Source organism: Acanthochromis polyacanthus, chromosome 9 (genome assembly GCF_021347895.1).
Source record: "Acanthochromis polyacanthus isolate Apoly-LR-REF ecotype Palm Island chromosome 9, KAUST_Apoly_ChrSc, whole genome shotgun sequence".
Lineage (NCBI taxonomy): Eukaryota > Metazoa > Chordata > Actinopteri > Pomacentridae > Acanthochromis > Acanthochromis polyacanthus.
The window spans coordinates 31,680,597-31,752,685 of NC_067121.1; the positions used below are offsets into that span (position 1 = coordinate 31,680,597).

Genomic DNA, 72,089 nt, shown 5'->3' on the forward strand with positions numbered 1-72,089 from the left:
AGATGAAAAGGTGCCATTAATTAAATCTGATATTAGCTATTGTGTTTTCCCGTTTCCACTCCTTTAAGAGGGGCTGACGCACAGATCTGATGCTGGTGAATCATCAGGATCTTTATTTAAAGTCACTCCGAGCAGCACACTGTCACTGCTGCTACCATATAATACATCTGTGATAAATATGTACACACACAAACATACACAGTCAAATGTGGGTCATCGTTTAGGTTATGTAGAAAAAAATAGTCTGTGTTTTTTTTTTTTATTTCCAGCGTACATTGGCTCTGGGCCGCTCTCCAGGAGAAGAACAGTGTGTGAACTCAGTCACCCCGGCTCTTCACTGTATCTTCCTCTCCTGGTGATTTTTGCTGCTGTAGCTGTGCCAGTCGATGTTGGCTGAGCAGTCGGTTTTATACGTTAGTCTCCAGCCCGTTCATGTCAATGGAACAGTGGTCCTTGTCCCTGTGCTCTCTCTTGGGATGAGAAGAGTGAGCGTGCTTCTTCTTCTCGATTGGTCGAATGCCCTCCTCGAGCTGGATCAGGCGGGCCACATCCGGGGAGATGTGGTCCTGTTTGCTGCCCGGTGGAGGCGGCTGGTAGCAGCCGTTCTTCTGGTTCTGGTAGGTCATCATCTGCTGGATGCTTATCATGGGTTTAGTTTCACATATCAGAGGTACCTAAAGACACAAGAATGAAGAAGAAGAGTTCCTCAGAGTGCACTAGAGCCAGAAACATGTACTATGTACAAAAAGCTAACACCTACGGTTAAATTAGGACACATGCTGCTTTTGTGATAAAGCTAGAGGTCCTACATTGTGCCCTTTCCCACAAGCTCCCAGAATGTGTCTTTCAAAGATGGTTTGTTCCATTATGACCATATAACTCCTGTTTTATATCTGTATCTGTGGTCTATGGCCACTTCAGGAAGAAGACTCTCTCTGAGTCTGATTGACAAAACAAGGAAAACTGCTGACTGCACAGCACCCGATCGATGAGATGAGTGTGTGAGACCAGGACTTTCTCTCTCGGTGATCATTTGACTTGGAAATATTGAGTTCACAGCACAGCCATTGTTTTTAACTCCCATGTAGTGAGTTTATCGGTGCTGGGCAGCAATTTGCAATTGACACTCCAGTGACTGCTGGTTTAATAGGCTCATTATTTCATACTTATTCAATTGTCTGACAACAGAAAAGAAAAAAATGTGTAAATGTAAAATAGCTATATTTTACATTTACACATTGGGCTGTACATAAAAATACAATCTATGTGAGCACAGAGAGCAGGAGAGAAGCAAACTGATGTAAACATTGACTGAAGTGAAGAACAACACGTGACATGAAAACACAGTAAGACTCTTAAGATCTCTTCCATCTCTGAATGTCCCTCAGCTTTGCACTTTCTACAGAGCTCTGATCTGTGGCCATACGATCCAAGCTAATGCTAACATTAGCCACACAATGAGCTAACGCTAAGGATTTTCCTGTTGTTGTGGGGACACTGCCGTCAAGAATGAAAGTTGTCGGCTGGATCTTCAGTTCCACAGATGCTGGAAGTGCCTGAAAACTCTTGCAGCCAACAACACATCTCTTGAAAGTAAATAAATCTGTGAGGCAGATGTTTCTTATAAGCAGGCTTGAGGAATGGCAGAAGTAAATGCAACGGCTTTTAGTTTACACCTCAAAGTGTATAACAACTACAAAAGAGACACAAAAGAAGAATTTTCACCACATGGGACATTTAACATAGCACAGGAATACTACTCAGAACCGGGCAGGGGGCATTTGCCAATGAGGTGAGAAGTACAACTTAATAAGTAGACCCATGTTGAGTACATGTGGCGGCTGCAGGGTGCCCAACACCAAGACTGTGCCGCTTTGTGTGACTCTCCCCATGCGGCAGAGACTGTTTTATAGGGGTTTTAAATGATTGACTGTATTGTTGTATTGTTTAGGTAGTGCTGCAAGCACCCTGAAGCACTGTATTCTGTAATCACAGATATAAAGGGTCAGACACTACTTTTACTGTGGATAGAAAAGCTGAAAAAGGATGGATGGCCGTTAGCTGGTGCAGAATTACATAATTTAGTAATTTAGTGTTGCAAGTTATCAATGTTTGGCATTTCAGTCTTTATTTATCTGACATTTTCCACAGTTTATCCTGTGTCTTAGTATTTCTAGTGTTGCAGATGGTGGTGGCCTCAACTCTGAGTATGCAACTTTGCTCACTTTTGAAGGTGATATGTTTTGAGATTTTTTGAGTGTGTTGTTTTGTTTGAAGGAGAGTTGGCTCGAGTCAGATTTCTCAAAGGTTAGCCTACTTCCATAGCTCCTTCAGTGAATGGTTGGCCTCATGACTGATGTACAGCTGCCTTCTCTTACTTTCTTCACCTTTTCAGACTTTTAGAAAATACTTCACCAAATAACCAGTTATAGCAAGTAAATTACACTGACTGCTGTGGCCTCGAGTCACATATTTTACAACTATACACAGAGTGCAAAAAGGCAGCTGTGACACTGAGAAAAGTGAAGAAACAACACCATACAAACCAAATGGTTGGCTCGTGATTTACACGTTTTAGAGACTCCACCAGATAAAATGTTAATTTATTTTAAATGAGTCCTTCCTAGATTTGTTTCCATTAAACCCATCCACACATCTTATGAAGGAAAATTGTGTTATTCACACATTTACTCTGTCAGGTTTTCCACTGGTTATAATTCGAAAAAGGGATTTCACTTGGCTCTCTTTCTATCCTTGTTTTTTTTCCTGCTGTATGAAGCTGACAATTTATAGGCTTTATTAATTGGAAAAGGTTGTCAAATTCCACCTCAACCATCACTTTGCTGGGTGACATTAGGAAGTGGCGACAGGTAGCAAAAGGGAATCAATACTCTAAGACAAGTCAACAGAAGATGCAAACGATTAAGCAATGGCTCAACCAATAGTTTCTAGCAAAGAAAGGTAAATCCACCCTTCACCAATCACATTTTCCTGTTATCTAGGAATAATATGGAGCGCTATCAGGCTTCTATGTAACTTTCTGCTCCTTGTTTTGGTGCTCAGTATCAGGAAGGTTTTACGCCTCCACCCCAGTTGGTGAAACAGTAAACATGAGTTTTATCTTGTTTTTGTGTTGAAATGCTACAATCTTTTTATCCATTTTGAATTCCCTTTAGGAAGCTTTTTTTTAGTTCTTGCTAATTGCTACATTCATACAAATCTCATGTCTGTGCATTACGAAGCAACAGCCAAGATTAATTTAGCCGATATTGACATAAAGACTATAAGCGGGTGGTAACAGCTAACCCACTTTATTGACTGTGGAGTGACAAGTCACCAAAATAGCTGTTTCTATCTGCTTCCACCGTTTCCACTAAGGTAAAGTAAGGTAACTGACAGCTCCATGTTTAAGGTATCAACATAAGAATAGCTTCAGTTTTCTCATCCAACACACAAGAAAGTAAGGTAACATATTTTTCTAAATGTCAAACTATTCCTTTGAATCTCCTACGCAGCTTAATGAGTTGAACTTCAGTGTGCAAAGCGACATTTTATTCTCTTCAATTCGCCTTTCAGATTACGATAAATGTTGCTACACTTAGGCACCATCAGAGTCCATCGATTTGGCTTTGAACGCTCTCACCTGCTCTCCCTCTTTGACAAAATCTTTTCTGCAGATATGAGCCATGATGCCTGTAGCCAGAGCGTCACCCATCACATTCACCATGGTCCTGAATCGATCCCTGGATGAAGAAGTCAAAAGTCACCCACAGTGTTGATGAAGCTTGAGGGAAAAACTGCTCATAATCACTGCATATTATCTGAAACGGAACTGAAGGCCATTTGGCTTGCTGAGATTTATATAATAGGCATCAATAGTACATCGAGTGGGGCACAAATATTCACATATATGTTGGTGATTGTATCTCCACTTAAGCTCCAGGTAAGGAGCTTTAGATAAGACTTATTGGATGTCAGCTAAATGCCGTAGCATTTCCTGAAATGGGGACTCTGATTGCATTCAGCGTTTCTAAAGGGAAAGGTGAACCTTTACTCACAAAGCCCAATCAACGGCGATGATGAGGGTGATGTCATCAGTGGGCAAACCCACAGAGGTCAACACGATCACCATGGTAACAAGGCCGGCCTGAGGGATTCCAGCTGCTCCGATGCTGGCGGCCGTGGCAGTGATGCTGAGAGAACAGGCAGTGGAGGGAGCAGTTATTTTCACAGGATGTACGGGAAATTGTCCTCAGCAAAGCCTCAGTGTGTGATCGTTCTGAGCTAAAAAAGTGCAGCAGTATTAGTGAGAAGTGGAACAGCAGGAGTAAAGTGGATGCAGGGATGCTGGTGGGAAACGACAAGGACAATTCTGAAGTACTCATCATTCATTTGAATAGTGCTGTTTTGTGGTCCTTTAGACTTTATTGCATGTCAGAGGACAAAATAGCACGATTCACTCAACATTTATTTGGCAGCTACAGTTTGCAGATAATCAGCTTTCATCGGGGCCAAGAACGAGCTACCTAGTATATTTTTGACTATGTTTAGTTTAAAATCGACATATTTGTGTTGGAATGCATGACGAGGAGTGTCACAATGCAATGTAAAGATTGGAGGAAAAACTGGATGAATCAATAATATGGATTTCTGTATTCACGTTATGATAGCGGAAATGAAATGAAATGTATGTTTTTTCGTACATATTTTATATAATGTGAAAAATATTACCTTTTTTATTTTTATTTTTAACTTGCACTGTTTCTCTTAAGATTGCGCTTCATGTCATTGTCCAGACTGCAACAACAATAATGATACTGAATTGAATTCATGAAAAAGTGACCAGTGTGAAGCTGACATATTCAGATGCAGCCAAATTATTAGGAGCACAAAGGGATTAGCTCCCATGTGACGTTCAGTGCTTTTGCTTGTAACACGGTATATTTTAATTGTAGTGCTATGAAACCTAATTAAATATAAAATCTGAATTCAAGATTCAGTGGGAATGACCGAGGCGATTTTCTTCTCTGACATGTTGGATCTTTGAGAACAAGCTGACAGGGCCGGTGAGGTTGGGGCTGAGGTTGGGTTAGCATGCAGATGGAGCAGCTTCATGGTCAGCGGCCAAACGGCACGGGAACAGGGCGCAGAGAGGGAAAAATTATTATAATTCTGGCGTGACAAGGGAGATAAGTAATACAGGTCATATGGGTTTTACCGCCAAGGGATTATGAGGGAATGTGCACAGACTGCAGCCATGAGGAGAGGTCTGCTCTTAATGTTATTACAGTGGGACATCAAATCAGAGAAGTGACAGGACTTTCTCCTGGACCTGTGAGGAAGGGGGGTGGCTTGTTTACCTGGAGCTGAAAATGATAGAGCTGTGGTGTGGCTGGATGTGGGCTGTTGATGTTTTCGTCTGTTTGTCTGTCTGTCTGTCTGTCTGTCTGTCTTTCCCCAGGGCTTCCAGACTGATTTAGCAGAAATCAGATCAGACTAAGAAGCTCATATGAGGCGTAATCTGTGTGACATTTACATATATGTGTATCTAGTAAATCCCATAATATTTGTTATTAATTCAGAATTAAACTAAATGTGTGACGTTAGATTAATTCACATGTTGCTCTCAAAACACCACAAGTATGCCTCTTGGACCGTTTTTTTTTACCCAGATGGAATTTGCATGCGCTGTCACACTTTCGGGTGTTTTTCCTCATTTGCAGTAATTGTTGAGATAAATATCTCTCCACAGAGATGTTGAGGGGACTCATTTTTAAACAAAACAGTTCATGGGGAAGTATGCATCTTCAATTTCTTGAAATGTGTTAGATAAGAATATTGTTGTTGGAGCCATCAGCCAGTTTGGTTTGCAGAAAAAGCAGAAGCAAACTAAGTGGTTCTGAAATAGCTCCATTATTTCCCATAAAACCAACAACAAATGTCTACTTCAGACAGGGTAAGGGTCGTTGTTTTTCCTGCTCCCAGTCTTTATGTTAATCTGAGCAAATCGATGCCAAGCTCCAGAGTTAATTCACAGAATGCCAATGCTAGCACTCCCAAGAAAGTAAATTATAGTCTCATTTGTTAGAAACTTCCCTTATATATTCCTTAAATAAATCTGTATAAACAGCAAAATGTTTGCAGGAAACAGCCTGGGATATAAAGCTTTGTAATATGGCATTTCACTTTGGTTTTTATAGGGATTAACAAAAAAGCAAATAAAGTATAATGGATGGATTTTGTTACTTTTGGGTAGACAAAGTTTCAATCATCAAACTCACAGCAAGAAATCAAAACAAAAAATCAATTTGTAAAAAACTGAACTAATCTTTTAAACTGATTAACTCTGACAACGGTATAATTAGATATTTATCCCAGCAGTTACTACAAATGAGGTGTTCTTTTAGCAAGAAACTGTTTTCAAACTTTTGCTTTCAATGTATTCCAGCAATTTAGGAGTGTATTTCCATTTTTCCAAATTTAGTGAAAAAAATGCTAAAAATCTTAGATGCAGTGGAGTTATTATGGTCTTTACTGTCAAATAAAGGAAAATGCCTGTGTCTTTTAAACTCTACTCCCAAGCTGAAGGCCTTAGAAAACTTCTCCATATCTACACCAGACATTTTCAACTGTTTTCACAGGTGAAAACATGAAAGTTTAAAAAAAAAAAATAGTTCTAACAGTTTGCTCTTCTCACTCATATTTGATCAAGGAGTTATGAACGTTCCATCTAACCGTGCTAATTATCCTTCTCTCCTTACCCTCCCTCTCCTCCTGACATTTATTTTACTTCATGAAATAGTCCATTGAAAGTCATCTTTCTGAACACGCTCTTTACCTTATGGTGATGATCTGCCCAAAGTCGAGTTCGTAATTATTCACTTGGGCGATGAAGATGGCTGCCACCGCCTCGTAGAGTGCTGTGCCATCCATGTTGATGGTGGCGCCGACCGGCAGCACGAAGCGGATGATGCGTCTGTCAATGTGGTTGTTCTCAAGGAGGCACTTAAAGGTGATAGGCAGAGTGGCAGAGCTGCAGCAGGAAAAGAAAAAAAGAAACTGGTCACGAACCGTCTGAGAAAAGCAGTGCAACACCATGAAACACCTTCTAAAGGAAATGCAGATGTGTAAATTATAGATGTTTTCATTCAAACAACAAAGATACAATTCAAAATGTGTTTTTTAATTATTCATAGTATCAATTTTGTCCCTGGAGAGATGGTAAGAGATAGAAAACCTATGCTAGTAGGGGTTGTATATGTGTGTGTTTAACATTCATTTTCACAGTTTTCCTATTAAGCTAGCAGTAGTCACATACAATAAACAGTATTATATTTACAAGAACCTGCAGTGCAGGTACAGAATAAATCCTTGAAATGTTCACAATCAGCAGCAGAGCATCTGAAGGGAATCAAGATGATGACTAACATGCTGATTGTAAATTATGAATTCCAGGTTGCAGCATTGTTGGACAAGGCCATTCTATACGCAGCCATATCCTAAAAGATGGCCTTAAAGTTGAGGTTAGGGTCACAAACAGCCATTTAATTCAAGGTAACTTCCAAGATTCTCTCCATTTACACTCTAAAAGCAAAGAATGCACATTGGCTCCGACCTTGGAACACTCTTAGTTGCTTTGTGTGTTCGGACCATAAATTGAAATGATTGTTGTTATATTTATGCAGTTTTTTTGATCTGAAATGCATAAAGGAAAACAGTCAGTGCATTTATACAAAGTCAAATTTTTACCTGGAGGAGGTGGCCAAGGAGATCAGCAGGGCCTGCAGAATGCCTCTGATGTAAACTATAGGGCTCTTCTTCGTTATGAAGAAGTACATAGCAGGGAGGATGAACAGGCCATGCAGGACCAAACCCATTACCACAGTGATGGCGTAAAAGCCCAGCTTCTTTCCCATGGCTGAAGGATCGTCCATTTCTAAGATCTTTCCGGCAACCAGGAACACAATACCGAAGGGGAAATACCTGCAAGTGACAGAAGGATAATGGTAGAACAGATGTTCAGGGTATGATTGCCAAAAGTTGTTCCCAGAATAATAATTTTCTTGATGCCGTCAAACATAACGGCACTTTGAACATTGCGTGCAAAAATCAACATGCTTTAAAGCAAAGGATGCAATGATAGTCTTAACATATACCTACAATGTGCACCATTTTAGTGTAGTACTGTAGCATGCTAGCATTTCCCAAGTATCACCAGAATACAGCTGAGGCGGATATGAATAATATGAGATTTATGTGTTTTTGGCCATAAAATCTAAGTACTGGTTGTTTTGTGTGACGTGATGCTGAGGGAAAAGTGATAAACTCCCTAAAGTGATTAGGATTTATCCTCAGGAGGGCATGATTGTGTCCACACAATTCCATAGCAACTCATCCTAGAGGAATTTGTCTAATTTGTTATTTATTACTATTATCATTTATTGAATATCACTTTATTTTGGTGCACGTTACTTCCAACCTACCACACTTACCAAATGACAATGGCAACAATCTTCAGAACTGCCTCATTCAAACTCTGGCAGAAGTTGACCAAAGCACTGCCATTGGGTCCCATTCTTCCCAGCATTATTCCTGGATTGAAGACAAAAGACAGCAATTATGCCGCATGCATAAATGGATAATCATTGTAACTATCTGCTGTGCACCTGCAATAATGTTTTTAGTCGTGTTAACTGGTGAGAGTGAGATAATTTCTGTGTTGTTGATAATTTCTTCCTCGTGGGAGCACAGATCATTTGAAGCAAAGTTATGCAAAAAAAAAAAAAATGGATGTAGCAGTTCTGCAATTATGCCATTCATGTGTGTGCATTCCTCTGTGGTGGGGCCAAAACACTCACCCATAGTTGCAGAGAAAATAACAATCCCCAGCACGTTCATGCCTTCACTGGTGCCGGGCGATGTTTTCATGATGACGTCAGGAGGCGGCGTGAGATCCAGGGAGAAGTTCTGGACATCGGTGCCGTTGTCGTCCTGAATGCCGTAGATGTAGACCCTGCGCGTGGTGGTCTCATCCAGGAGCTGAGCCACCGTTGGTTTGGGGATGAGTTCTGCTACTCTTTGGGTTCGATACTTGAAACCGAAACAAAGCACAGGCCCTAATATCAGCAGAGTAGACGAGGTACCAACAGAAACATGATGCTGACATGTGTGTGGTAATATCAATGAGTTCAGCTGTTTTATAACTTCTATTTCTACACTATTTTCCCATGTAGATGAATGCCAGCAACTCATGGATAATAAGGGGCAAAAATTACTTATATGCTCACGTGTCATTTTAATGTTAATCTAAAGGAAGAATCTCATGCTAAAAGCAGGCGTGAACTAACCGTGACGTCACCCGTTGGTTTCAACGCCGAGAAAATGAAGCCCGGATTTTACTACTTCCTGGTCGCCGTTTTGGATTTTTTGGAGCCAGTGACGTAAAAAGCGTCATCAAACAGGCTGGACCGGAGAGCAACTAGGGGCAGGATTGGCTGAGGACTCTCTTATCCCGCCCACATTTTACCGCAGAGGCTTCTGTTGCTGTCTATCAAGTATAGCCACGCCCCCTGGCTCCACCAACTTTAACGATTTATTTAAAATTCAGTATTGATTTATTTTGAGATCGGCCACCTGATCTCTCATTTTGACCATGAAAACTAACAGGAAAAAATCCTGAGCTGTAGAACATCAGTCTATCAAATTTTATTTTTTCCGGTGATGAATTGGGGTCTATGGAGCAAAAGCTTTTTGGAGCCAACCCTAGCGGACGGCGTGATATTGCAAGTTTTTGACACTTCCGGGTGGGCTTCAATTTTGGAGCCAGATGCTACGTCCACTTTATATACAGTCTATGGCTAAAAGAGAAGGAAGAAAAAGGCCAATTCACACTTTCCACAGCAGGTGTCCACAAGGCTACACGTGATTTTCAGCATTCGTGTGCTTTAACCTCAATTCCAAAACACAGTAACACTATTTCCCACATAAAACTTTTTATTGTGTCAGTATTTTCACTCACCTGTTGAAATGTCGCTTGAACCAAGTTGGCTGGAAACATGTTGCTGGAGAAGAGAATTTAGGAAATTCATTAATGTCTTTCAATGAATGACAAAAGTGACCATATAATGTAAATGTTAAGATAATCCAGCGTAAAACTAATCTATAAAACCTTATGCTCATTTGAAATCTTAGGAACACAAATAAGAGGAGGACTGATATGCAATAGTATGTTTACTTGTCTCTTAGTTTCTAATTCAAGCTACATGATGTGTGCAGTGGATTCATGGCCACGTAGCGCCCTGCAAGACAGTGAATTAGCATCTTGTCCTTTGCAGGATCCATATCTCTTCTATCTGTGAAAATAAAATCCGTTCCAAGGTTTTCATTCTCTTCGTGTTCATCTCTCCCCTGCTGTTGACAATAATTCCATTTGTACATACTCTCTTGATCCTCATTAGTGCTCCTTTGGGAAATATCCTGTCCCAAGTAGTTTGTTTTGTTAGTTATATATTTTTCTGCTCCCTCACAATCTGCACTCAAAGCTGCTGTAATACACTTTAATAACCCTTATATAAAGCCGACTCATGTCTCAGCTGAGCGGCAGCCTGTTGGGTGCTCTGCCCGATCATCTTAGAATAGTCGGGTGTTCAGCAGTTCAAGAGCAATGAAGAATGTAATCTAAAGCTGCAGGAGCAGGTTGAATAGGCAAAACAAGGGCAGTGAGTGGAAAAGTGGGTATGATGTGCATCTGGAATTAAAAACAGAGGCTCAGCAACCCTCAGAGATGCAGATGATTCAAAAGGTTGTTCACTCAAAGGATGCAGGATAGAATAATATATGTTGAGGAGCTATTATGAACCTTCAGTTGGCTTATTTACATTACATAAACACCCCTGCTTCTCTGTGTGGAGTTTGTCTGTTTTCCACAAGCCCAGTCACATGCATGTTTGGCGTGAATATGAGCTTTGGTCTGTCTTTCCTTTTCATATCAGGTCTGTAATAGAGACAGCAGTGCAGAGTGAAGCTCAAACTCACCCAGCATCACCTGCTCCAGCACACTATTCTTAATGGATGAATATAAGGTTGGATGAGCGCAGACATACACTGCAATCACTGTAATTTAACTGTCACAGCTCAATGATTTTCAGGCGTGCTTTAGCTCTGATTAAATGACACCTTTGGATGAAGAACTGGGGTTATACAGAATGTGACTGAAGTGACACTTGGCAGCATTACGAAACACCACAAATGCACATTGATGATGCTAGAATGTTCCAGTAAAGCGGGCTTTAGAAAAAATAAAGTAATGATGGATGATGATGGAGTACCTAAAAACATTCTCCACTCTTTTATTTATTTTCAACGTTGAATCGTTGTCACTGTAATTTGCCTTTTTCTTTTTACAAGAATTTATGAAAAAAAAAGACTCTTTCATGTCAAAGTGAAAACAGATCAGAGAAAATAGTGTCAATTAATGTAAAAATATGATATATCAAATAAATGATTGCGATAGTATTCACCCTTTTCAAATCAGTATTAGAAGATGCACCTTTGGGCGCAATGACTACGCAAGACAGGAATGACTATGGGGGTCTGGCTCATTCTCCGGACTCCTTTGTATCTTCTGCCTCATCCTGAGTATCAGAGGTCCACAGTGTCAAGTTGTCTCTCAATAGCTGCATGATTAGTGTACACTCTTTGTACGATTCTTCACTCAGCGCGTCAAGGTCTGCAATGGCATCATCAAAAGCTGCTTTGGCCAGTTGGCAGGCTCGGTCAGGTGCGATCTCATAGTAAAACACCGAGAAATTGAGAGCAAGACCAAGACGGATTGGGTGTTACAGCCTTAAGCCCCCTTAAGTGGGGTGAATATTTTTATAGGCACTATATTTTAATCAAACTTGGGTAAATTATTTAAACTGTATTAAGTTTCTGCTTTTTAACTGTGACCACATACAATATTAAAGCGTCATAATGTGTTTTTCCCAGTCTCATGCTTAGTGGCCTGCTCATCAAGTCCCACTTAAACTTTAGCATCAGTCAAAGTTTTACCATTAATTTAGACTGATGGCCAACCAGGGCCACTCCCTGATAGATTCTTAGATTAGGGAGGAAATCTTTGAGGTCTTACTATATTCATGCAGTTATTTTTTTTTTATACTCCACATAACGTATTCATATAAAGACATGGTACACAATTAAACTCCACATGAAACAATGCAGGGGCATACTGATGTAAGTCAATGTGTTGCCTGAGTGCACACTGGGAATCTTCACTGAATGCCTCCCTGCTGTTAGTTTTTTTATAGCCAGACCCTCATATCTCCATAGTGCTGTCATTGCACTGCACAATGATTTTACTGTACCAAATTATCTTTTTGCTATAAGCCAAAAAATGCCTTTTTTTTGTATTTCCTTAAACCAAGGATGTCCCTGCAGAATAGTTTTGGGGGGAACTGTTTGGGTAGAATATTTGTACACTGGGAGGTGAGCACTGTCATTAAAACGACTAATTAATTTACCGAAGCAGATAAATTTACCCTCCTATTGTTCTCATTTACGGGCACCAAAATATATTGTTTCCTTGTCTGAACAAAAATCCAAAAATTCTGCAAAAAAAATCCCCCAAATTCCTGAAAAATTTGCAAAACCTTCAGGAAGAAAATTCCAATAATTCCTTAAAAGTTTAATTTTAAAAAGCCCCCCAATTTGGCAAGAACATTCTTGTCAATATTTTTTAAAAATGAGTAAAAATCTTCCCAAAAAATCCTAGAAACATCTAAATTGGTTCCATATATATCAGTCAAACTTCTAATATTTTCTTTAAGAAAGTTCACAAAAAAATCAAACAAAATTTTTTGGGGAATATTCTTAAGAAACATTTTCAACATTTTTTTTCCACCAAAAAAATGATCAAGGATTTCCCAAAAATGTTGAAAATGTGGACATCAGAAGTTTCACTGTGGAAATATATACATATATTTTTCACATTTTCAAACTTTAAAATGGGTCAATTTTGACCTGCAGGACGACACGAGGGTTAAGGGGGACTGTGAAAAGCTTGGAAGGGGAGGAGGAAGTGCAGCAGTCGTTGCATGCTCTCTACATCTGATCAGCTGAGTCAAACTGCTAATCTGCAGCAGCTCATACAACCTATAATTTAGCTTGAGTGGTTTTCGCCGTTGGAGTCATGAAACATCCGTGAATTTAGAGCTTTGTTGTATTTTCATTAGAATAATTGAGTCCAAATTGATTTGGCAATATGAAGCATCTTTGGTTTGCTCTGCTTCCCTCCACAGCCTGCAGGTACATGATGAAGCATTCTTTCTGCTGAGAGTTTTTGTCAATCAGAAAAGTCAACATTGCATTAGCACTGCTTGTAAATCCCACAGCAACACACAACAGCTCGGATCGCAATCAGATCTCAAACACATTTCCTATGCAGAGAGATTAAAGCCATATTGTATTGTACAGCCTGTGCATTTAACAGAGAGACATTTAAAGGCATATGGTGAAGATATCCAGGGAGTATATATAGTGACTCAGTGGACTGTAGTGACTATTCTGCACGGATTTCACAACTTAGCCTTTCAGCAGAATATCCCATGTCTAAGACAACGCAAAGCAGGCTAATGAAGCACTCTGACAGCAGGGCTCCTAATAAATACAAGTATGTACATATTCATACATGTATAATAGTGTACTCATTATACATACTTATCACACAAACACACATGGCTGCAGACTGTCGGGCCCATTTGTGAGTGCACTGATATAGTATGCCTGCATGATAGACGAAGGCTGTAAAGAAGCTTTGCGAGATAAATCCAAAGCACAGCTGTGCTCTGTAAAACACACACACACACACACACACACACACACACACACACACACACACACACACACACACACACACACACACACACACACACACACACACACACACAACTGAGCTTCACCACTGCACATGATCAGTGCGTAGTTGGATTTCACGGGCTTGACCAGTTTATTATTCCTTTTTCTTTTTCTTTTTTTTTACATTCAGATTGAAATTGAATCATCCCAGTAGATTTGTATCATAAAAACGATACCAAAATCAACAGAGGCTGAAAACATACCTAACTTTTGAACAAATAATATTTTTCAAATTAAAACATGAATAATTAGTATTTTTTCTCCAATGTTCTGTACAGTTAGTTCTATACATTCGGACAGACAGCAGTTATACAACTCATCCACTTGTTGATTTCAGGGTCAGACTTCATTCTAGACCTTCACATGGGAATTTGCATTTAAATAACTCTGATTCTGGTGATGGTCTGAACACCTCCTCAGCTCTGTTTTGCAGGTTGTTGACTTTATTTCACTCACTAGCAGACATGAGTCACCGTCATGGTTCTTACCGCAGGCTGTCCCAGGCTGACCTCTAACCCTCAAACCCCCATCTCTCAGCAGCGCTAATTAGCTTAGCACAATAACCCATTGGCACATGAGGCTTCAGGCTTTACACCATGACCTCGAGCATTTCTGCTTCAGACTTCGTGAGCACGCAGGGCAAGTCTGCTTTCATTAGCGCTGTTTTCTTTATTTGTCATCTCATTTGCAAATCCACAAAATCCAAAACAAGCACAGGAGTGACCTTTAAATTAGATTTCTTCTCAATTAAAATAACATTCAAATGGATTTTGCTTTTTTCTACATTGTGTTTTTCATAAAACGATTTCATGTGACTTTGCTAATGTGGGGTTTTACATCAAATTCCCGAACAAATTCTTTACTTTAACGACGTCTACAGCTGTAATTAGATTAAGCTGAAGATTAATTTTGCAAATAAATAGGTTTTTTTTTTTTAAAAGTCACAAATAACTGCTTTTTCAGTAGCTGAATAAATGCCTTCCTGCTTCCTGTCTTAATAACTATCTAATAACTCCTCAGGTTTATCTGGTATTCTTTATGAGGAGCCCATTCAGCACAACATTGAGGTGTTTTTGTACATCTCTAACATATATGAGTTAAAATGTATTTTACTGTCAGATGCAAAAGAATGGAGGCATCATATACAGTAAAAACATGGTTCCAAAACTATGCTTTTGTTCACATTGTACTACCCTGAGCCTATTTATTTACTGTCAAGCCCGAAATGATTCATACCTCTAACAAATTTTGACTTAAAGTTACTTTTTTCAACCAACAAGTGTGTTGTTTTTTTTGACTGGAAATGGCACAGGTGTTTCCCAAAAGTTAATAAGATGATGCACAAGAGGCATCATTGTGGAAAAAAATATTTCTGAGCTTCTATTTACATTTAAACGTAACTTTAAGTTAAAATTTACTAGGGGTATGAATAACTTCGGGCTTGACTTTATGTATTTACAGCATCCATACATGTGCACTTTGTCTATCTAAAAATGCACCATGAATTTAATAACATTATGTTATAATATTTAGGCTGTTTCAAATGGGGAATTTCAGTGTTTTTTTTCTTCATTGCAATTGATGTCATGCCCATGGCTGCATCTTTGTGTGCACCTCTCATTAAACCATCTCTCTCTTTTAGCAAAATGATGCAGTTTCATCTGAGAGAACTAGCACTGTAACACACTACAGCCTCTTACCGAATGAGATCCAACAGAGCATCAGCAGAGCTGGTCATCGGCTTCTTGCTGTCCTCAGAGTCCTCCTTCTGAGCAGCTCCACCCGGGTGGATGATGTACACCATGACGATGCCCACTACCACGGCAACAAAGGTGGTCCAGAGGTAGTAGGAAATGGTCATGATGCCCAAGCGGCTGGAACACTTGGCGTCCAGCGCTGCCAGACCCGACATCAAACTGAAGTACAGAGGACCAGTGGAGTGGCAGAGACAGAAACAACAGGGAGAGAAGAGACAGACAGAGGATATGATTAGAAACTGAGAGGGAGTTTCAGAAACTGATGCTTGGAGAACTGCTTTTGTTGAAGGATGAGAAAGAATTTTGTCTTTCTTCAGTCTGCAGACACAGACTGAAGAAAGACAGCAATGCTTAGTGACATGCTGTGTTAGCTAGTGTTATAAAGAAGTGTCACTATATTACACTACTGAGCTGCCTTTTAAAGTTACTTAAGTATAATTCTGAACCACAAAATGAGATGCTCCTTCACACATTTCTGAAAAACTAGTTTCCAAATATAAGAAAATGTCAGTTTTCATCGTCACGGCTGTGTAACGAGGAACATAAACCCGTGAGATTCAACAGGCTCCAGCTACAACAACTGATTATTTTGCAACACATTAGAAGGAACCCTCTGGCAGGTTGAAGTATAATATTCACCCTAATAGCATACTTTATGTGCACGCACTAGAAGGCCTTTCATCAGACCTTCAGCTGAGTGTCTGACTGTACAACAATGAGATGACTGTTCAAGTTAACTCAAACCCTACTTCAAAGCAGAGAAGCTTTCTGTAAGCTGCTGCCACTGCAGCATTAAAGAAAGCCATCTGTGACACTAGGAACATGGCTTACATGACTGAGAGAAGAAACTGATTGAAAAGATTTCCTTGATCTATCTGTATTTCAGCATTTGTATCTCTGACATTTCTTTTATTTCTCTCCAAGCTAAATAAATTGCCAGTCTGTCCTTCAGGAGCCTTGCACGCCTCTCTTTGCTCAGAAATCCTGAGGGGGGAAGATAAACAACTGAAGTTACATTCTAAACAGATGACAGCAATTTGCATTTAAATAGGCAGCTTTGAATAGTGTTTCTGCTCAGACATTCACTTTCACTGTACTGACATGTTGACATTTGCGAGTTTTTTTTTTTTTCAGAAAAGGAATATAACATCCAGTCTTTCATCCCTGATGGCTTCTCAGTATGTATAGAAAAATGGAAAATGTGTGAGCACCTGTCATTAGTTAGAGGTGTGGGAAGAAGCAGAGAGTGGTGCCAGAGAAAGTGGAGAGAGAGAGCAGGATGAAGAAATTTGGAGCTGCAGAGATTTCATTCATTCATTCATTCATTCATTCATTCATTCATTCATTCATTCATTCATTCATTCATTCATTCATTCATTCATTCATTCATTTTCTATGCACTGCTTTTGCCTGTAGTGGCAGGTTATACCCTGGACAGGTTGCCAGTCCAGCACAGGGCCTGACAAGATTTCCTCTCTGTCCTAAGTAGAACCTAGTTTGACTTGGAAAGTGTTTGGATGGAAGTGGAGAGTCTGTCTGGTGCAATCACTGTCTGTACGGAGACTCATACTGCTTTTGCTCCTTTTGTTGTCGCTGAAATGTGTAACAGCGATGCTAAGAAAGGAACTGTTTAAGCCCATCTCCTGTGAGCTTCAACAGCCGCCTCTAAGTGTTTAGTCTGCTACAAAACTGCTTGCACTGGGCTGCAAAATAGTGTCTCAGGAGCATGTTAAGTTGTGTGTTAGTGGCTGTGTTGACTCATCAGAAAGTGTTTGATTTTCAAACTGTTTGAATTCAACTATGGTACTGGTCTATTCAGCCTGTAAACACTTCAGGACTTCATTGTAAAAAGTTTGAATTCGGCTGCGGGTACTTTTTTCTCCGCACTGCAGCCAGGTCATCACTTCACAGCCACAAAAGTGCTGTTGTACAAGAAATAACCCCACATTTTGTTTGTAATGGATTTTGGATCACAACGTGACTCTAGTGGCAATGTACAAGGATGTATACAGGTAAATTAAGGGCACAGACCTGGCTACCCGTATGGAACTGGTGCAATCACAATTAAATGAGCTTGAGGTAATTGTTCAGCTAGTATCCAACATGTAAACTGACCCGCCTCAACATATAGGTGAAGTAAATTACATGAATCATCTAATTACAATGCAGTGTTATGCTGGAAAATACTGGGTTCTGGTGTTACATGGATGTGGGTTTGGCATATGCCACCCATTGCTGCAGACTAGGTACAGCCTCTAATGGCAACCACACTTCCTTATGACAGCAGCCTCCCCTAACAGGACAAAGCACCACTCCTAAAACTGCTCAGGAGCAGCTTGAGAAATCCGACAAAGAACCCAAGGTGTTCAATCCAAAATAGTCAGATCCCAATCCGAGCGAGCATCCATAAGATGGAGGATGAAACAAACCAGAGCCACAGAGATCTCACCCTGCAAACTACATGAGTAGTAGTGACGTCAGTGAACAAAGAAGATAATGTTATCATGTCCCCAAATGTAGCGGTTTCACATCAAGCACCGCTAAAGCAGGAACTTCACCAGATATGTAAAATCACAAATTCAGACTCGATACCAACAACTATGTAGGTGATAAAATAGAAACGTGTTCAGTGTAACCTGCCCAGTAACAGCAGGAGTTTGACAACAGTCACATTTTTGTATGAGAATTTCTGTACTTTTTATCAGACGGAGAACCTCACCAAAAGCCTGCGAACTGTGTGTTTGACTTTCTCTCTCTTGCTGCAAGATAATAAATGACTCAAAGACAGATTCAGTCTGATTGAAACTTTTAGCTTTGTTTTTTCTTTTGCATTATCAATTAGCAGGTAGCAATTGGTACTTGCATCTTAAATGAAGTCTGCTTTTATAGTCTGGCTCAAGTAGTGAAGTATTTTAGCAATTAGCATAGTTAACATTAGCATGTTGCACGAGCAAGTTTGGTGAGCTAGCTTGTATAGTTTCTGTGTCAGTGGAAAGTTTGCTTTGGACTTTGTGGTGGTCTTGCAGCTAGCGTTAGCATTTAGAGTTAGCACTAGCAGGTTTGGAGAGTCTAAATGTGTAGTTTCTTTGTCACTTTTTAGCAGTTGGCACTAGGTATTCAGCATCTTGTACTACCTAACTGGTAGCATCAGCACTGGTCACTACCTGGAGCATCTCCTAAACGGGCCTGGGTCAGTTGAACGTGGCAGTGCAGTTTGGCTTGGGTAGCAGCAGTGTGAACTGGTACTAAGGCGGGTGATCTGGGATGCCAGAGTTCACTGCCTACCCTCCTGGAGGCATTGTGGGACTAAATAGGCGAAACACAGGTTGAATGGAGGTTTCCACCTGATGACCCTCAGAGATGTTAGGAACCACTGCTCACTGGTGTGTATAGTGATGGCTCAGGGATCCTTGGTCCTTCATTGAGTGTGCATCCTTTTTGTTTGGAGCACAAAGTGTCTTGTGTTTAAAATAACTTTTGTTTCTCACCTCAAGCCTTATTGAACAGAAAACCCCAAGTGTATTGAACCAAGTAATGAGAAAAAGAACACACCTCAGTCTCATTTTGAAGAACTGCTTATCATTTTGCAAAATATGCACTTTCTTCCAATTTTATGTGTGTAATATGAAGCTAGGTGGTCAATGCCTCCCACCCATTCAACACTAATACAGCACCTAGTCCCTCAGAAAACCACAGGTAACTTTTGCACTAAAGCTTTTGTGTGGATTAAACCAAGTGAGCTTTAGATGTTCCAATAGGTGGATATTGTTCCCTTTGGATAAAACCATAGCAACTGTTTTTCCCATTCTTTGAGCCTTTGATATTTAGTGCACATCCTTGTAAATGGTCTTGACCTCCTCACTGCTGATGAGAAAGAAAATAAGCATAGTGTAATCCCCAAATGTGGAGCTTTTCCTTTAAGTGCAACAAAGCTGCGAGCTCTGAATGCGTCACCATTTATCCTGGCTGCAGTTAAGTTGAAAGTTTTTTATTATTATTTATTTTTGAGCAGTCTAGCCTTTTATAGTCATCAAATTAGATATTCAGCCCAGCAAAATATTCAGCCACATATTACATACCATATTACTTCTCACATTCCTGCACCATAAGGTAAAGCTCAATGCTTCTAAGTCACTGCTGCAGGAATGCTGAGTGCCTTCACATGGCACTTTGCATGTGATATACATGCATGTTGGCTAGTACATGAAATTATTTGAACTTTTCTCAAAACAAGACATTCAACAACTCTAAGCAGAGCTACGACCACATCTGCATTTCTTATTTTACTACCAGATCTCTATACATTTCTAGCTGTCCTTCATTTTTGACCCGTTTGATTGTAAATTGAGTGCAAGTACCAGTAAATCGCTGCCTATATATGACCTTAGATTGAATGTACAGTGCTAATATGCACAAATGAGACATTATGGAGCCAGTTAATATGTGAGTAAGCGTGCTTCATTATCCAGCAGTCATCATGATGTGAATATGCAGCAGCAAATGTACTGACATGCAAGATCTAATTACTCCACCCACTGTGCTGTAAATGTCTATTAAACTGAAAAGCTTTTTAAATTATTACCAAAGGTGATGTACCTTCGTCTGTTTCTCGGTTGCGCGAACTATGTGTCATGATGTGGCTGGAATTCACAATCACAGAGTGATGCACAGTTTGTGTGAATAATCCCTGCAGCCTCTGATATATCGGACAACAAATGCAACTACAGCAGTGATAACTAAGGGGCTTGCCCTGAGCTGCTCAGGGATTAGATGACCTCCAGCAGGAAAATCAAAATGTCATAAGTAGGATGTCAAACTGAGGTGAAATGGTAACACATCAAAACATTAATCCTGGAGGGAGTGGCAGACAACAGAACTGGACTGTGCCGCATTGTAGGTTTGAGATACTGTTGATAATGATGGGATTTTTTTCCCCTACAGCATCTGTGTGGGAAACCAGAAAGTGCAGTCAGGAGATCAGAAAGAGAGAGAGAGAAAAAATTAAATGTTGGATTTTGCTGGAAACTGCTTACAAGTCCCTTCTAATCTTGTCTTGTGATGCAGCTCTGAAACTTTCAAATATAATGATGAAAAGATAAGAAATTAAGAAGATGAACAGTTTTCCTTCTTTCAGTTCATTCACAACACGTTTTCTTTCATGTCAAGTAAAAAAAAATCAAATCAGTTGTTGATTCAATGCAGTTTGGGATTTCTATGTGCTCTCTTATGTTCTCTGTTGCTTTATTCACATACACGTATTCATTTCATCAGCTGTAAATAAAAACTATGGACATGAAGCCATGTCTGTATCATCACAGGTTGTTTGTCCAGTAAAATAGAGATGATGAAAAGCTAAAATTGATATGGTTTAGATAATTGCATGTCTCCTGTGAACCCCTGGTGGGGAAAGTTGTGGTATATTCTGTACTGTACACTGTGTGTAGGTGGAACTAGCAGCACGAGGCTGTAACCTGGAATGCACAGAAGATTTATGTACTATACTCGAGCTAAATTGCTTCCACAGAAACAAGAAGACTAAAATTATATATCTGCGCTTCTTCTTTTTAGAGGCAATGAATTTCTTATGAACTCAGAGGGGAGAAACATTCAGAGAACACCAGTTGTCTATTTGGACTTTTGATACTGGACACATGTATTTGCTCTGAAATGTCCCTCCTCCTCTCTGACGTCTGAGTCAAGGTGGGATTACAGGGTGTCGCCTGCCATGTGCATAGCCGCCGCGATCGTGATGTTTTGAACACATGTACAGCAGATCTGCGGCAAGATTTTTGGACCATATGGTGGCTTACAGGCCTTCCTGCTCCACCTTTGCTGAGCAAGAGCATTACAGTAATCCCACATCCAGATGAAAGAGAGGAGGCCAAGGCTCCTTGTGAAAAGTGTTGTCCATGGCTTGTACTGACACAGTGGCCTTTGTTCCATTTCAGCAGCTCAAATCATTACAGACCACATCTTTGTTCTAGTTTAGAGCTGTTTCACTATTTGGTGTTTGCTGAGCAAGGGCATATCCAGTCCATGACTTAAAACAACATTGGGACCCTGAACCAGCTCACTGAATACTCATGTAGGAAAAGACTATGGTTGGGGTTTTGGGAAATCAGCTGCACGTCAGTTTGTGTCAATAATCAGATTCATCCACACAGGCTCTCATCATCTGCAGTCAAGTCACACTTGTTCGCTGACACCTGACGTGACCTTGTTAATAGTCAATACATGTCAAAACAGCTGCTGCTGCTGCTTGATGAAAAATATGGAACTGGAAATGCATAAATGAGTGCGAACGGGAGGCTACACTGCTGTGTTTATCTGTCTTTCTGTATGCAAGATTAAAGAAATGGATTTTCTATAAACCTCTTGTTCTAACTCTGCTGCCTGACCTGCTGAGCAAACTATGCAGCGTGTAGTTGAGGTTTAAGCTGTAGGTTTAGTTTTTTCTGCTGATCAGGACAAATGTCTGGTCACAAGAAAAAGTGGCGTGGTAAAATGAATGCCAACACCTTTGTGAAACATTGGGGCTTTTGTGAGGTCGACTGGTTGGACTAATTGGTATGCAAGCTAATTTCTATCATGCTGACCTGTGAGTTTGGCACTAGTCAGTGACAACATCTCTCTTTACAGAGTGGTCTAACGGCCTCCTCTGTGTTTTATCTCATTTGCTACCACAGCTCAGTCACTAGAAGACAGGAAGTTCACATAGTTTATCTAAATTTGTATTTGTACCACTGAGTCCAACTGTCTCCAAAGAGCTGCTCTTTTGTGAATCAGTCAATACTCCTGTGAGGGTCAGGACCTCTGCGGCACACCAGATGGAGTTGGAGAAAACGATTCCGGCCAGAGAATCTGGAAATTAATCCCTCTGAGGCTGAATCAAGAGGAGCTTCTCTGCACTTATGTTTGTGGTCGATTTAGTGTCAGGACCAGCATGTAGTGACCAGGCTGTAGTTTCCACAAGTTCCTTTCAGGTGGTGGATTTGATAACAGCAAGGGGTGGTGGAGAAGGGCTAAAGGAGATGTTTCAAATGAGTTCTTAGATGTCCTCGATGTCCTCAGGTTCTGAGTTAACTGCCAGTAAAGCTGCTACTGCTCTGATGGGGGAATCACTTGTCCTGTTTGCAAGTGCCTTAAATCCACCAGGGATAGACTTTGCATGATGTCACCCAGATGTCCGCATCCTCACAGCTATTGAGCACAGACTGTAAATAAAGATGGGCAAGTCTGAAGCTTAGTGTGGTGACTCTGGCTGTTTCCATTTTGGCAGTGCTTAACTCTTGATTATTTAGAAAGTAAGCAGAGATGGAGCTGAGCTGAGCCTTGAACTATCCTATGATGGCATCCACCTGTCACTCAAAGCAGCACAGCCCTTAATTATGCAAAAGTTTTAGGTTGAACGCAATGGAATCAGGTGAGTTATATAAAAATCCAGCCCCTATACATCTGTCATGGACAGGAAAATTTGCTTAAGATACTAAAATGTTTTTTTGTTTTGTTTTGTTTTTGTTTTTGTTTTTGTTTTTGTTTTTTTTGTTTTTGTTTTTTTTGGGGGGGGTGTTTGTACCAGGTTATATAAAAGTTATTTCTGTCATAAATTTTGACCTTTTACCATTGGCGTCTATGGGGACTGACTCGCTTCAGGGGCCAGCCTCATGCGGTCATTCAAGGAAGTTCAGTTTTCAGCCCCAGAGGTTGCCAGGTGCTAAACATTTGTGAGGTTTTGGATGTCAGCGATACAGATGCCTATCAAAATCTCATAATAACAGGCTTCAGATCTGATCCAATGTAGAACAAAATTGAGCTGTGGCCCACTCTGCATCACTGGCACTCAGCTTGAGGTGACTGCTGGTGCTACACGGCAAGCATGAAAGCCAAAGATGGTGGACATCTACAGCCCATTTATAGCAAACAGATCCAGGACTTGCTCAGATTCACACATGTCGGCATGGAGCTTCTGTGCAGCTCAGGTGAAGCATGTGTGGGAGCTCTTGTTCCCAGGCGATCCATCTGTCTGCCAGACTTTGCAGTTGGATGGGATCATCCCAGCCTCTACCCTCCTTCCACAAGTCCTGGATAAGCATGTTGCCTCTCAGAGTGAGTGGTACAGTGAAGCCCAGGGGAGCATATTGGCAGGCTAATGCAGCAGACTGGGAAGGGAAGTAGGTCTACACCTCAGGGAGTCACAGCAGTGAGCAAAGATGTTTTTGTAACAACTCCAGCACAGGATGATGAATAAAACCAAAATGTACAACAAAACTAATAAGCCACATGCTTCCTCTGTTCGAATTCACTTTTCTTTAATCTCTCACAGCTGCCTAGACAACCTGATGTCGGTTAATTGGGCAAATTTGCAGGTCAAAGTTCATATCACTCTTGTAATCAGATTCTATTACTGCAACCTCCATCTTAATGAAATGAATTAGCTGTGAAACAGTGTTAAAAAACTGTCATTAATTCATAGCAGAAGACGGGACCCACTTCATCAACAAGATGTCCTGGCAAAGGAGAGATAGACGAGTTGGAGACGCTATCAGTTGTTGCACATACGGCTCTCTTTGAAGACGATTTTACTTTTTGTTTTTAGCTCTTCAGTGTTGTATACTCTCTGATGAGCATCACAGTTTTTGAATCTGGTCTGTCTGCCACTCAACTGACTTGACATTGTAATTGAGTAGTGCTGTAGAGGAAGAGCTGAATGAAACATCTGAGAGTAATTTGAAATGATCTCCCTTGTGGTGTCAGAAAACCAGCGAAACAAAGCAACACATATATCAAACTGAAGAGATGTGCACTTGCGCACGCCTTATTTTCCACAGCCTGACAACTAATCATCACAATGTGACTCATGACCCACGGAGTCACTCAGAAATGCAGGAAAACGCACTCCATCCACTTAGATAGCACACTGTGTTTGGCAAATTGCCGTAGCTCATTATACCTCTATTGTTCAAATATTTTTCTAGTCAGGGAAATATCCACAGGAGATTTCTGTGCAACTGACCACCATGATCCTGTTTGAGCACTGAACACAGTCTGTAGTAAGAACAATCTCACTGTGAAGAGCAAATACACTAAAACACATCCTTAAAAGCATACTAATCTGAAATGACATATATAAAATCACATATAAATCACAACACTGTGAGCCATTTAACATAAACATGATGCACAAATATATTTATGTATATATTTTTTAAGAGTGTGAAAGCTGACCAAAGCCACTGAGAAGCACTACCATGGCAACCAAATTACCATACGAGCGCCATCATTTTCTGCAAAGAATACACCCACGGTAGGTCCACGCGCAGGCAAATACGATTTCTAGTGATTCATATTTCAAATCACGTAAACAATTTGTGAGACACTTCCCCTCACATTCCTCTGTTTCGCAGCATCCATCTGCCATGCCAATTATTTCTCCTTCACAGTGTGGATGTGCTATTGTCTTTGTGTGAATGCTGCATTTTATTAAGACCACTCTTCACCTTTGACGCTCAGATCTCAGCCAAAGCATTGCTTAACAAAAGCTTTCGACGCCTTAAAGTAGAAACTCTAAGTAGAAACCAGAAAAAAAACAAATGAACATCTCTTTTTTGTCAGTATTTGTATCTATTAAAACATTATTTTAAATTTGCTGCAATCCCTCCCTAAAAAAAAATTCAGAAACATGAGACATAAGGAGGTGGTAAGCGTAGTGGCCATTGATTCTGCATGACGCGTTTATGGGATAATCTGGTTTCCGCTTTGGCTGGTGCGCAGATGGCGCTGGGAGAGGGAAAAATGGGGACAGACAGGCTATAGGGCCAGGGAGGATATTCACCCCCTGGATAAGCTCTACTGTACCATGCACCAAGTCAGCCAGCCGGTCCCAGCCTCGCTGCTGCCGTCAGTGGACACAGCAGAAGAGACGGAAAAGTGGGATTGTGTTTGCATCTGTGGCTGGATTGGCGTGTATGCTGACAGAGGGCTGGGGGAGAAATTTTGCAAACCACCTCCAAGTTGGGGGGCAGCGGGTGCACAATGATCAGTCGAAGCACAACAACTGTGAATCAACAAGCCATACCTTCCTCTTTCATTATCCGTTATTGCCTAAATCAAGTCTCAAGCAGGAACCAGGAGAACTCAGAATGCTTTAGACTCAACAGGAGCTCCAGCAGCCTGATCTCATGCTCAGAGTGTTGAATATTTGCCCTGATTGCTTTTACATTGCCGTGTTGCTGCAGTGGTGTGTGGAACTTGACTTGGTTTGGCCTCCTGCCTGCAGGCACTGTTTCAGATTAGTTGTAGTTAACGTCTCTCGTGCTCACGTGCCTCACGTTTGGCAGAGAGCCTGCGCTCAAGTGAGCTCCTGCTCTGAATCTGCAAAAACTGGGGTCATGGATTGAGGCCGCGTGCACACAGTGCACCCCACGCTGCCCTTTGCCTTGTGCTTCAACAACACAGAAAGAGATAGAAGGAGAAAGCTACACGAGACAAGTGTATAAACAGTGGCAGATAGAGATGAAGACAGAGAGGGAGACAGACAGAGAGAGGGAGGATTAACTTCTCATCCAGTCTTTGCTGTTGCATAGATTGTAAGTAGCTTATTGCACAAAGCACCCTGCATGTAACCGGTGCGTTTGCATAATTTGTTTTGGGAGTTTTTTGTGTGTGAGGGACATCACTGACCTCATGCAGGCAACTAAGAGCTTTGTGCCTAAAATAATCAAACTGGAGAATCCGGCGGGCTGTGCTCTGCTAAGAATGCATCTGAAGCTACAAAAGGACAACAGCTTTACTTCATATAAACATTACTCTTTAATCCTTGATGTAAAAAAAAAAGGTAACTGAGGGCAGTAAAAATCTCATCTAGGTTGGAGATGCAACCATGCTGATTGATGATCCACATCAATCAGCATGCAGCCAGACTACCGAGTCCTGGAGGTTCTGCATGAAAAACTAATGAAACTGCATCGAAAAAACATAAAGGTAAATCTGAGATGGCATTATGGGATATTTACATTAAAAATAAAGCATGATCAGATATTTGTATGCTATTAATGATTGAGGACAGTGAGTGCATTTGTTTTGTGAATTTTCCAAGGACTGTTTTGTCCGCTTCTATTTGGTAAAAGTACTTTCATTTCCGCTTATTTGAGGCTAAAAAGTTTTGTGTTTACCTCTGCCTTTCATTAAATTAATCCATTAATTCCCTGCACTGCAGGGCAAATGCTTTGTCACATTTAATTAGAATTATTCAAATTTATTTTTATTTGTACCTTCTTTTGTATTTCACTCCTTTGATATTGCATTAGTCTTTTTCAGACTGCCTCATTTTCATTTTATTTGCTCGTACAGCTTATTCTCCTTTGTCTAATACTTTCAGTTGTTGATTCAGATTGCTTTTGAAGCCTACTTTGTGCTCAAACGTTTCTCCTCGTGAGTAAACATATGCACGTGTAATAAAGTATAGTGTTTTTTAGCACACTTTGAACGACAAAGTGTGTCTAAACCTTTGACTAATAGACTATATTTCAGCTAAAAAGGTGGTAATTTACTGAGGATATAACTATATAACTATTTCTAGAGTAAAAGACTCTGAGGTGATACATAAAGCACTTTGCAGGTTTGAAATAATGTAGCAGACACAATGATAGGTTGTATTTTCCATCTCTATTTCTGGAAATTTCTTATTGTAGATCACAGCTTTTCTCTCTGAATTTGTCAGTCTGATATAATCCCAGTGTTCTCAGCAGAACATATAAATTCCTCCCAGGCTGAGCACATTTTTATATTTCATCTGTTCAGAAGAAGAGGTGAGACATGAGAGGTCAGCAGCCCTGAGATGATACATTTTTAAACCGCTGCCCAAGGCAAAGCACTCTGCAGCATATGAGAGCAAAAGTCACTTTTTTTCTTTCTTTTTTTTGTTGTTTTTACATATATGGAGGTAGAAAGAGATGACAGCAGCAACAATGAGGCTTGTGTGGGGGCTTCATGTATGTCTGATTTGCATGAAAGTATAGTTTTGTCTTTACTGCATCTTATTTAAGCTCGTTGTTACTTTCCCCCCCCACACACATTTAAGCCCTCAGAATCAACAGCCACACAAACAATAAAGCAACTCTTCCACCCAGTGATCCAAACATGGCATCAGTGTTGCTCTGCTGTTGTTCAATGTGTTGCTCTTACCTGGATACGACGAGGGGCAAAATCAACATTTTCAGCATCCTCATTAGCAGCTCTCCAGGAAACTGGAAGTACTTCACCTCCTGCAAACGGCAGAGAAAGCATCGTTTTTTCACTTCAGGAATTGTGTCAACATGAGTAGACAAACTGCAAATACTCTAAAAAATAACGCAGACCTTGAGATGTCTCGGCTTTCTTTGGCAACTTTAAGAAATCTGTAATAGATTACTGTAAAAACAGGGCAAAATTCTAACTGCAGCTTTCTGATTTCTCAAAAATGGTTAAAAAAATAGGAAATCTAATGCACTGTTTAGAGCAGCATCCAGATTTAAGCAGCTAAGAATATCTTTGCTAACTTTCCAATGATGCCCTGAGGTATACAAGTTTTACTTTTGCTTTTTCTTTTTTTAAACATTAAATTCAATCATTTTAAAGTACGTTTCTAAAACATACTTAGTAAATGAAAGTTTGTCACTTTAAAAAATGTTTCCAATCCTTTCTCCTTTCTTTGGTTTAGGTGTTGTATAGCTATTTGCATTTCTAAATGTTAAACAGAGTTGGCAGATCTCTACTCTGGACAATAGAGTTTAATACACATCCCAGCAAACAGGAACATTCAGGGAACCTTCAATGAATGTTCCCTGGATGTTTCTGTTTTCTGGGATTCTTTATGGTACATGTCTGCAATTCGCACCAGTGTTTGTACATTTTAAAAGACGAAAATGTTGTAATTTTACATTTACAGTGCAAACACGGTTACAGCATTAAACAATAAACCTCACTTTCTGCTATAGACTGCTGTAATCAGTCACACTGTAATTAATTGTTTAAGTTTGATTACTATTGCTCGACTATAGAATACATGAAAAAAAGTTCACAGGACAATTTGTTACAATGAATAGAATCAGAAATCAAGAAACCTCAGAGGACTGTGCTGCAGGTCTGATGGCTGCTGCCAAACAACATATTGTGTTGGCTTTCAGCTGACTTTTAGATGTCTGGCTTTTATTCAAAGAATGAATGACCTCGCCTCCCTCGCTGCAGAAAGCTGGCTGGATGTTCTAGAAAGCTTGAAGCCACTCAGCCTTCTCAGATCAGCTGGCACTGACTTGTTGCCCTTTGGTTCCAAACTCGCAGTACATTTAGATTTCATGTTCCTTGCTGCTGAAAAAGCATCCCAGAGCGTACCAGACAGCTTTACTCTTTCACCCAAGAGCTGAAGGTTTCTCAGTTTCCTGTCAGTAGCTGAACAAATGTGAAAAAGATTGCTTTACATTTGTTGTTATCGCCTGCTCAGAGAAAATCGACAAATGTTGAGAATCTAAAAAAAAAAAAACCAGCCGCACTCATATGTAATGACATCAAAACATGGTGTGAAAAAAGATATAAATAAGTGTGTGAAAATCAATATCTCCAGCTCTGAATGCTGACATTTAGAAGGTATGAACCATTTCTATACACAAACTGACTAACAATGGGTCACCGACGGTCTTGCTGCGAATTCTTTCCCAGTCACAAAATGATAAACGGACAGGCTTCAACAACTGTAAGCATAAATATGTAGCGTAACAACTCCACTAATTATTTTGATTGCATCTGTTACCTGTCATTCACACGTGTTTGAGTATTAGCTGCAGGCAAGAAGCAAATTGGATATTTTTCACACTTTAGTGCTGTGTTTCAGCATCCATTCCTAATTATTCATCCATTTGTTATGCTTGTTTTTCTTTTTAAATAAAAGCTTAGGGATGTAGTTTCAGCTCAGGGCATCACAAAGGAAGGTTTTCCATAACAGTCAGTGCAGAAGCTCTTTGGCAATTTAGGAATAAAAAGAAAATGCTCTTCAAAGCAGGCATAGAATTAGACTGAGACGAACACCGAGAAATATTTGAATCCTCAAATGAATGTGTTCAAATGTTCCAGTTTTCACTGTGTGGGATGTCTGTGCAGCAACAAGTGAGCTGATGTGTCAGTTAATAAAGTCTAAATGAAAAGGCTAAACTGCTGCTACTTTATATTTAAACCAACCAGCAGCAGATCAGGATTCTTCCCAGTCTAACATGTGGACCAGTCAAACCTACAACGATGGAAGCCTAAAAACTGACAACATGAGAAACAGGACAATGTTGGATGAAGGAGAAGTGAGGATGGAAAAGTATGTGGCTACAAGGAAAGATGACTGTAAATCAGCTGTACAGCATGGCACTATACTGAACTGAACTTTGAGGATGTTATTCTTGTCCAGCTTCCCTTAAAGCTGCAGTAATCAATATGTCAACAAATGATAAAATGACTGTTTTTAATTTGAAAAGTGTTGCTGAGCATCCCTCAGCTCTGCAGTGTTTCTCAGCCTTTTAGCATTTCTTTCAGATTGATCATCAACTTTGTTTTCAGCAAAAAAAAAAAAAACCTTCTGAGTGGCAACAAAATGAATGGGTAGCGGTGGATTATACACTGTAAAAATATGTTTTTAACAGTCTTCAACTGTAATTTTTTGACAACAACACATTCTTTTACAGATTTTTTTACAGTTTCGGTAAATTATGGATAATAGCTAGTAAAGTAAAATAAAAAGCTGCATATTAACTAATTTAAAAAAAACTAAAACAAAAAATAGGAACAAACTGTAAATAGTGTCCACATTAAAAATTTGCATTTTATCTTTTATCTTTCTCCAATTTTATTATTTTTTACTCTATCTTTTTTTTATTTTTTATTACTGTATCTAAGTGGGCAAAAATATCCTTATTTTAGAGATATTTGAATGAAAAAATTGCATATAAAGAGTTGAAAAATGGTAAATATTTCTTGTAATTGCTATTTTTCAGATTTTTCCTGTTTTGGTAAATTACAGACAGTAACTTATAGAATTGTAGGAAAAAAATGTTAATGTACATAGTGACTGTAAATAAACAGTCCAAATTGTACATTACAGCTGCATCAAAAACCTGCATTTTCAGTAATTGATTTTTTTCTTTTTTTAAACAGCATGTGACCATAAAATGATGCTCAAAGTGCTTTACAATGTTTTTTTCCCCTTTTTATTTTACCTTACTTTTATTTGCAGTTTTTGAATGTACCAATATTCCACCCTTTTCACTTTTCTTTCTTTCTTTCTTTCTTTCTTGTTTCTGCTATATATGTGTAAACATGTAACTTTCTGGAACAACTTTAAAGGTGATAATGTTTCAAGAGCAATAAAAATTAGCCTACATATCAATTAAAGGTGGTGTGTGCAATTCTAAAGAAAGATTTCCCCAATTTGTGTACGAGCTCATATGTGCACAGGACCGTTAGAACAATGTTTCTGTGGATGTTTCCCATCTACAGAGCCAGGACTGTGTTTAAATGCCCAAAATCTTTTTAGATCGCACACGAGGACAAATTCACTGCAGGGTTTTAGATTGTGCATTTCACCTTTAATTCAGGTTTAGCTAAGGTTTTCCAAACAACGAGTGCACTTAGCCGACTGCCTAATCAAGCAGGTCAAACAGATGAGAGAAAGACGCGTGGGGGGAAAAGCCTGTTACAAAACAAAACAGAGGTGAAGAGTTGGGAATGAATAAATGAATTTTAAGTACATCACATCTGTGCAGTGACATGATGGAGCAATAAAAGCTTTTTGCTTCTGTTTTGGAGAGGGGGAGATTTTGGACCACATGGCACGAGCGTGTGTGTGTGTGTGTGTGTGTGTGTGTGTGTGTGTGTGTGTGTGTGTGGCTTACGGAGTATGTGAAAACAGCATACAGACATGTGTGTGTGTGTGTGTGTGTGTGTGTGTGTGTGTGTGTGTGTGTGTGTGCGTGTGTGTGGCTTACGGAGTATGTGAAAACAGCATACAGACGTGTGTGTGTGCGTGCATGTGCCTAAGTGTGTGTGAGTTTGCATTTTGTGTGTTTTTGTGTGTGTGTGTATGCGTGTGAAGGACAACCACAGCTGTCACTGAGTTCTGGCATCTGCTAACGGTGGAACAAACACAGCTAGACATTTGGTACAGCCATGAACACACACACACACACACGCACAACCAGACCAAACATGAAGTGCATGTGCTGGCATATGTACCGGTCATTTTCGAACACATATCTTGTCTTTACATGCATTCATCGCGGCTTTTATTGCAAACCTCGTCTTGACATTGATTGCGTTGCAGCCAAATGATGCTGAGATTAGTTCGCGCTGCATCTGGCAACAAAGTCAAGCCAGTTTTGGATGAAAATTATTCTGTGTGCTGCTCGAGCTGCAGGTTAATAAACAGTCCACCTTTGAATACTCGTGCACTGTTGTTGTCGGTGCGTGAGGCACATGATGACTCCATTAACCACAAATTATCTTTCAACCTTAAATCTGCACCATGAATGTTATCATTTAGCGCCATTTATGGTGCAGAAATTTCAAAGTAAACATTCGGTAAAGAATTATGTGTAATGTGCAAAGTAACTTTAGCGTTTAAATATTTCACATCACGTCTTCTGCTGATCCATGATCTTCTGTGTTATCGCACTATTTTGCAAACACTTGTTTTAGCCTGGGCTGCACAGTGGGGTAGTGGTTAGCACTTTCGCCTTGCAGCAAGAAGATCCCCAGTTCAAATCCCAGGGTGGGCCTGGGATCTTTCTGCATGGAGTTTGCATGTTCTCCCTGTGCATGCGTGGGTTTTCTCCGGGTACTCCGGCTTCCTCCCACAGTCCAAAAATATGCTGAGGTTAATTGATGACTCTAAATTGCCCGTAGGTGTGAATGTGAGTGTGATTGTTTGCATGTATATGTAGCCCTGTGACAAACTGGTGACCTGTCCAGGGTGTCCCCTGCCTTTGCCCGAGTCAGCTGGGATAGGCTCCAGCACCCCTCGCGACCCTAGTGAGGATAAAGCGGTGTATAGAGAATGGATGGATGGATTGTTTCAGCCCACAATGGCTGGTAGAGATAAGCAGAAGAGAGCTATTCAGTATGCTCTGCCTGCTAATTAATTTACTTCCTCAGCACATGAACCGATGGCTGATTGCTGACCATCAGTATGACTGAAATTCTCAACTTAAGATCCATTTATTAGATTCTAATCCTGTTTGAAATGTTTCTCTGCAGCAGCAGCACTGTAGAATTTGGCATGTATGCATCGCTATTGCTCACACAATACATTTGCAGAGATGTTTTGTTGTGTGCTGGGGTGTTGGTGAGGCCATAGAGCTACTACAGAGTGGAGCAGCAGCACAGTGTGAGTCAATCAAGCTTAAATAAATGACCAAATTAAGAGGTGTGCATGCGAATGGAGCAGTGCAGCTCATGTTGACTGCTTGAATTTTATTGTGGTCTGAGCTCTGTTTCTTTTGGAGCCTTTGTGTTTGTTTGTTTTTTTAAGCCTGACAGCTGTGTGGCTGTTTGGATGGCATCACTTTTGTCCAGATTGGAATATTTTGAAAACTCATAGACGGGTCACTATATAGGTTTGTGCATTTGAGATTTTCAGAGCAGCTGTTGTTTCACTTAGGTATAAATATGAGAAACTTTTGTGACTAAAATAACCCGATTGACTGACTTTGATAAAGACAGCAGGCCACACAGAGAGCTGAAGTCATGACACGGCCTCTGAGCCAGCATCTGTTCCTCTGACTTCAGCGTTGCCAGATGCAATAGACCCAATAATCGTACCAAGACTCCAAAATTATTGCATTTCAATGATTGGAAATTCAAAAGCGAGCGTGGCCTCGGTCTGCAGAGTTTGTAACGGCCAGTATTAGACGGGATTGGATGATTGTTGGAAGGTCAGAATAATCGGGTGGTTTCTCTTAGAGTCATTGAATGTGAAAATGGGCCTTGAATATTGTTCGCCTACCAACACAGACAACCTAGAGAAAATAGAATGCATTCTTGGGGTTCATTTTCCATTTTCAATTTCCTATATGAGCACAGAAAAAAAACTGCAGCCCCCCCAATGGAACGGAGGGGGGGCTGCAACCCTGCTGTTAGCTACAATCCACAACTCCAGCGTCACCTCTTCTGACAAGCAGGGATGTTTATGGGAAAGAGCTAAACATGTAACTACTGAGCTGCAGTATGAATCAAGTCAGATTAAATGCGGTTCAGAAAGGCTGTGCTCCGAGGGTGGATTTTTATTTTCCGGCTTTGTACAGAATGAATCTATGTGTTGACATTATAGCTTTCAAATGACAAAAACATCTCTCCTGTCACTTTAATGAATTCCACCCAGTGCTTCCTGCAACCACAGTGACCCTTAATAGGTGACAATTATAGAAACTAGATAGAAAGGACGCACACTTTCATGCAATATTCTCTAGCTGAAGATGAGAGAATGTTTATCTTCCTGTATGTGAGAGGATAAAGTGATTCAGACCCTCAGATTTTCTAGTTGTATCAGTAAAGCAGAAGTTCGCTCACATGCACACTGACTTCTCAATGCAAAATACGTCTGCTGCTGTCATCAAAGCACATTTATGCAGCACATGGATCGAAACGAATCCACCAGGAAGCGCTGAAGTTACCCTGGGCCTTGCTTGAATCTAATTTGAGACCACATGCACACACTCAAACAGCTGCTTACATACATCTTGCATCATACAAGCACACACACGCACCGACCTCCTCACCACGCAATTTCAAAACAATTCCAATTTTTCCGCTCTGTTTCATTCACTTTATGAACGATATCCCGGTCAGTTAAATTTACTGCTACCTCAGCAGCCTCTCTGTATTCACTGAATTCCAACTGTTTGGTTCTCATTCAGCCTCGTGTGAATTATATAAGTGAGCACGGATGCTATGACTTGATGTTTCTGTGAGCGATTGACAACTAATCTCCCCACCAGCAATCCCCTTGCATGGAATTATTTAGGCCATAGGCAATGTGAGCGACTAATGAGATACTGTTTTACATTTTAATAAAAAGAAATAGCAGCTCGTTCACGCCTAGGGATGCCTTTCCATTACGATGCGCCCTCTGTAGCAGACAGATAGGATTTTGAATGAGTCTGAACTTTAATGATTTTCCAGCTAACCACTTTCATGAAGGGATTTTTGCCCCTCGTCAAATCCCCGGAGGCTTTTTGATATATTTGCGACTCTCTTTTGCAATTTCCAGCGTGAGCGCGGAGCCCCGTGTCCGTCGCTTTAGTGTAATTGCACGGTCATCAGCAGCAGCGGTGCTTTGCTCAGTCCATGAAGCAGATTGGGTGGATGAAGCCTACATTTTGGTAGCATTAGAGCGGCGCAGAGAAGCCGGTTTACAAAACTGTGTGTGCGGTTTGACTGTGTTGTGTGTATTTTATCCCATTTTGGGGACTTATCTGCCATCTGGGCACAAACATCAATTCCCCACATGGTTAATGATTAATTTGGAGGTTAAGGCTTGCTTTTAAGGTTGCAGTAAGAATTATGGCTAGATTAGGGCAAAGGTTGGAGTTAGGCATGTAGCGGATATGGCTAAGCCTTTGGGGAATGATTGTAAGTCAGTACTGTGCCCTCACAAAGTAGATGTTTTGGAGAATGCTGTGCGGCACGGATGAAGAGGACAATGAGTCGGGTAATCTGTTGGGTAGGAGTTGGGGTGTCTGAACCACCTCGGCTTTTAAGAAGGGGACAAGGAGAGACACTCCACAGTAGGGGGGGGGGGATAATATAGTGGGGTGAATGTTCAAAGTGTGCTGGAGGAGGGGGTTGTCACATTCAGCATTCAATCCAACTGACCTGCTCGGAAAGCTGCTTGCCTCTGAGGAAGAAGCCCAGCAGGCAGCCGATGACCACGGCCAGCACAGACAGGATGAGCAGCCCGTTCTGCTTGCAGACGTTCTTCACCCGCCCCCACACTTCGTCCAGAGCCACCGCCATCCTCCTCCACTTTGTCCCGGTCCTGACTGCAACTTCGCAACCCCTCAGAGAAAACCACCAGAGCGAGCCCCCCTCTTTTCTTTGAAACCGCTTATTCAGCCATGTAGAGCCTGCAGAGAGCCAACAGCTGCCACCGCACTGGATCAGATATCAGGGTGTGGGTGCAGCAGGTGGGCCCAAATAGTGGGATGCAGACCGATGATGAAGAAGTTGGATTGGTGAAAGAGAGAAAAAAAAATGTAGAAGAAAGTAAAAAGTAAGAAAAAGTGGGATTTGGTCAATGGAGGAGGATTCAAAGTGAAGTTAAAGAGGTAGTCGTCCAGAAATAAAGCACTTCAGGAGTTTTTCTTCCGAGCTGCTTCCTTTGCTATTTCACATTAGACTAAGAGCATCACATAGACTCTATCTCTGTCAATCTGCGTCTGTCTCATGCTGTCAGTCAACCCGTCTGCCCTCTTTTACCCCCACCCTCCCCTACGGACACATTTCCTCCTGGTGGCCAACAGGGGGCTCTGCGACAGCTGGTGGTATTGTCATCACGGTTAATACTACGATCCTATTAGGCTGCGCTGCACAACTCAGATCTAAGGCTGGATTAGAGAGCTCTCTGAACAATTGGACAGCGGATTGTCCCAGACCACCGAAAAGAAAACGGGGGGGAAAAAAACAGCATTTGCACGAGTGATATGAGGTAAAGAACGGTGAAAATAAACAGCAGAGTCTTCCAGTTAAGGTGAGCTATTGGCCTGCTTTTCTGTTCCAAAGGAAGACGATGGAACATAATGATGACGCTTGAAGGTTAATGTGTGCAAACATGCACACAGTTGGTCAGAGGTCATTGATATTCATCAGAACATTTGTGTAGGTATAAGACCATTGTCATCCACAATACCACAGGTAGAATGTGTCAAGGTGATGTGGAGAAAAAATTGAAAGTTACAATCGCACACTTGTAATCTGCAGTGACAGAACATTTAGCTTTATATATTCAACATGTCACATATTGTTCTGGTAATAATAATGTGTATTTATTAAGGCTGGGACTTTGATTAATTAATTACAGAAAAAATGATGCATTTAAAAAGTAACGCAATTAATCGCACCTTTCTCAGTTCTTTAATTTCTGGCACACCGATAACACTGATGAACACTCCAGCCCAGTAGGTGGCGATAATGCATCTAAAATCCTATTGCCAACAGTGAAGAAGATCCACATAATGCACTGAGTGATGTCAGTGCACAAGAAAGTTTGGTGGACGGTGATGAAAGACAAGGCCGCATTGAGCTTGTTGGGCGGAAAGTTTGGGATAAAAGCGTGACTGTGTGCAAATTGTTCAACAAAGAGCTTTCTTATCATCGTAGCACTTCAAGCCGACAGTATCACCTCAATGCAAAACATGAGAGCTAAACGTTGTAGCCATCCCATAATAGACCACTTTTCAAGACGCTGAAAGTGCTTGAGTTTACAAAAAGTCTTAAAATGTTGAATATAATTGCTATAATTGTACTTTGAGTTCACAGAATCTGTGAATGTAGTAGATGGATGAAAAATGCAGATCAAATATCAATGAAACATAAACATTTTTGTTGTTTAAATTCATGTATATTCATCGATTCAGTCATCAACTAAAAATTATTTAAATTGAAAAAAATTATTAGCTTACTGTGTCAAATATTGCTATCTGAAAAAATGTGATTAATCACGATTAATTTTATAAAATTGCATCCCACCACTAGTATTTATATTGACCCAATAAGGGCTGAGACACCCTCTAAATATGTTGCGTCAGGTCTTAATGAGCTAAAGGATAAGGTAAAGGATAATCCAATAATAATAAATCCATAAAAGAACCAACACCAACAGTGTGTTAACTCTCATTTGATCTGGTCGATTTAACTCTTCTATTTCAAAAAGTAACCACAGATTTATTTATTTTTTCATCTGGAACTACACATTTCCTTAATTTACTCAAGAATATTTGCAGTTTCTAATTTGGTTCACCTGTGAGTTTTTGGAGCTGATGATGAATGTATGAGCAGCTCACACCACAATATGTAACAGCTACATTGGTCTCAAGGGGAAAAATGTGTTGAATTCACAAAAACAGTGTTGAAAAAACTGTGAGATGATTTCTCTTTTTGTAAGGGCAAGTGTTGCTTGTCACCCTAGCAACCGAGAAAACAGCTTTGTGGTTGGTTGCAGCTTGGGTGTTTTTTAATCCAAACCTTGATATTTTCCTTAAACTGACTTAACCTGAAGTCATGTTGGTGCTCAAGCTTAATCAGGTAGTTTTTTTTAGTGTAAAACAAAAACAAACTAACTGAAAACGGCCATGGAAAATAAAAGTAAAAAACAAATAAAAACCAGGCAAAAACCCCTGGAGCTGAACGATGAAGCCAATCGTGACAACAACTGCAGTTCCTCAAATGGCCACTTGAGGCTGATTCCAAATGTGAGTCAACCTGCATGGACCCCATAGTTAAAATGCCCAACTTTACAGCAAAAATAACATGTAAGCATACCTTTTAAAAGCACTTTTGGTCTCTGTAGCTAATTTTCCTCTTCATGGCGACTGTACTGTGGCTGCATTTTTTATCTGTCTCAAACACTAAAATTGCATTAAGGCTTAAAGCTATGCATAATTAAGGCTGCGGCCACATTGAGTGACAGGAGGGTGCTGTGTTTCAGCAACCAAGCATCATTTAGCTCGTTCACTCATGATCTATCCTGATGCCAATGTTTGGATTAAGTGGGAGTTGTGCAGAGTCAGGCACTGCCAAGATGGTGCCAGCTGGAGTCGCCACACTCAGCTTCAGAACCACCCACAGAAGGTTTGTCCATCTTTATGTACTTCTTTACTGAAAATGTAACTAAATTTTAAAAAAAAAATACCAACCCCATATGTGACTCAAACTCCAAGTCTCCTTGGTGAAAATCTTTTTGCCATTAAGATATCTTCTAATGTGGACTTAGGTTTGGGTTTTTTTGTGTTTTTTTAAATTAAACTTGCAAGTTGTGTGATGTAGATGTTAGCCAGCAGAAAAAATGTAGGCTTCTCACGATTTTCCAGCCAATACTGGGGAAATAATAAGTTTTTCTGCTGTGGACCAAGATGGTTTTTATGCATTTTGTTCGAGACTGTGCTGCAGTGATATTGACTCAAAACAACAGTGTCCATGTTCAATTAAGCAACATGTGACTGTAGCACAAAGAAATGAGATACGTCTCGCTTTTAAAAGAAATGTAAGACATGAACATTTGCAGTTCGATTATGACACTTTTCATATAGAAGGGATTTTTATTTCAGTTTCAGGCACCAGTGGGTAGCTTTTGGCCGCTAATGACCCTTGTTGCCCAAGTAACCTGATGCTAGTTTACCACAGAAAAATGATGGCCTGCCGACTTTTCCATCAATTGTCAGAGAACAGCACACAATCTGAAACAATGAAAGACTGAACTGGGAATATTAGCATCCCTTACACATGATAGTATTTAAAAACAATTACAAAATATATATATATAGAAAAAAAAGTCACATTACTATCATCTGTATAAATAATGGGCTGCACAGTGAGTCAGTGGTTAGCAGTGTCGCCACATAGCTAGAAGATCAGTTCATGTCCTGGCCTGAGCCTGGGATCTTTCTGTGTGGAGTTTGCTTGTTCTCCCTGTGCATATATGGGTTATCACCAGGTTCTCTACCTTCCCCTCACAGTCCAAAAACATGCTGAGATGAATTAGTGATTTTAAACACAGCTGGGATCGACTCCAGCCCCCTGAGACCCTAATGAGGATTAAGTGGCATGTACATAATGGATGGATGAACGTATGAATAATATTTAAATCCACCACCACTGCTGAAAACCTACCTTCTCACATGAGGGAAAAAAGTAGATATCATCTGGAGAAATGATGCTTGAAGATATCAAATCTTACACTATTAGCTATTGCCTCCTGCAGTGATGGACATTGTGATTATAGTGTGGAGTCACCAAAAAGGGACTGAATCACCAAAGAATACAATAAAGATGTGACGTTCACAGCTTCAAATACAGATATTGTGCTACACCAATCCCTGTTGCAGACCCTAGTGTGTTGCATGTGTAAAGAATATTTAAGTAACTCTGAATAAAATAGGTACAAAGCCCATAGTGAGGTGAAAACACCCAGGACTCTTCATGAACATACAATGCAGGCCGTCAGTGGTCCATTTAGAATAAAAGTATCTACTTAACAGCAGAAGGTGTACCCTGATTTGGGAAACATTATTCCGAGCATGTCTGCAATAAGATTCTTGAGGGATGGGATAAAATCCAGGCATCACCCCTCTCCCCCTCGACTCCCACCCCTCTTAATTAGCTTCATTCTTCAAACACACTCGCTGTAAACCCTTCAGCTTCCATCCATATTCAGGGAAATTGTCTCCCACCCAGAGACTCATCTGTACACTGTCTGTATAAAAATAAAAAAAAGCAGAGATTCCTCCTCCTGGAAAGAGAGATGAGCACAGTGACCATATAAATTTGTACCAAAGAAACTCAGTTACATTGTGTGACTGAATCTGATGAGATCTATGATAAAAAGAACAGCTCCACTCTTACATGCATTAGTCTTTCACCACTTAGAGAATGATTGGTGAGTGTGGTTGGATTTAATGGAACCTCAGAGTCACTGTCAGGCAGGATTTGTCTTTTTCAGTCTTGGTGTAATTGTCGCTTTAGCTTTGTCCCATCTTGTTTTTCTGAATGTAAAAATAATGTCTCTTTTGTTCATCAGGAGAATTGTGCTTTGAATGACTGCTCCCCTTTTGTTGTTTTGATCATAAAAGTGAATATTTCATGAGAGAAATGCCAGAAACTAAACAAAATCACCAAGTTATCGACTCTCAGAAACTTGTCTTCTGATTCTGTTGTGGCTTTGGGTCTTCCAGATCTCTTCCTTTCAGAGTTTCTCCCAGATTCTGAGCACCTTTTGACGGTGAAGAAAACTGTACTCACTGACACTTTGAGTTTCTTCGCAATTACTCTGTAGGAAAGACCTACATTTTTAGGTGTTAGGATGGTCTGTCTCTCTTCTATTGTTAATTGCCTTTCCCTTGCCATTTTTATAGCAACACACTGATTTCTGGAACACAATACCATTCAAATAATGCTCTGGAGGGTATGGTGCTTGCCTGGGGACCAGACAGCCTTTATATTGTGTGTTACAAATACACATAAAGTCAGTCTGGAACTGCTCCATTGAACCAAATCGAGCCCAGAGGTGGGACTACCGATCACAGCTTGAATTGGAGAGAGCCAATCAGTGTAACACATGTGTGACGCAATCACTAAGCGACCTAACAATTGCCTTTCCACCATGATGTTTTGTAGAATAACAGCTTCCTTCGCCGTACAGGGGTCCTGAGGAAAATCTAAGCTCTCCCTTTCAACAGTGGAGGGCAGCATTACGCATTCTATCGTACAGCCTGCCGGAATTAAAAGAAGAAGAAGAAGAAGCAGTCCAAACAGTTATGTTGAGGTTTTAAGGACAAATTCAGCCCGTGCAAAACAGAGGAAAGGGCACGAGAGAAACCTCGCTCTGTTGCGGTCACCATTTTGTTTGTATGCGGGAGGTGCACAGGTGTTAGATGGGTAATCTCGGCCCTGAAGATGACGCATCGTTAACTCCCGCCTCTGGTGCTCTGATTGGTTCGGTCTGATCTGCTCGGAGCTTGAAAACCTGCCAAAATGTGTCAATGGAGGAGGGCTAGACCGTATTCCCGTATATCCCTTATAACGGGAATACAGTCTAGCTAAGCTAGACTAGGTATGGTGCCACTGTGTGTTCCAGCGCTACTTTTATGCAAACAGAGGGGCTGCTAAGTAATCAAGAAAAGGTGGGACGCTTGTAGGATTTGGTAGCACCAGCTTTCAAGGCTTGATCAATCTCCATTGCTGCAGAACAGCTTTAAATGGTTATTGCCTTTCTTGTTCCCTGAAAAAGGCCTTTTTTTTGTGTAATTCTGAAATGTACGCCATTTTTCAGTTTTGGGTAACCTTCTCATTTTTTAAACTCTGGCAGTTCACCACTTACTTTTGTACCATTTCAAGCTATTCATTGGACTGCAACTACTTGAATTTCAAAGAAAAACTGAAAAAATTGATCGGTAGTGAATATCATTTCCAGTCAGAAGGAACCAGTACGTCTTTACTGATCTAATCCTGGTGGCATTATGTTGCAAACTAGTTGTTTACACAGTTGTTTACACAGTAATGATAAAATGTGGGGGTACTGAATGAAGAAAGTTTTGTATAATATACTCAAAGCAAGGAGCACATAGAGGAATTGTGCAAATAGAAAATGGACAGATGAGAGAGTGGGAGCAGAAAATAAAAATGGATAGCTTTGTGAAGCTATTTAGACGAGAAAGAAACGTATTTTGGGGGATATAATGAGAACAACCAAAGAGCTGCACTTTGGTTTCTCTGATTTTCACCCACAGGTCTGACCTCACATGTCCATCAGGCTGATTACACCAAAGTCCTGCACAATGCAAATAGTTTATTTCATTTCCATTAGCAACAATGCCCTACACGTGGACAAAACCAGAGGCTAACATAACGAGCTTTCACAAGATGGCTTATATTAGTCTAATTGTAATCCCAGATGCCACATCTGCTCTGAGGCTGCTGTGTAATCCGTCACTGGTGGTTCTGTTGTCTCCACCAAAACATGTACAAGAAGAATCTGCTGCAGTCTGCAAAAACAACCACCAAGGCCATTTCTGTGAGCTGCAAAATTTGTAATTGGAATAAAAATCCACAGATCAGTTTAGTCACACTTCAGAAAAAGGGCAATTCGACATTTCTGCCCTCAGCACTGTGGAAAAAGATGAATTTCTGACACTATTCAACAGTTTTCACAGCAGCGTCTGCAGGCCGAGGGACACTGGGAACTCTTCAAATGCAAAATACTGCAGGAGGAGTATGCACGGCATAAATAAGCACAGGGCATGGTGAGGATGATACTGAAGGATTCATCTTGTCCTTTACAATCCTGAATTCAATGTTCGGTTCAGCCTTTGCCGTACAAAGTTTGACTGTCTGCTTCAGGATCTTCTTACTTACTTGTGTTCAAACCAAGCAGAACATTTCGAACTGGAATGTTTAGTTCAAGGAATAATCACACTGTGGAAAATATGCCTGTTTGCTTTCTTGCTGCGAGTTACATAAGAAGATTAATGCCTCTCTCAACATGGCAAAAATGTTTTAACTGTAATTAATCTTGAACAATTTACTGGTATTAAAATAAAATAAATAATTAAATAAATAGAGATTTTTCACTGTTGTGTTGCATTAACCAGAAAAATAATGGAAAGAAAATATATTACATGTCAACCCTATAAACACAGTCCAAAACTATGCGCAAAAATCTGCATTTTCACAAATACGAATTTGTCCTTTAAGACAATTTGTCCATAAAAACATTCTATGTTTTTTCCTGTATTTAAATCTGCACAAATTCTAGTTGTTTTTATAGATATTTTTCATTATTTGAGGAAAAAATATGCATATTAGAAATTATGTATTTTAAAATTTGCATTTTTTTCTTGCAAAGTTTCCCAGTTTTGTTAAATTCCAGATAGTATCTACTAAAATCACAGGAAAAAAATGAATTACCATTTTGACAGGTCAAAACTGAAAACTGCACTGCTTTACCTTAGTCAAATGAGCTAAATATCGCTTAATTTTACAGATATTTCTTGTTATTTTACTGTTTCTATAGTTTTTCAACATTACAGTAGTCCACTATTTTATATGTATTTTTTCTGGCACACATGATGCCAGATTTTCACATTTTCTTTCACTTCTTTTTCTTTTTACTGTATTAAGTGGCAGCCAGCAGCCTATTCGCTGTTGCTCTAAAACCAAAAGTGTTTTATTCAACTTCTCGGAAATCTGTGACTACATTTGTATGACTGCAGTTGCTCTAACAGAAATAAATAAATGGTGAGCCAGAGGAAATAAGTTCATCTTTTTATGACATTTACCTCTGAATAAGAAATTTCTAACAATAACTGTCAGCACAAAGGGATGACTAATCTTTCACACAATTAACAGAGTAAGAAAAAGGGATTTGTTTTTATTGTACTGATGAGAAACTGATGAACTCGTTAAGTATGACATGTGGATGCCCGTTTTATTTAGTGTATGTTGCACAAAATGCATAAAGTCAGCAGGTTTTGTTTAAAAAAAAAAGAAATGTATGAGTAGGTCAGTGATTGGACCAAATTCTGTATGAAGCTGAAAAACACGTTCCTTTTAATAATTCTCAGGCTCTAAATATAACATGTAAGGAGCCATACAGGATAGAAAATGTCAAGATGTTTGGTTTCCTCTCTGATGCTGAGATGTTCAAAAGCTCTTTCATGCTGCACCTCTCTGACACTAATGGCCACTAAACAGCAGGGAAGGTGCTAATTAACCAATTTTTTCTTGGGTGAATTTTGGCTTTTAAAGGCAAGTACAAATCTGTCATGTGTGACCTGATAGTAAAAAAAAAAAGATGGCAGGCTGCTTAATGGTTCAAGCAATTAGACTAAAACACCAGTTGCGGTGCTGCTCACACCTGCAGTGTTTTGGTGATTGTTGCTATGCAGCCCACAGGGTGGTCGCCATTATCTGCCATGTGGCGGTTCGCAGTGATAAAGGATGTTTACCAGAAGCCTGCTGAGTCTCTCCTGATAGGGGGAGGTGAGATGGATGGAAGGAGGAGGACGGAGAGCTGAGGTCAGAGCACTGCTGTGATCATTCTCCTCTGATATGAATGGACAAGTGATGGGAGGAGGATGGACTGAAACCTGCGTATGTGGTCATTTTTTTGTTGCATGCGCATTTCTATTTGTGTTTCACGTTTGTGTGAGTTATTTTTATGAACAAGCAACCGCCACGCTGCTCCACAATTCATCCTCCCCCCTCCCCGCCTCCTTCCACCGTCAAATAATCCCCTTTCTTCTGCCAATTTTTTCCTGTTTCTGGATTGGTCTGGCGGAGATAATCTGGGATTAGAGCGAGCAGTCGGCAGTGATGTGCTCCTCATTCATTTAGACCAGGCAGACATGTTCGACATCCACAGGTCATCTGCTGTGAGCCTCAACATATTCCATTACATATCATCTCCGGGTAAAATTTAGCACAGGATTCTAGCGCTTTGCATGCTCAGCAGAGAGCCTATTTTTCCCCTAACTCTTTATAAATGCTCTTTCTGTTTCTTTTTCTGCAACTTTTTCCAGTGAAAATCCACATTTCTCCAGCATCATTGTATCATACATCAACCCTGCCTACTGGTGGCAGGACAGATTACTCTCTTTGACAGATTCTGGTCTACTCTTTGCTTGTTGATATTCATTTTTTTCTTTCTGACACCCACATTGTAAAGCTCAAAGGATCTGTACTGTGGTGAGAGGACAGACAGACAATCATGACAGAGAAAGACTGGACCAGCATGGTGTTTTTATTTTAGGAAATACATACAAAATCAATACTTTATTCCGCTTTTGTTTGACTCATTTCAGCCTTTGAGTCTCCCAGAATCCAATGAAACTCCAGACAATCATTTAGAAATCTGAAGTGCAGCCACAGCCTTCTGTTCCCATAGATGTTATCACTGTTAACCTTTTCTCTATTTCTTCATTTCAAAGGATTAAACTATTTGCTTGGTACCAATCAGGACGTCTTTCTCTCAGGCATCACACAGTATTTCTGACCTGTGTGATGACGGCTGTCGCCTCTTCAAAGTGGGATCTCCTTCATGTGAAGCCTCCTCACACCAGAAGCTGTTCCCCCTGCGCCTTATCTTAATGGAGGCTCCTGATCCTGGAGTCCAGTAGCCTAGCCGCGCTAGACCCATGCTCTGAAGACGCAAGGGTCTAGGCACGCTCGACAGGGAGGGAGGCGGGCTAAAAGGTTGTCTATCAAATCACTCTGCAGCAATTGGGTAGGTATACAACCAATCAACGCAACGAATAGGCTCCTAGAGCGCCGGAAATCAGAGGATGCGGGAGTTCGGTGAAGCCTTATTTATACAGTCAATGGGTGAAGCTCAAGTATATTGCAGACATGTTAACAGAAAGATTATTCAGAGTCGGTGCTAATGGAGCTCAACGACTGTTGTCGTTTTTGTTATCGACCCTGGCAGAGAATTAAATTTGTTGCCGTGGGTTGTCTAGCGCGGCTAGGCTAGGAGTCCAGTGCTCTCATTAGGAACTTAACTGCATTAATTCACCAGCCACTGTCAATCATGTAGATAACTAATGTCTAATTTAAGCAGGGCACCTCACACAGGAGCTCAACGTCGCTCACTTTAATGCCTCACATTCATTGAAATGGATGAATGCTTTTATTTAAGTCACTCTCTGGAATCATCATCATCATCAGCATCAGAAGCAGCTTCTTACTGGTTAAAGAAGATAACATCCCACCTTCCCAGTCTAGGCTTCTCTCCACTTCTCCCTGCTGGTTTTAGAATTGATTTTTTAGATTTTACTGATGACTTTTAAAGCACATCGGGCTCCAGCTGCTGAGCTGCACCGCAGAAATGTTGCTCTAATACGAGCCGGCTCACAGTCTCAGATCCTCAGGTGGCAGAATCGACCCGCCAGAGGAGAGCCAGCTCACAGCCTCAGGGACTTTAAATTACAGCTGAAAATGCATTTTTATAGACTTGTTTTCATGTGGTGTCATCTTTCCGTTGCTTATTGGGTTTTTACTGCTTTATTGATTTTATTTGTATTTGCTTTAATTTTTGCAGTTTTTTTAAAAATCTCTTCTTGTTTTAACATTATTTTAGTTTCATCTTAATCTCGAATTGTTTGTTCTTACTGTCTGGTTTCCTGCACTGTAAAATAAAACTGTATAACACTAAGCAACAGTTTAAGAGCATGGGCACCAAAACTAAAGTGAAACCCTCATAAGTGAACCCTAATTTTACAAAATGTATTTTTGGTGTGTGTGTTTTTTTAATGTATGCATTGTTGCTGGAAATGCAGTAAATAATGCCTTCTGCAATTCCTGCTTTTGCTTTGTCCATCAAAGAATTTGTAAACTCTTGATTTTAAAAGTACGATATAAATAAAGTTGTTATTAATTTAATATCTTTTTCAGGTAGTCAGGGGTTTAAAACCTCAGTCTGTGTTTTATTTTATATTGTTGACACTCTTTTATCTTCTCAGTTAATGTGCACAGTTCTGTGGTTTAAAAAAAAAGTTCTCGTTGTGCAGTGTTTTAGTTGTAACACCTACAACTGTTGAGGTTCTGACTCAGTGCTCTCATCAGCCATGATGCAGGAGGCAGCTGCCACAGAAAAATACATGCTCAAGTGCAACAAATAGTGGGAGAGCTGTCATATTATGTCCCTGTAAACATGTTCAGTGAGAACAGATGTGAAGGGCGTGTGCCAATAATGATGATTTCCGAGAAGGAGAGGTGCTGTTGACCTTTCTGCAGAACAATCAATTGGAGGAGAAAAAAAATCACCACTGAGTGACTAGAAATGCTGACAAGGTTTTCATTCCGTCTTTTCCAGCTTGGAAGATGATAATTAAGTCCGAAAACACATAATTAACTCATGGAAATTTTAAAAATATATGTTTTTGCACTGAGAATCATTTTGTTCCCTTCTGTCATGAGGTCAAAAACAGGACTGGAGTCAACATGTGCTGTGCTGGAGTCTAAATGTGACCTTCAACCAAACTGAACAACTTCTCTGCACTTAGGACTCTGAAAGGGAAAATAAATGCCCTGAAATAGATCTAAAAAGTATAGATATATAATTGCTATCCGTCTGTATTTGACCAATTATTACTAAATTGAGTGAAAGTGAATGAGTCATGCTGAACCCGAGGGGCTGCTCAAGAGAAAATAACCGGCCAAATAGAGCTTTTGTCTCTTTTCAAAGTCACAGAGACATTTTAGGAGGTCAACTAAAACGTCACAGAAATCAGGAGGAACCAGTATTTTTCTGCCATCAATGAAAAACTGAAGCATTTAGACTATTAACTAATCACCGTGGTAACAAAAACCTGTGATTAGATTTAGTTTGTAAAATTGAATCTGGGCAACCTGCACCTCATACATATTTACAGACTGCATAAAAAAATTATTTTGAGAAACGCACTTTTGCTATTTGTTACACAATATAAACTGTACACTGGTATATTGTCACCTTATACAATGAAAATGAGCTACGTGTTAGCAATCAGCTGAATTTTAATCACCGCAGGAGCAGCAGCAGCAGCAGCAGCAGCATTACAATCATTGAGTTCTTGCCACCTAATGAATGCAGTGAGTCCAGTATTAGCTCTGTTTTGCTATAGCTCCTGGGGGAAATAGCTGTTTTTTTTGAGTAACTTAGCACTCCACAGTTTTCCCCAGCAACTCAAAGCAAAATCGCAGGCCAGGAAAAAGACATACTGAGCCAAAACCTGCTCAAAACCATCATGTCCATTAAAGATGTTGATCAATACAACATCAATGTTAGTTAATGTGGAGCTTCAGACCAGTTTCCAAGTGCAAGCTCCACGTACCACCAAGAACGATGACGGCATGATTAGTGCCTTCTTCAAAGTGCATCAGAGTGAGTTTTGTTTTCGCCCCGTGTTATTAATCGCCGTAGCAACGGATGTATCTGCGCACATTGATGAATCAGATTTTTTTCCCATTTAACTTAGACCTTGATGCAAACACTCTTTAAATTTCAGAGATTGGTAATTACTGACTCTGACATGACAGAAATGCGCATTGATTCGATGCTTTAATGCCACTAATGGATTTTATTTGATTCACAAATTTACTTGATGTCCCAGTGAGATGAGATATAGTAAATGGAAAACGACTGTAAGATTTGCAATCAGTTACAAAACAGGACTTTAAAAAAAAAAAAATCACGTCTCAAGGCGGCTGCAGCATAGCAGCTTTTCCTTTTGGTGGTCTCACTCATTTTCACCCGCTGTGTGACTGAGTTGCTGGTCAAACCTGTCAGATGTGTGTTTGAACAAGTGCAGAATCTTTCCTAACAGGGTTGTTAGGTTGAAAGTTATCACCAGAGTCTGATGTGGAAACTAAGTTCCAAATCATGGGCCAGAAGCTAAGACTTGACTGTGTTCAAATGTCCAAAAAGCTTTGAAGATCTTCAAAAATCACCCTGAGAACTAAGCATTTAGAGGCAGCAGGATTTATTGTCAACAGGAAATCCAAGAGCAGTTTTTAGCACCACAAAAAATCTGAAAATACTGAGCTGTGCATCGTCTTTTATGCTGTGAGACTTGGGTCATTTTTCCATGCCTATAGGGCGTATTTTTGGAGAGACACTTTTGACACTATTCTACTTTTCTAAATCTGTTGGTCAGATCTTGACATCAGGTTGTCATATTTCAACATTAGGCCACACCCTACAGAGGACATGCATTAGATTCTCATTAGGAAAAATATCTGGATCTTACCAACCAAATATTTGATTAACAACAAAATAAAAGAAGTGTCTTTTAAATTAATTCATAAAATGTATCCTTCTAAAATATTTCTTTTACAGCGTTTTAGAAAATATATTGATGCTAACTGCTCTTTCTGTTCAAAATGCTCTGAAGATAATTTTCATTTATTTTGGTCTTGCCCTGTTTCAAATGATTTCTGGAAAGATGTTTGTCATTTTATTTCTACTTCTATTGACAACAGTTTTACTCTTTGTTTTGAACATATACTGTTTGGTTACACTTCTTTTATTCCTTCCAAAAGCAGACAGTATTATATAATTAGCCTTATCATTTTATTAGCTAAATTTCATATTCATAAATGCAGATATATAAATAAAAACCTTTGTTTTCTTTTCTTCCAAAATGAAACCAAACAGTATATTTACACTATTAAGAACTCCACTAACAGTAAAGCCATTAAAACTGTACATTTGTGTAGTGTATTTAATGTTTTTCTGTAGTCTGTTTCTTGTTTGTGACCCCCTGGCAATACTTTTCTTTGTTGTTTGTTTTTTAGTCTCTGTGTTGAATTGTTTTGTTCTACTCAATGTTTAATAAAGAAGGGAGAAAAAAACAGGGAGGGAGGCAGGCTAAAAGGTTGTCTATCAAATCACTCTGCAGCAATTGGGTAGGTATACAACCAATCAACGCAACAAATAGGCTGACGTAGTTCCTAGAGCACCGGCAGATTGTGGCTAAAGTCCCATTAGCTTCCCAACCAGCGGAGCCAACTGGTATATTAAGGATTTGCCATATCCCGTCGGCAAAAGTCCCAATACGTCTTTCTGCTCAATGAAACACTTCAGTGCCATCCTTTGTTTATCTTTCAAGTTGAATTTTAGCTTCAAATCTTTAAGGGCTGTGGCCAAAGCCGAGTCAAAAGATAACTGTTTATTGTGCGCCGGTTGTTTCTGTCAGACTCGTCACGCCTCTGTCGTCACTTAGTTACGCCCGCCTTCTGACTCTACACTTCATGGTGATTGGTCTGGCCAGTTTTAGGAGCATCCAACCTCGAGCCTTATGGAGGGTAACTAGACCCACCCTGGCAGAGAATTAAATTCGTTGCCGTGGGTTGTCTAGCGCGGCTAGGCTAGCATTTTACACCTTTATGTATTACTATGTCTCTGACAGACCTTTTAAGAACTTTCATTGGCTTAAGTTTACACCATTATGTTTTGAGTCCTCCATATTTCATTTTTCTAAAAAGCATTTGATTTGTCTTCACACCAAAAATGCATGTTATACTTTATGATCTTCTGCCTACATACACACACAATACCATCAAAGCATCAGTCATTACTAGAACAGTCATCATAATATATTCCATACACCTGCTTTAACTCTATTCTTCAATTTAATAGCATTTGCCACAATGATGTCATGTTTTACTTTTAGCATGCCGTACCCAAAAATATTCCACTACAAGTCAATTTCTCTTGGCAACGGTGAGTCAATCCCAGCAAGGACAATTATTTGCTTTCACAGTGCTTTTAAGCCCGTAGCCAGCGCATGGACACTTAGTGCAGCAGTAGCTAATAACATTTCTGCTAATCTGTGGTTAAACCATGTGGAAAATTAGGTGAACCCTGCTGAAAATACTCATGTTCTTCTTTCACCATCAACAGCTCAGGTCACTGTAGTTCAGGTCACTTAAGGGAACCGAAGGCGCTGCTGCTCATTTAGACTGATGTGTTGTTTCCCATATAATGAACAGTTTACTCACGGAAACATTGAAAGTTATGATGTATTATTGTATTGTCTCAGTACTGATAAATATACTGATAGGCCCTCATTTCTTTTACGTCAATCAAAGACACACAAACCTGTGAAGAGGTCTAATTAACCAATCATGAGTACATCAGCATATTGTTATGTAATGGATGTGGAGGTTATTTAAAACAGAGCCAAACGATACTGGATTTAAGAGGCTGCCAAATGTTCTGATATAGTCACACATTACATACTATGTTATTTATCTTATTTTTGGTATTTATTTTTTGTCTAATAACTATCGCATTTGTAATGATTCCAATATTTCTGTAATAGACCAACAATGGTTGTAAATATCATCCATCATGTATAAGAATTGAGCTCTAATTTGAAATGGAGTTTTAAAATGCATTTTTTTGAAGGTGAATGTATTATTTATTTAAAACTATCATAATATAAGTAGAAATAGCCAGAGCAGTCTATCAAAGGATCTCGTAGAGGCTCATGTCTTCTCCACGTTGGTGCTCCTCAACATAAGGCAGCAACAAAAAAAAAGCTCATTTAAAACTTGCTATCATCCCAGTTAGGGCCATAAATAACATATATCTTCCACTGTGGTCTGCAGTTAAATGAGAAAGAATAAGAAATGTGGATCTGTGGATAACAATTGAGCTGCCATGAGCTTTAGCATTAAATATAAAATGATAAACCTCATCTACTCACTGAGCTTTAAAGTAATATTTTAATGGGGTTCTTGTAGAAATGCAACATAACAGAAGAGAACTTTCTTACATTTGGTTGGTAAAAAAACGAAGTTTTACAATGAATATGTACCAGAGAATTCAAGGGTGTGGTAGCCAAGAGAACCTGCAATGGGGTACAAACAGTAAAATAAAAAGGTCAAGACCTTGAAAAAACAGTTAAAACTATTTTTTAAAGTGCAAGACAGGATAAATTGGAAAGACTTTTCACACATCCATCTTGAACAGAATTGGCATATGCAATGATGAACTCTTTTTTACCATCAAAGGTAAATCTAAATTGATAACCAACCGTGAAAGATCAAAAACCTGCCCAGGTGATTTAAAGTAAATAGTAAAAGGAAAATGTTTTTGCAAGCACATATGTTTCTCTCTGTCTGTGTAATCTAAAAGGCATCAGACTGAGAGCAATGCGTAAACTGCCATCATATACCTTGATTTAGTTTTCACTTTATTTACTTCAAGTGAGACGCCTTTTCAAAGGCGACATGAAATGAGTTCACAGCAGAATGGAGCCTTTTTAAATGAGTCTATATAAGGTCTACTTGAGTCACAGTTTTTGTACTATACAATTGAAAAGAAAAGTTATTCAGTTTCAAAGTGTCTGCAGAAAAGGAGTCCACACTTTGAAGGACAAAGCCACTGCTGCTTACAACTTGAAAAAACACAAAGGAGTCATTGTAGAGTGGAGTGTTACTTAAATTCACAATGTTCATCAAAGCATGTCCTTTATTTGTCCAATCTGTGACGATCGGCTGCTTGATTTCCAGACAAAAAAGTGTTCATTCCTCCACAGCGCTGGGCTGTGTCTCCTTGTTGGAGTATTGAGGAGAATTGAAAATCGTTGTCTCGTCCTTAAAGGTGACTGAAAGATCTGGGTACAGGAGCTCATATTTGACCTTTGTCATGTGAAATGTTGCTTTCACCTTGTTGTATGCTGTCATGCACTGTAAACAACATAAAAAACTGACTACTACTGTAGGTCAGCTTTACCTTCTGCCACCAAAATGTTGAAATTACTTCTTTTACTTGAAAAAAGTGAACTTTGAAAAGAAAGGAGTGAAAATATTCTCCAGCTTTTGGGCCAAGATTGCATACACTATGAGCATGGCGAAATACTATCTGTTCTGTTAACAACTTGTGAAGTATAATAGCAACAAAAGCAGTTGTCTTGCCTTATTCGGTGCTTTTTAGAACTCCAACATTGTGTAAGTTGCAGCTCCTCCCTCTTTTCTCAAGGTTGTCCATTTTAATGTGTAATTTGCTTGCTTTATTTGCAAGCAAGCCAAATTTTTAAGTGAATAATACTTGGATATCAAATGAGAATTGACTGCACGACATCCGCTACCTTAGAGCCAGCAGTTGTGTCAAAAACATGGTTTAATATTTGCAGGCACAGCAGTGTTGTGCCCGCTGAGAACTGAATAATGATTTACCAGCATGTATAAGCACCACACCTCCACCGGGGATCAAACCGTATGCGTCCAATTTGCTCAATTACTGAAAATGACATTAAATCCCCACTCCAGTGGATGTAATTACTTTTGTGTGGCTTTCACACCTCTGGAACACCACGAGGAAAAAAAGTCAGAGGTGTAGCCTGGTGTAGGTCTACGGCAGCTTGTGCTCCCTATAGACTGCATACCTGTGGCGCCCATCAACTGCAATAATGATAGTGACTGAACATGGCACCTTTTGAAGTCAGAAGGTGCTTGACACTAATAATAATGATCAATCTAATTAGACAAAACAAATTCAAATGCAAATGATCCCAAACATACAGTATAAACAGGATACAATAGTCAATTTCAATCAATGTTTATTAAAAAAAGATTAGAATTGGCGTTACAAAAGTGTCCAAACAAGTGTAAATACTGGGGTTAAGATCCTATAGAATTATTTATGGTGTGATTTACAATAGTAATTTACACATTTATGGTTGAAACAATGCAAACCTTACAGAAAATACTACTGTACCTGAATACAGTACATAATGAAGCTGGGACCTTACACTACTGACACTATTGACTTCAGTCAATCTGATGCAGATTTGTGTCCTTTGATAATAAGAAGCATTATCATAATACAGACACCAATGCAATATTATGGCTAAGACCACAGCATTATTATTTATGAGGGTTAACTTGACCATTTCAAAGCCACAGTTAAGACCCTAGAAAAAATACACACATAAAAAACAACAAATCCAAGGACTCCTGGATCCACGGTGAGCAAGTTTCATTTATTATTCATTCATTATTTTAATGGCCACTGTGATGGATGAGGCATCGGGATATTAATTCCACTGAATTTAAATCAGTGCACTTGTACAATAGTTTCAAACGCTATCAAAACGATCGAGGTTTGGCATCACAAATTTTGGAGAGGCTGCTGAGTGGACTTCCACTGTGCGTAAAAACGCAAAGAGATTAAGAGTAAGGCGGTGACTGTGTGTGTGTGTGTCTGTGCCATTGTGTGTGTTTGAGACAGACAGACAGAGAGAGAGAGAGAGAGAGAGAGAGAGAGAGAGAGCTGCACTTTTCTTCACATTTAAAGTTTTCCACCTCCGTCTCTGTCATTCACCGGGAAAACACGCAGCTGCTACAGAAACGCGCCACGCTACTGATCTCATGGCGAAGCTCCCCCTCATTCACTCACGCAGGGATCTTCTCCTCCACTTTAATCCACTGATAAGTGTTTGGTTTTTTTTGTTACTATTGTTTTTCTCTGTGCTGCAGCATGAGCGCTGAATGCAGCAGCTACTACAGCGCAGACGGGCTGTTTGTGGACGCCTTCTCCTGCCCCAGACCTGGAAATGCTGCTGCTGCGGTCTACTGCTGTGGATTTAATGATGTCAAGTACTGCTGTGATGATCCCAACAGTTTTTTCCCGTATGAGTACGGATACATGTGGTGGCTGAGGTAAGTCCACTTGATTCCTTGTTTTATTTCTCTCCACGTTCTTTAGTGTTCATGCTATACTCGTTGTATTAAAAGAATCAGTTGTGCAACCAGACTGTTATTATCAGTGGATGAACTAATTCCTGCGTACCTCAAAGTTTCATGATCATTTTTTTCCCGCTACTGTTAGTAATTTACCTTACTTGTAGATATTATGACCTGATAGCTGAGTGCTGATGACTGTATCTACCCCCTCACTGGACAGGAAGTACATCTGCAGCACATTTGATCAATTCATTGGTTGATAAAAAAAAAAAAATCAATCGTTTGCAAATGCTCTTCATGTTTTTTTCATGCAGTATGCCCCCTTATGCTCTTCACTCCACCATAACTCTACATATAGATCTTCCCCCCTTCAGTATTTCAATATTCTCATCACCCCTCATCTCCTCTCCTCAGCATCGGTGCTCTGGTTGGTCTGTCCATAGCAGCGGTCGTCCTCCTCGCCTTCCTCATCACTGTATGTGTCCTCTGCTACCTCTTTATCGCCACCAAACCCAGTCGTCTTGACAATGGCCTACCCCTAAGAGCACCAGGTTAGTGTTTGTGTTTCTCTCAATCAAGCTCTCACTGGTCTGAACCCATTTACTGAATCTCTAGCCCCGACCATTAACAATCTTCACAAAGTTGGGCCCAGTTTACAGATCTCACTGACTAGTATTCTCACTCATGAAGATACATTTTCCACTTGGGATGCATGTTTGTAACCGCAGGTGACAAATGTTTGACTCAATTAAAGCAAAGGTGTCACATGTTACACACAGTTGTTCAAAATTGGTAGCACGTGTTGCTAATGATGAAATGAAACCAATATATGCCAGTTCAGAAGGTTTTAGCCCATGCTGTTGAAGGCTAACAGTGAATACAACCATTCTAAGCAGTCTTGGGCCCAAGTAGCACCCACAACATCTTCTTACATGTCTTCAGTCGGTCTTGTTTGGATGTTTGCAGCAGGATCATTGGGATAAAATGAGTTTTCATGGTCCTCTCCGATAAGGAAGTGGTTTAACATCAACCAGAAATTCGTAAATGTTTGCCTTCCTCCATACTCGAAGAGCATTTTTTCTGCGTATGACAGACAGCCTCATACCAGGGGAAATCTCCAACAGGCTCTGAAATTGGCCTGTGATGACATGATGTGTGTTGTCTTGCCAAGGCTTGATGTGGCTTTTTTCTTTGTTGCCTGGCTGTGGAGAATATTGGCTGCAATGTAGATGAAGTCCACTCGAACCAGAACAAAGACTTGACGCTGAAGCAGAATGAATCGCTTGAATTTGATTTTTCAGCTCCATTTACAGTGACTGTAATGCACTTTTGCTACAGATTTTGTAGTGCTTCTTCAGTTTATGTTACTGTGAGTGCTGAATGCATCTTGTTGTAAATATTTTTTGAGAGAACTCACAATGCAATTACTAAATTACATATTTATTTATGCCCTAAACACCGTATTTTCCAGTTTTTGATGTATCGTATAATGTATGCTCTGAGGTGTTTTCATTTCGACTGACTTTGAGTATAATCTGGAAACATTGTTTTTGAGCACAGATAAGTGTTTTAAGGTGATCGTTTGATTTTGCATGAAGGCTCAGAGGTTTTCTGAATGTACTATGAAAACGGAGTTCTGTGTTTACAGTTTTGACAAAAGAGTGGAAGATTTCAAACAATTGTGAAAAGCTATACATGCACTTTAATATCAGGAGTTACTTTGTGTGCCATTTCTAAACCCTTGTTTGATTGATTTTAAGAAAATTACATCACTGAGTTTTTTTCCTGCATGTACAAAACACACATAAAGGTTGAAAGGTTCCTCTGCACTTGTTCAAAAGCTTTTTCACAGTTGAAAGCTTTCAAAAAGAGCACATAATGAGACTAATGGCAGTTTTATTGATGACTCCTGAAAATTCACCATTTTGTGCTATTAACTGTGTTCTTTTCAGCAGGCGATCCCAGTGAGGGACCCAGTCATGTGAGAGTGGCTTCTGGTCCACAAGGATTCAGAAAGCACTTAATGAGCAGGAAACTGGACTGTGTCAATCAGCCGCCGGAACCTGATCGCCTTTTCCAGAAGTGTTTCACAGCGACAGCCACTGGTGTGAAAGTGGAAAGTCCCTCATAAGCCGCTGAAAACATCCTGCTTACAAACAGAACCAGCAGTGCACAAGCCAATCCGACAAGTGAATCTTGAGGCCGCCCGAGCTTGAAGTGGACCGACACAAGTGGGAGGAGAACAACGGTAACTGACAAATTGTGCAGAGTCATGGCATTTGAGTGGAATGATCAATGAATGAAAAACACACTGTTGCAGACCAGCCTGATAAAGCGTACATCATGAATTCTCTGAAACATCTGGCCTTGATGACTTTGAGTGAAGAGTGGCCTCCACATGAGTGGAAATGAGTCATCCTCCATCTTCTTGGAAGTGATTACATACCACTGGCAAACTTAAAGCCAAAGTAGCACTGTTGAGTCTTTAAGAAATAGTCTTGTGCAGGCCAACTGAAGGACCAGTTCACATCGAGGATGTCCAAGTTCATGTGCATTCAGGTTTGATGCTGAAGATGTAGCGAATGGCCAGCCAAAGATACGGCAACACAACCGTAGCGTCTGTGCAGCCTGTACGTAAAGTCAGGATTGGACGTTGTACAGTTGAGTGCTGTTGATTTGTAGCTATCTGCTACATTTCACTCAGGGACTGACGGATTTGTGAGGAGAACCTGCAATATGATAAGACTGTCCTAAAAATGGACAAAACAAACTGCCATCACCGTCAGTTGTTTGTTTGTTGTTTTTTTTTTTTTTACATTTTTCAGTGACAAGCAACTCCTGTAAATCTCCATGTGATGCCTGGAGCCTTAGGTGGATGGCTGGGTAGGTCTAACTTTCACACGAGAGCCCATGATTTTCATTTTGTCTGTTGCCAGCAATGAATTGTTTTCTTTTTACCATGAAGAACCACAGTGTTTTCAAAAATGGGACCTATCTGGTCTGAACTAAAATCTCCAGTAGGCAGATTGTTGTGGTGGTTGGGGTGGTGACAGAGTATAAAGTTGTAATGGCATCGCTGTTTACTCGCTTCAGTAGAAGACAACTAGACTTGTCTGTTTGGTTCTTGAATATATTTCACTTCTCATCCAAGAGAGGTTCCAATGCAGCAAGCAGCGCACAGATCTGCCAATAGGGAAACAGCCACTCAACAAGCACATAGCAGAACAAGGAAGAGTCTTTAGGACAATACTCAGCAGTGCACCTGCATCTAAAAGATAAGGGACACTAGTTTGAGTACAGTAATGTTCACATTTGACGTTGAGAGAGGCCACCATCCTTCTCTCAACAGAGTAGGGTTTACAGCGCCACTTATTAGTGCATTGAGCATGAGGTGGTTGAGTGGGTTGGCAGCTAAACAAAAGGTTGATGGCTGAATCAGTGCCCTCTAGTGGTCATAGTAACTATGACAGGACCAAAGAAGGAAGCGCCATTGAGTCCCTGTAGGCAGGAGGTCAGGTTGGATGGATGGGAAGCTGCTGTTTATTTCACATTACAAAGTTATGCTCAGCGTTTCTTTTAACCACGATCGTTCCATAACCTCAGCTGTGCGTTGCCTGTTGTATCAATGAGAATGGACGTAACTGTGCCTAAGCGCAACTACACAGAGGTGAAGAATATCTGTCATGAAAGATGTAAGTTTTTCAGGACAAACACAAAGCTTTCTGACCACTGTGCCATTCAGCTTGAACTAAAAGATTTCACAGTAACTAACAGATGATCTTTTTTATTTGTAGGAAACATATAATAAGGTAGAAGTTATAGACTTCTTTTGCCAAATACAGTACACCATACACAATATATATGTAGTAGACAGTATGTTTGAATCAGGATTAATTCCTTTAAAAAAAAAAATAGCATGGCACACTGTGCTCTGTTTCTACTGGGTGGTCAACTTCAAGTGTCCTTTTTCTTTATTTTGAAACTCTGAATTGTAGCATGAATATTTCTCAATTCATGAAAAATGTCTCATTTGTTTGATTAAATTTTGTCTTTGTACTCGGAAGAAGACTGATTAACTTTTTATTTGTTCAGAAGGTGTGCTCCTTTGTTAACGGTCTGTCATTTTGTCGATTAGAATACGCTGCAAAATAGACTCTTCAAACAACAGAACAACAGAAAGGGCCTCATTTAAGAGTGTGTTTCTGTACAAATGTGTGTACTTATTACCTTATGACCTCCTGCAATCAATGGACTGCTGACTGGTCAAATGTTTGGAGACAGAGAGTTTTTTTGTAGCCCACTGATGCGTTTGTTCCTCACATCAGCTTGATATGTGCAAATGTGAGGGTTAGAGTTAGGGTTAGGGTCAGGGTTGAGTTTGTTAAATAAAATATGTATATATATATATATATATATGTTTCTGCTAAAACATGAGCTGCATGTGCAGTTCAAAGAATGACAGAGGAAGACAGGAGGGGTGGTTCAGTTTATTTTCATAGAATGTCTGTACGTTTGATCGCTTTTCAAATGCATTCCATGAATGTACACACTGACTTATTCACACCGTCCTTGAAAGAACATCAATAAAATCAGAATCAAAGCACACATCCTGATTATTATGCTGTTTGCTGTTTATTATGCCATTTCAGTGATCGACAGTACAGATGTCATGTGTGAAAGCAGCAAACGAGTTGCAGCTGATATCATGTACAGGACTTCATTGCTCATCCACTCAGATATACACAACGTATACCATCTACAAATCAATTCAACACAAATAACGACAATGCCAGTTCAATTTTAAACTGTACTGACACTATTTTCCTCCTTCTGTGTGTTTTTTAATGTTTTTTTTAAAGGTTTCTCTGCACAAACCCGTTCTTCAAAGACAGATAGATCAACAGCTCCCCTGCCAAACTGATTCTTTGTGTGAAACCCTTCCAGCTGAGCAGTCCTGAACATGACACCTTCCTTTGGCTGTCTTTCTGTTTTTAAAGCCTGCCGAAGAGTTTAAGGGAAAAAGATTAGAAGGGTCACTGAGACTTCAAATTAGATGCTTTCCTGGCTTTGGGTTCCTAATCTGTCCTCTGCAGAGAGGCAGAGTCTTGGAGATGACAGTGACAAGATGCTCCCCCTGATCATTGCAGTTACCTTATTTTCTTGGGTCCAAGATAAAGGATTTAATATAGATCCATGACATGAAGAATCCAGCAGCTCTCAATGACAAATTTTTAGCACATCTTAGGATCATAAGTACCAGATTTTGCTCAGCTCCAACAAGAAGCCAAATGAGGAAGGCTATAATGGGTTGATATGCAGTTTTCCTTTTCAGACTAACTGCAGAATCATCTGCACATGAGGGGAGAAATGCGTTGTAATAGAGAACAACTTGACTTGGCAAACCTCCATTAACATCTGCTTGCTTCAGACCAGCCAGAGTATTGTTAAGTAATATAAATACAGTTTGGAGAGGTGATGAGAATTAACTGTTAAATGGAAATGGAGCAGTGTAAAATGAGCTGTGTATGTTTTTGTCTGCATTATTTTTACACATTTGCCATAATAGCAGGAGTTTGAACAGACCAGAGGGACAAATCTGGTTCTGGTTTGTATCATTCAAGAGTAAATGGCCTTAAAAACTGACATATATGAGTATTAGTTTCTGTATTTGTACCTTGTTTTAGTTATTTGCATCTAAATGCTGCTCATATGTCAACTTGGTGAAGACATTTTCTTTCTCTGTCAGAGCCACCGTGAAACCGGCCATGGTGAATTTTTATAAGAACTCTTTCTACAAGAAATCGAATGAATCTAATAGGTTGACACAAAAAGTGCTAATGCATTATGCGCTCATTATGAAACACTGATATCAAAGGCTTTAGTGTCATCTCATTAGGTAAATAGAAAACTGAAAGCTAAGGGACTGTGCACAAATTATTACCATGAAGACACATCAAGCATCCTCTTGGTAGATATGTTAAAAAATATCAGCAAGTATATGCAAGCGATGGTTCTAGGGTTCACTTTGCGATATGCAGGGGCAACAGAAAAAAAAACTGTAGTAAAAGTAGTTTGTTCTTTCACTTTCATCTGCATCAAAGCAAGAAGTGTCACAGCCACACAGACAGAACTATTTGCTAACACTCACCAAGTTGTAGTAAAAAAAATGCAGATTTAAGGTTTCAGACATTCTCCACCATCATTCCCAGATGTTTAACTGTGTCCCCTTTAGACACTTAGTTACTTAAAACACAATTAGATTTTGTTTATTAGGCATTTTGACACTGCACTGTGTCCCAATTTAAGTGCATACCCATGTGCACAGTGTTTTGTTGTTTTTGGTTTGTTTAGCCCCTTAAGTTCAACGCATTTTTCCCATATAGTAAAACTTCAGGTGGAAAATTTAGTCCCATACATCTACAAAACCTTAAAGTCAAAATGAACAACCTTGTGTTTTATGGATGAACGACACTTGTTAGACTTCAGAGACACACAAAATCTCTTTATCCTTATTTCAAGGGTGGAGTCAGATTTTAAAACATCTGCAAAAATATATCCATTTTTACTTCTGTCTATTTAAAACTGTGAATGAGGCAGGAATTAGCACCTTTATAACAAACTATTTAGACACTTGATGAAAATTTTATGCATCAGAGAGGAAGCACAACAAAGTCACAGTATCACCTGAATGCCTCTTCAGTTAATGTGCTGCGCTTGGCAAGCTCTGAAAAATGGTGGCGGTAGGGCTGTTTTTCGTGGACGCACCACTGGTCCCAGTTCAAACACTTCAGGGGTGGAAGGAGGTAATTATATGAGCTGAATTAATTCATTTTGATTTGTTAATGTGTGAGAGCTCAGTTGAGGGCCAAGAAGAGACCAGAGAGAGAGCGTCAAAATGAGAACATAGCGCTTTTGTGCAATGAGTTTGAGTTAATAATGCTCCCTTCTGTGCTTGCATTGGAATGATCAGTTAGTCTGTTTAATTAGACTCAAGTTTGGTTCTGCTTTGTTGGCTCAGTTATTTAGTAAACTTAAAAGCTTTCTCTTTTTCTGTATTCTGGCAAATTTGGGGTAAAATGAATCCAAATTTTAGAACATTGAAACCCAAACTCTCTTGTTGCTTGACCTCTCAGTCACTGTAATATTATTCTTTAAGTTCATCCTCATGGTTGCAATATTCACTATCAGTTTTTGAATTTGTAGTTGTATTCTTCTTCTTCTTCTTCTTCTGCATAGTAGTAGCAGTAGTAGTATCAGTAGTGTAGGTATTATTATGAATGTAAGTAACTATTCAATGCATATAATAAGGTTTTTAATTAGATTACACTCCTATATTCTTTATATTTATGAGCTTGTTTAAGTACTTATTTGTATTGAATGTATATGTATTTCAAGATGGAAGAGGTAATCTGTATTTTCTAAGTCAAATCCAAATAAAACTTGAATTGCACTGAGGTGGATTTTGCTACTTTAAACACTAAAATTTACAATATATCCACTTTCTTCACCTGAACAATTTTCACATAGTCCCAAGATGGAAGTGGAATATGTTGGTTGTGGCTAATTAAAAGGGGAAAAAAGCCACCAAGAAAAGGATTTTATTCATGTTACATGAAAGGACTTCGCTGCTGTCAGGACAGAAGGCAGTGCCAATTTAGGAGATTATCGTGTGCTTTGAGTTTGTCACTTTGAAGTCACACCAGTTTTTGGAGTCTTTGCATTTAAAGAGTCTAGTTCATGCATGATCCTGATATTTAAAATAGGATCTCATGTTAATTCAGTGTAAATACAATCAGATTTTTTTCCAATCTTAAAGACTCACACTTCCACTTTCACAGTGTTCCTGGTGATCTCCTTGTGAAGTTCTTGACATTTTCTCTTTCAGTCGCTTCAAGATGCTTTTGAACACTCTTCTCTTAGCACCACTGATTAGAGAGCTGATGGTTTCGTGGGAATCAGTGGTGTATTTGTGTGTCCTGAGGTGTAATTCACTCTTAAACCCCACGCTGCCTCCACAGGATCCTGATGGTTATTGTCAGAACATGCTTGTGCTTTGCAACAATTCAACGCATGTACATGAAAATTTTACACATAAAGATAAGAGAAGCTGAGCTGCATGCACTGTGGTCTTTCAAATTACTTAACAGAAATATAAAATAGTTAAAATGACTCCACCTCTACCAATTACAGCAATATAATGCTGCCTCTTCTCAATAATGTATTGATTTTATTGCATAACACTCACAGTTTTCTGATTCAAGAGTTATTTTAGTGCATTTTCTTGACATTTTGCACAAGATTTACTTGAAAGTGAATATTTATAAACTGCAGCGTCTGTCGCCCTCTTCCACACAGATCATGTACACTCTACGTCTAATGTGCTCACACTGCCACTCTCTGGCCCGACAGCACAAATGCAAAAACCGCCACACTTACATGACCTCTCTCTGCAAATTCCCAGTTACTTCTCCTGACAGCTGGATTCTGAGGGAGTAAATTGTAAAATTATTCCATATTCTGAATGAAATATATGTTTATTTTGCTCTCCCTGGCTGAAAAAGTAAGTAGGAAGAGACAAACTTAATGAAGTTACTCATTAACGCCTGTGTCTTAAATGCACGGTACAGGAAGGGTGACATTATCACAGCTCCTGCAACCTTTGAACAGCAATTATCTTTATTTTGTTCCAAAGGAGCGGAACAGGAAGACACAGAAACCCGTCAGGATCTGGAGAAATAAACCTGCTCTGCCAGTTAGATTGCACAGGTGAGACTTTTTAAAGTTTTTATGTGTGTGATTTTTTGAGAGGTGGGTTAACTGTGAATGCCTGGAAAATGTTTGTGACGCTGAGGAGAGACAGTATTTAGATCATATGACTTCAGTAATGTACCGAGACACTGTTGCTGCTGTGTTCTGATCAAATAAACACTTGCTTTATATTTATAAAGCAAAATCTTCGATCGCAAAGTGTAAAATACTGCAGTAGCTATATTCATGTATTCCTTAGCTGCCTTGGATTAAAGGTATCATGTGTGTTTAGTTTATGTTTTGAAGTTAATCAGTAAGCAGGATTGTGGCAATGAACATTGCCCAAGACCTGGCAGGCTAACTCCCCAACATCATGTGACATAGTTTGAATGAATAAAATAAAATCTATCTATCTATCTATCTATCTATCTATCTATCTATCTATCTATCTATCTATCTATCTATCTATCTATCTATCTATCTATCTATCTATCTATCTATCTATCTATCTATCTATCTATCTATCTATCTATCTATCTATCTATCTATCTAAATGTAGCTACTGTAAATACTTCCTTTCCAATGCCACAAGAGGGTTTTTTTTTGTGTGTGTGTGTGTGGATAAAAGCAGTTGCAAGTTTGCACTCATAACAGAATTGAAAGACCTTTACACACTCTTGATTGATGAAGGAATACCTCCAATATCCAAAGTTGTGATTCCTGAATAAAATGTTGCGATTAATTATAGTCATGGAAATAATTCGGATCATTAAAAACAGATCTACTTTTCTAATTCACCTCCGCTTGAAAGTGTTAAACGGTATAAGCTGAAGGTGCTATACAAACTGGAAACACCAGGGAACATAAAGAGGGCTTTGTTTCTACATTGATCAAAGGTTAAATCATACTTCAATGTGTTTTGAGTTTGGAGACGACATTAAACTTTTGATATTCAATTTATTGGTTTTCATGAGGCACAGGTTATTGGTTTATTGGCGGTGAAACACGAATTTGTCAGCGCATTCATATCTCATGTCTCATATGTCTCAGGATAATTCATTGGCAATATTCTGAAGGATAGTTTCATATGCTGTTTTTGTCATCCTTGAGCAACACAGATAATCCCACACACAGAATGAAAAAGATATTGGCTGTAGTTCGTCCTTTTTTCCATACTGGCTGTACAAACATTCCTTCCAAATGCAGTTTTCAATATAAAATATTAGATATGGGCAACAAAATCACAGCTGTTGTAAACCACTTGCAGCTTTGAGTTAAACAAATCAAGTCATATCCAAGGCCTATTTAATAGCTGTGGTCTTTTGAGTCCAGATTCCCTCCTCGTGTTTCCCTGAGAGGACATTATGCACTTTGATGATCCTCGAAAATGGAGGCGCTTCTTCTTCATGATTTCACTTCTTTTTTTGGTTGTGTCTCAGGACAGAGAGATGGGTCGGTGGAGCTGCAATGTCTTTGCAGTGTTTCTTCTCTGCGAGATCTGTATCAGAGATGCGTCTACTGCTGCTGTATTTGAAGATGGCAACCACAAAGGCTCCAGCAGACACCTTCTGGTGGAGTTGGATCTTCACGACAAGTACAGGAGCAGTAACAGTAATGCCACGGCAAGTACGTACCAAAATTGCAGTTTTTCCTCAATCACTTTGGTACATTTCTCGAATCATCCTCGACATTTGCAAAATGGTAAGTGCATTTGTCAAAACAATTCGTACAAATAGCAAAACACCATGGATCACCTGCAAAGGCCAGTATCTTGCTCAGAATCCTGAGTTCATCTCTCAAGAGTAAATGTCTGTGTCAATGAACATGTCAGTGCCATCAGAATGACAAGTCCTTGTGCCATTGTGTGTGGATAAGACAGTCAGATTGCTCAGTCCTGTTGTCATTATATCAGTGTACTCTGGAGGGATGTTCTGATGTAAACTATGGCTAAAGCTTTGATGACAATTATTGTAAATTGTAAGATTCACATTTACAGTTTTACTGTTGTAATTTATTGACAGACCACGTCATTACAGAAAGGATACAGGAAGGAAAACAGAGTTACATAGCACAAAGAAAAAAACAAAAGCAGAAGTGTGAACACAGGACAATCTCCTTAGGGAAAACTGTACATGCAGTGCTGTAGGAATTACAGTTCAGTCTTCCTACACCTCCTGATGTTCCTGTCTGTTGGGCCACAAATTCTCATCCACATCACGAATATCTTCTCTTGCGTCTTTGAGCGACTTCAGAAAACCATAACCCTTCACAGATTTCCCTTTGTGGAGAAAGTCAAGATTCACCTGGGAGCAATTTACCAAATCAGGATAGATTTAGATTTTTAAAAAAAAAGTCTAATGGAAATGTGTAGAAATATCCCTGACAAATTATGACAACTTGTTCAGTCATTTTGTTTGTAAAAACTTATGAGATGAACTGATGCTTAAATGTTGTGGCGGGTTGGACTATTCCACAGAGACCCATAATAATACATTTTGATCAACATGACATAAGCAGTAGATAATGTAGGAAACAGCAGAGAACTGTACAGAATCATTTGCATGGAGGTACCAAAGCATTTGCAGCTTGTTCAAAGAAAGGAGAACCTGCTTTTTTGATGTGCACAAGTGACACGGTGATGTGAAGATGAACAAGCAGTTTTGAGAATTTCAATTTTGATCTGAGAAATGTATCAACTGTATTTTGCCAGCTTCTTAGCATTTATAAGTGGGTGTGTTTAAAGACCTTTGTACTCAGTAACACTTCACTTCACTGGAAGCATTATGGCTTTAAACAGTGCATTTTATCCCTGATGTCTTGTTCAGATGGAACAAACGCAACCAAAACCCCACAAGACCCAAAGTCTCTGGAATGGTCCTATCTGGCAGGAGCACTCGGCACCGTCCTCACCATCTCCCTCCTCATCGTGATGGTCGTGAAGTTTCGCCTCTTCCATCGCTTCCTGGCCAGCTACAGACACTCCCTCCTCCAGGAGACGGACGGAGCCAGCCAGTATGGTCAAGAGGAGGTGTCTTATCCAAACAGCGTGTCGGGCCGAATGGGAGAAATTGGCGGGCCCCAGGGTGAGCCGGATGACGACGACGATGGCTTCATTGAGGATAACTACATCCAGGCCAGCGAGAAAGACAGAGCAGAAAGAGACAGGGAGGAGGAGGTGCAGATGGACATGGAGGATAGGGAGGACAGTGACGATGACCTTCAGTTTAGTATAGGGTGATTAGATCAACTCAAACACAGTTAGTTTAGAACCAAAATCCTTTACAGAGAAGTTTGAATTGACAGTGAAGCAGTGATGCCGAAACTTTCTGGCTTGTGACCCCTAAAAATTAAAAGCATAACATGATAAGAAAAAGGCAAAGTGTAAAGAAATGTCAAATAAGGGAAGCAAAATTTGTTTATCGGAATTTCTTTTTGACTGTTGTAATTACTTATTTTCTGATAAGATTCATCTGATGACCTCTTGAAATGGTTCCAACCCTTAGCTTGGAAACCACTGAAAGTGCACAGTCGGTGTTTGATGAAGGGAAAATGTGAAAGAGCCACCGCTTCTTTTATTAAACATATAGATCAATCCAGTGAGGGAACAAACAAAATTCTTTGAATACTGGATTAGAGCCATGGAAACTCAGACTAAGACAGACAATGCTCCCAGATTATGATACGATACATTTAAAGTGACGATGAGGGTATTACAATGCAGCAATTCTGCGATACGTGACACTTTGCAAGATAATCAGCTACAATTGTAACTGAAAAAGGAAAAATACTCCAAAAAAATACAAAAATATATAATGACATTTGTGAAATTGGAATTTGATATACCAAATACGTTTAGAGACAAAATCTACTTGCAGCGCCTTTTTTTGTATATCAAATACTGAGGCTGTATTTGAATCACAACGTCTCAGGAACTGTTAAAGATAAAAGCTTGAGATCTTTACTGGTATTTCTCATCATGTCATTGATTCTGAATCTGCAATATTGGTCAATTAGAGTGTTTGATTAGGTTTAAGTAGAATTAAAAAATAATAATAATTCAAGCCATCACTAAGCAAACAATCTTTGAGCTCACATTTACACAAAAAACTGATAATATGAAACAATAATTTTTAATATGGAATACAAAAAACATTGCTAAATAGCCCAGTAAATATCACTAGTTTTCTTCTGCGCTGATCTTTCTTTCTTTTTTTTTGTTAATGTGTGCTCAAACATACGACTTTTCATGACGGCTTCAATTTTGTTTTCATATTTTAGCTCATTCATAAGCAGAGATTGTTTGATCTACTTGTCCAATATTGAACTTTTTGCAGTTTCTGAATCAGTGACATGATGAAAAATGAATCGATTAAATGAATATAGCTTTATACTTTTATCGTATCAGTTTCCAAGACACTGTCATTCAAACACAGAATTCAATTTCAACGTGTGAAAAATGCAGTTGGCAGACAGACAATTGTCAAAAACCTTTATCTCGAAGTATTTGATATACCACTCTGAAATTTAACAGATACCATTTTAAATATCCATAGTTACTGTTTGAAAAGCTTCAAGCAGATAAGAGGACACTGATGATTTGATGTGACGAAGAGACCCGTGTTTTTAAAAAAAATGTTGTTTGTTTCCAGTGTATTAATAATGTATCACAAGAAAAATTCATATAATATATTGCTGTGTTGATAATTTGTGCCTCCTCTGTTCTTCAGAGACAAAATTTGTATGTGTTGTAAGTACTGATTTTTTTGCTCCACTTGGTTTCCTTCATATTTGTCTGTATTTACATCAACTGATGATGCTGCCTGTCAGAATCTCTACTTCTTTCTTTTATACTGCACCGAAACTGTTAAAGCTGAAATTCACAATAGTTTATAATTAACGTATTGTTTGTAAATCCAAGTGTACGCAGAGTGCAACAAAATACAATAATTACACATTTAAAAAGAAGAAAACTGATGCTGTCCTGCTAAATGAGAAAATCTGATTGCACTTAACAATCACTGGAGTATTCACATTTGCATTACCTGATTGGCTGATTATATCTGAGCTCCACCATCTTTGTTGCATTCCGAATGTTTGTGTGTACAGTCTGAACTGATTTTTGTAAGCATACTCATCAAGAATAAATCCATTCTTTTTAAAATTCTTTATTCATTCATTCTAAAATATACTTTGGCAGCATTTTGTCCTCGTACTCAGTGACTCAGAACTCACAAAACACAGCCAACACAGTGATACTTTGATTCCATGTTACACTTCTTGAGCCTTTATTGACAGCCGTGAATACCCAGATGCAGTAAAAGCTGTGAACTCAGACAGCGAAAGAGCACATAGAAAGTGTGCACTTGTTAAAATATTGAGGATATTTGACAGCAGTCTTTTGTTCTGTGAATGTTTTGTTCTGATGATGTTCAGCAGTTGTCAGTTTTTATTCTTATCTTTTGTTCTTTCTGCACGGTTTTCCTCTGATTTTTGTATCAATTTGACATTTCATCCCGTCTTTCCTTTCAAAGACTCTCTTTCACTGAATATTTTTGAACATTTAGTCCACTCAGATCAGACTGGTCCTACTGGAAGACGCCTCTCTCCTGGCTTGACTCATCTGTCCCCCCGAAACACTGAACACTCGGACAGCTCGACTCCCCAGCCTCCTCGCTCTGTTCATCCTCATCCTCCTCCTCCTCATCCTCTGCTCCCTTCTTCTTTTGAGGTGCACCAGCACACCATAAGCCACCACAGCCAGAGCCATGCCCGTCCCAGCGGCCATCAGCACCAGACCGGACACCAGCATCTCCCTGCTGTCGTGACCCTGAGTGCCGACGGCGGCCACACAGAGCAGCACCGTCCCACACAGGGTCACTGCCAAACCCACGGCTAGAATCAGCGCCGGGTCAGCCCTCCCTCCGCTCTTCAGCTGGTCGATCCGACGCCGGCTACGCACACAGTTCATGTCCTGGATGGCAGAGCTGAGGAGCTGCTTGAGGAGAACGGCGAGGGCCAGGAGGCAGAGGGTGGTGCCCACGCCGAGACGCCATTCCCCAGACAGGCTGGTGGTGGTGGAGAGCAGGCCAACGCCACCGAGGCCCAACCCCAGAATGAGGGCGACTGAGGCACAGTAGCACAATAAGGAGCGTCGTGGCTCATTGAACCACCACAGCTCCACTTGGTCCTCCAGGACCCGTCGCTGCATGAAGGTGTGGTCCAGGTAGATGCTGGGGGAGCGAGCCATGGTGTGGAAGAAGGTCTGCATCTCAGGCATGGCGAGTCACAGAACCAGGCCTTGAAGGATTGTGCAGGGTTGAATTGATAAGGAGTAAACACTAGAACAGGTTTCAAACTTCAAAATAGCTTCTCAAGGAACAAGAAACATTCTGTACTTGATCTCAGCTTTAGTGAAAACACTTACTTTGCGCTTGTTGTGCCGCTGTCCATCCACCTACATCCCATCTGGCAACTTTGGTCAAAGCATCATAACACTTTGTTTGGAAGGTTCCACAGTTGGTTTCATCAAGTCATTCTGTAGATGAGATGATGTCTGTCTTAAGTTTAAATAATCCAGCTTAGAGGAAAAACTTCCAGTGATCCTGAAGTTATCTTCAGTGGTGTTCTGACTCAAACTGGAGGCAGAAACTCCAGAAAGCAGGGACTCCCACGGCACTGAAGCTGGGAAGTGATGATGATAGTTACATAGCTCGTGCACGTGTCAAGCCTCCCTCACCACAGTGACTGTGCTGATGCCATGGATCGATAATCTGTGTCCTATTTACACTAACTGCTCCAGTGCCAGGCAGAACAGATGCCCTCCCTCCTCTCATCACACGGGAAACACCATCTTGTCTAGTCAAGTGGGAAAAGAGACGGGTCACAATAGCAGCGTTGGATCATGCTTTGGACAGAGATTGGCGACATTGTCCACCGAGCCCCAACACAGACAATGGGCTGACCAATGAACACAATGACTGTGCTGCAGGAGGCGGGAGGCGGCGTGAGGGGGGACGTGGAGGGCCGAGTGATGTCATTGTGTGCTGATAATGGTGTTTCTGTGATCCTGAGGATAGCGTCATTCACACTCTGAGCTGGCTTCGTAGAGATAGGCCACAGTGAATGCTGTATCTCCTCAGTGAGGCGCTCGCTAACCTGCTGATCTGCTCCTTCCAGCAACCTGCCAATGCTGGAAATTTATGACTTTTCATGGTTTCCCTGCCAGGATTGTTGCACCTCTAACATTCACTGATTAAGACATTTGATGAAGTTGCTTGCCTTGAACATGCAAAAGCGTAAAAGCTAAAGTTGTGGTTTTATGTCTGTTTATGTGTTGAACTGTGCTTGAATAAATAGTTTGGACAGATTCAGGTTACCAGCTTCCTCCTTGTCCAGTCTATGCTGAGCCAGCTGTCTCCCAACTGTAGACTCCTATTTCTGAGGCGGCTATAAGAGTGGTTCCAATCTTCTATTTTACTCGTTTTCATAAAGAAAACTAAACCAAGTTATTCCTTAATAACCCAACACATGCCCGCTTTAACGTACTCCCATTTCTTCCCCAGATTCAAGGACACTTGTTTAGATTTGTTTGTAACCATTCAATCTTCTTGGAGAGAACCTGTAGCTGTGAGAGTCACCATTAGCGTTAACGAATACAGCTCAGATGTTACACTGTCAATCAAACCCATTCTATTGAACATTAAGCTTAGTTTATCTTTTTTTGTGTGTTTTTAAAGTTTCTCTCTGGTCATTAATGAAATCCTAAAACCCATGTGTATCAAAGCTATACATACAAAAGTTGTTTTTTTCATGGAAATAATCCCTTCCTGCCTTAAGATGACTTAGATGTAACCTTCCACCATTTCCTCCTCTAGAAAACAAGAACTTCTTTGTGTCCAAAGGTGTGGCTCTCATACCGTGAAGGGTGATCAGTGGATCAGGATCAGATGCTTGATGCCTGGATGCAGTGCAGGTGAAGAGGAAGCCAAACACAGCAGGGAAAGAGCAAACAGGGAGGGGAGAGTTTCAGTGAAAATGGAAAACCATACAAGATTAATACCAATACAGTAGGAACGACAGCTGCCATGGAAATAACAAGGTAGGAAGCTTTTCATTTATTTATTTTTGACAAGACAGGTTCTGTTTCAATAGGGGAAAATTATATGGAACTAAGAAACAAGCTTTTTTTTGCCAGAGCAAAACCTAAAAGTATTGTGTCAGCTACACTGAGGTGAGAAGCAACATCATCAAGTCGAGTCCCAGATTAAGTCTTGGTGCACTGGAGTTTAGAGGCTGGTAGGCTGATGAAGACTGTGGTTGAGACCTTCCGAACAGAGGATGATGAGGGACCCATGATTGACTCTCTGAGAGGCAGAGTGACAGAATTACACTGAATTTAAAGATCAGGGACTAGGGGCTCAGATTGGCTGAGAGTGAATGTACAGATGGTGACTTTGACAGAGTGGAAAACGAAAGCGATAATAGAGAAAGAGAATAGAACTGCAGAGGTTGGTCATTTTCACCAAGAGGAACTGAAACAGAAGGCAAGGGAACAGATCTTCCTTAATGAACTTGGCAAAACTTTGATTAATGGTAAATGGCTGTATTTTTAGCAAAAGTGCATCATAATCTGTGTCTCTTGTGGCTCCATATGCATTTCACAATGAAGAAAATGCCACAAATTGGCATTCATGTTTGTTTTCACTCATCAACCATGATGAG

The 72,089-nt window shown here is 40.0% G+C and overlaps 3 protein-coding genes across 4 annotated transcripts; 1 reads left to right on the top strand and 2 right to left on the bottom strand.

The window, feature by feature from the left end:
* Positions 1-400: 400 nt before the first annotated feature.
* Positions 401-36,075, bottom strand: slc1a7a (solute carrier family 1 member 7a). Its single transcript, XM_022212765.2, has 11 exons — positions 35,553-36,075; positions 27,855-27,934; positions 15,615-15,830; positions 10,019-10,061; positions 8,859-9,090; positions 8,493-8,592; positions 7,750-7,983; positions 6,839-7,033; positions 4,059-4,193; positions 3,644-3,743; positions 401-674 (listed from the first exon to the last, which is right to left on the bottom strand). The coding sequence occupies exons 1-11, from the start codon at positions 35,691-35,693 to the stop codon at positions 408-410; spliced, it is 1,743 nt and encodes a 580-aa protein (XP_022068457.1). The 5' UTR covers positions 35,694-36,075; the 3' UTR covers positions 401-407.
* A 17,960-nt stretch (positions 36,076-54,035) lies between these two features.
* On the top strand, positions 54,036-59,225 carry LOC110964042 (protein shisa-like-2A). 2 transcript variants are annotated; one of them, XM_022212640.2, is made up of 3 exons: positions 54,036-54,596; positions 55,035-55,171; positions 56,576-59,225. In XM_022212640.2, exons 1-3 carry the CDS (start codon positions 54,415-54,417, stop codon positions 56,749-56,751), a joined length of 495 nt encoding a protein of 164 aa, XP_022068332.1. In that variant the 5' UTR covers positions 54,036-54,414; the 3' UTR covers positions 56,752-59,225. The 2 variants fall into 2 exon arrangements, with proteins under 2 accessions (XP_022068332.1, XP_022068324.1); XM_022212632.2 differs by having other exon boundaries at positions 54,051-54,596; positions 56,573-59,225.
* A 9,292-nt stretch (positions 59,226-68,517) lies between these two features.
* tmem125b (transmembrane protein 125b) lies at positions 68,518-70,296 on the bottom strand. Its single transcript, XM_022212732.2, has 2 exons — positions 69,793-70,296; positions 68,518-69,665 (listed from the first exon to the last, which is right to left on the bottom strand). Exon 2 carries the CDS (start codon positions 69,643-69,645, stop codon positions 68,938-68,940), a length of 708 nt encoding a protein of 235 aa, XP_022068424.2. The 5' UTR covers positions 69,646-69,665; positions 69,793-70,296; the 3' UTR covers positions 68,518-68,937.
* Positions 70,297-72,089: the final 1,793 nt, after the last annotated feature.

What these genes read in the sequence shown, in the direction of transcription:
- slc1a7a (XM_022212765.2), bottom strand. Translation starts at nt 35,693, where the DNA reads ATGGCGGTGGCTCTGGACGAAGTGTGGGGGCGGGTGAAGAACGTCTGC. An exon ending in TCCTTGGCCACCTCCTCCAG is followed by an intron (nt 7,034 to 7,749) that starts GTAAAAATTTGA and finishes TTCCTGCTGCAG; the next exon opens with CTCTGCCACTCTGCCTATCA. An exon ending in GGGCAGATCATCACCATAAG is followed by an intron (nt 4,194 to 6,838) that starts GTAAAGAGCGTG and finishes CTGTTCTCTCAG; the next exon opens with CATCACTGCCACGGCCGCCA.
- LOC110964042 (XM_022212632.2), top strand. Translation starts at nt 54,415, where the DNA reads ATGAGCGCTGAATGCAGCAGCTACTACAGCGCAGACGGGCTGTTTGTG. An exon ending in GGATACATGTGGTGGCTGAG is followed by an intron (nt 54,597 to 55,034) that starts GTAAGTCCACTT and finishes TCCTCTCCTCAG; the next exon opens with CATCGGTGCTCTGGTTGGTC. An exon ending in CCTACCCCTAAGAGCACCAG is followed by an intron (nt 55,172 to 56,572) that starts GTTAGTGTTTGT and finishes TGTTCTTTTCAG; the next exon opens with CAGGCGATCCCAGTGAGGGA.
- tmem125b (XM_022212732.2), bottom strand. Translation starts at nt 69,645, where the DNA reads ATGCCTGAGATGCAGACCTTCTTCCACACCATGGCTCGCTCCCCCAGC.